General features: G+C 39.1%; 3 protein-coding genes and 2 pseudogenes across 3 annotated transcripts in view; 2 read left to right on the top strand and 3 right to left on the bottom strand.

Annotated features, from left to right (window-relative positions):
- The window catches only part of LOC145656907 (vang-like protein 2), a 4752-nt gene extending 3426 nt beyond the window's left edge, over positions 1-1326 (bottom strand). Inside the window, exon 1 of the mRNA XM_081709814.1 lies at positions 474-1326. The gene's annotated coding sequence lies outside the window, so the exon portion shown is untranslated. The remainder of the gene's footprint in view (positions 1-473) is intronic.
- A 4218-nt stretch (positions 1327-5544) lies between these two features.
- LOC145656902 (rho guanine nucleotide exchange factor 1-like) lies at positions 5545-6486 on the bottom strand. Its single transcript, XM_081709811.1, has 3 exons — positions 6314-6486; positions 6132-6207; positions 5545-5774 (listed from the first exon to the last, which is right to left on the bottom strand). Exons 1-3 carry the CDS (start codon positions 6344-6346, stop codon positions 5545-5547), a joined length of 339 nt encoding a protein of 112 aa, XP_081565937.1. The 5' UTR covers positions 6347-6486.
- Positions 6487-8177: 1691 nt separating this feature from the next.
- Positions 8178-10731, top strand: LOC145656901 (adenosine receptor A1 pseudogene; annotated as a pseudogene).
- Positions 10732-18998: 8267 nt separating this feature from the next.
- On the top strand, positions 18999-28423 carry LOC145656899 (TOG array regulator of axonemal microtubules protein 1-like). The gene is made up of 15 exons (XM_081709810.1): positions 18999-20092; positions 20611-20655; positions 21933-21942; positions 22040-22171; positions 22422-22679; positions 23139-23306; positions 23588-23758; positions 23854-24066; positions 25525-25642; positions 25861-25966; positions 26268-26503; positions 26886-27044; positions 27371-27497; positions 27968-28080; positions 28276-28423. Exons 1-15 carry the CDS (start codon positions 19058-19060, stop codon positions 28421-28423), a joined length of 3039 nt encoding a protein of 1012 aa, XP_081565936.1. The 5' UTR covers positions 18999-19057.
- A 15350-nt stretch (positions 28424-43773) lies between these two features.
- On the bottom strand, positions 43774-52076 carry LOC145656904 (cytochrome P450 2K1-like; annotated as a pseudogene).
- Between the last annotated feature and the right edge of the window lie 20013 nt (positions 52077-72089).

The raw sequence follows: 72089 nt of genomic DNA, 5'->3' as shown, positions 1-72089 counted from the left end.
GGGGCTACATCCGAATGCTAAGGACCTTGCGGCACAAAGAAAATCCAAGCGCAGGGGTTTTCCAGACTGGAATAAAATGCACTTTTCAACATCCACGTCGTGAAATTTTGCAAAACACTGCCCAGTTCTATGGAAATAAAGAAAGTAATCCTTAAAGGCAATACGTTACATCTTAAGATCAGTGCAATGTAAAATCCATGATCCGTTCCCAACTCTTCCACTATGCGTTGGTTCAATGCCTTGAGCCCCGCTGCGTGTGTGAATACTATCATTCATCACCCAGACACTTGCGAATCAGAGCTATTCGGCTGGAAAACCATCCAAATGAAGAGCGTTAAGGATCATGGAGAGAGCATAAAACGTATGCTTTACTTTCCATTACGGCATGCATAATATTGTTTCACCTAAGCATATAATTTATCCTCACTCTTATACGCTTGAGCAGTTTTAACGCCACGTTTCTTTACACTCACTATTAGACAACAGGCGTACTCGTCGCACTTTCTTGTCTGTTCCTTTGGCCGTGCACCTTCCCTAAACCAAACAATTCCACTCCGTTTTCCCCTGTTTTGCCTGCGGGAACAGCTACTCATCTGTTATTCACAGAAACACATATTTCCGTCTCCTTCATTCAAACCGTGGCTACTACACCGACTACGCCCCATGCCAACACTTCTCCTCCCCCATGTTCCTTGTGTCGCCCCGCCGTCCCAAACTCCCGATCCCTTTCCTCAATATTCTACAGGTTATCACTCACCGAATATACAGCTTTCAATCGTTGTTCACCCTATTCTACCATACTACTTCAGATCATAGTTTAGGTCATTATTTAACCGCCTGCTTCAGCTTCATTTTTTTTTTTTTTTTTGTAGATTTGATTCTTTATTGATCGTTGACCGACTGTTATCTGGGTTGCGGGCCACCTTCAATACAGCAGCGTTGTATTTAGAAAGCGATCCTAGAGAATTAGGACAGCTAACGTAAACTGCATGGCGCAAAAGATGGCCTGTAGTCCTTTGGGTTTTTCTCCGGGATCATTCTCTGATTGGGTATGGTAGGCTCTGAGTTTAATTATTTTTGCCTTAGATTCTGTTAATTCAAGGCTTCTTGTCTGAACCTTGTCTGATCCTCTTCTTTGAGGAGAAGGTTGCAGCAATCCGCCGGTCCTTTTCCTCTGTTCCCATTCTTTCAGCCAGTGTTCATTCCTGTACATCCAACTCTCTGGCTTCTTTTTCCCCTCTCTGCTCAGAAAAACTCTTCAACTCCTGACTTCCAGCAATCCGACATGTCCGCTGGATCCCATTGCCTCCACTCTGTTCTAGACGATCTCAAGAGATCTGCATTCTGCATTCAGAACCACCAGGGTGGTACCAATCCTCAAGAATGCCACACTCAACAGCACCAACATAACCAGTTACAGACCAGTATCACTTCTCTCTTTCCTCTCAAAAGCCCTTGAACGAGAAGTTTACAATTCATTATCTGGTTTCCTCACACAGAAGTAGCTGCATGATCCCCATCAGTCTGGCTACAATCCAGCACATTCAACAGCCCTCATAGCAGTGACTGCGAATCTTTATGCTGCTAAAGCTGCCAAACTGTCTTCTGTCCTGATTCTTCTGGACCTTTCAGCAGCCTTTGACACAGTAAACCACAACATTCTCCTCTCTGTTCTCTCCAGCCTTGGTGTGACTGGCTCTGCATGGAAATGTTTTCAGTCCATTTAGGTAACATGGAAAGGATCCACTTCCAATCCATGTAGACTCTCCTCTGGTGTCCCCCAGGGCTCAGTATTAGGCCCTCTTCTCTTTGTATACCTGTTCTCTTGGTGATGTAATATCTTCTCATGGCTTTTCCTACCACTGCTATGCTGATGACACCCAATTATTTCTTTCTTTCCCACCCTCCGATACGCAGGTCTCCAGACTTATCTCAGCATGCTTGACTGACATTGTGTCATGGATGACAGCCACCACTTGAGGCTCAACCCCAGTAAAGCCAAGCTTATGTACATCGAGAACTCCCTGGTATCACTATCTGAAGCTGCTCGTAGCCTGGGCATAACTTTGGACAACCAGTTGTCATTCTCTACTCATATTTCAAATCTGACCTGGTCTTGCAGATTTCTCCTTTGTAGCATACGAAGGATTCGGCCCTTTCTTTCACAGGAAGCTGCCCAGGTAATTGTGCAGTCTTTTGTAATCTCAAAGCTAAACTACTGCAACTCGCTACTTGCTGGTCTTCCTCTAAGAGCCATCAGCCCTCTACAACTTGTCCATAATGCAGCTGCATCACTGGTCTTCAATCTTCCTAAATTCATATGTCACTCCACTGCTGCGCTCACTTCATTGGCAGTATGAAGTAACTGACCACATCAGATTTGAAATCTTGATGCTTGCATACAAAGCCAAAAATGGACCAGCCGCTCTATACATTTTGTCAATTGTCAAAGCCCGGTCCACATTCACCCCAAAATCCAATTACACCAACGACCCTCAAAACAGTCCCAACACATGGGAGTGGGAAAGCCACACAGGATAGAGGGCCATTCTTCCTTCTCCCTTTCACAGGTTAGTTTATAAAAGGGAAATGTGATGGCATAATCTAGCATTAGGCTATTAGCATCCAGATGCAGCTAGATTAAGGTAGAACCTGGTCCTTAACACTGATCTTGGACAGTTTCATTCTTTTTTGAACCATAACATTAGCCATTATACAACAAAGGCCAAACTGGAGTCAGTGTAAAGGAGCCACTTCTACCAACATCTTAACAGATCAAAGTATAAATCCTTTCATATGTGTCAAAAACCAACCCTGGCATCACTGAGCCATTTCAAGAGGTGAGTGACGAGCTTCACAGTATTTACACTACACAGAAGGTGCCCCTTCATAGGTAATGACATGATATCAGACAACAAATATGTTCCTTTTTGTTCCCTGCAATGTTGACAGGAGTCAGTCCAGAACAGGGCTGCACAAATAAGTATACAGTAATGAGCAGTGAAGATGATGTCTTGCCACAACACAATGGCAATCCCAGTACGCCCTGCCTTATCCATTGTGCGTAAAGAGAGGCCAAACCTTTATTTTCTATTCTGTAGAACGCTTAAAGAAATAAAATAAACTCCTTCCACACTCTTTATTCTTTGCTCTCGCATAGTGTTAATTTATAAAATAAAGGATACAACATAGACATATGATGATATTAATGCAAAATACTCTCTTGGAGCCCATGTGTCTTGCAGGGGTCCCAGTGAAAAAGAACCTGAATTTGTTTAAGTCACCCATCCACACATTCCATAAGGCGAAGAGAGCCACAATCTTGGGTCAAGTTGACATGGGCTGATTATGGGTCCTCAAGCAAAATGGTACCTGTTGGGTTGCCAGTTTGTCACTGATGACGTGAGTGAGTATTAACATACATGTATTGGGTAAAGTGCTTGGGGGGGGGGGTCCCTTTAATGGGCAGATTCATTTCCTCAGCCATACATTTTCAGTCTCATTTTAGTTCCATTTCTTCATCTTCACTGACTAATTTTTTTTTTAAACTGTCACCTCAGTTCCCTTGTTCCAACTTTAGCTTTACCTAATAAAAAAAAAAACACCTCACATATCTGGACTTTCATTTGAATGCTTTTTATTCCAACTCGGTGCATGAGCTGAAGGTTCGTCTGTCCTGTCTCTCTTCTCAGTTGCAGACAATACAATATTTGCAGGTTTCTCCCAGGAGAAAGGCATGCTGGGATTCTAGTAAAGAGCTACACAGGATGTATGAAATGGCAGGAATGCCACACCCTTAGTATGTGTGTGTTCATGTTTCAAATGTGTAAGTAAAACTCTTTACAATGTCTCGTGTAATAAATCAAAATCCTGTAGAATGGATCTTGGGCTGAACTGGTTCTGTTGGCCCTTCTTCGTTACCTAAACAGGTTGGAAAGATGACCATACAATTGCCACAGTCTGCAGGGGTAGTACACCATAAGCAACATAATTACATCAACTCCAAAATCAATACTAAACATTATTCAAATAAATACATAAAATTCTTAAAGTTAAAATTGGGAATTGCTACAGGTTTGAAGGCCAGTTTTCAGTCTGGCAATAGCAAGACCCAAGATCTGCGGTGATGTTTTAATATTCAACTGTGTGCTCCATTTAAACTCAACCCCAAATTATTCTAGTGATTCCAGACTAGATCTTTTTGTTTGGTACAATCAAAAAGAATTGTGGTACAGCATTAAACAGGTTTAGCCCCAGTATTTATAAATGGCTTCTTTGACACACTTACCATCGCTCGACCCAAGATAAATAGATGGTGTCCTGATAATGGAGGAAGACCCATGGATGGTGTCATCTGAACTGACTGACAGGTGACTTTTTTCTCACCATTGTGAGCAGTCTACAGTGGTCTGCTTCAATCTCCTATGAAAATGAAAACAAGGAGTTAACCAGGATCTCACAAGTGCACAAAGCCATTCTTTTAAAACATAACATGAAAGTGCTAGCTAGCTGCAATGATAGTGTGTGTGTGTGTGTGTGTGTGTGTTTGAGAGAGCGTGAGTAATATATCCACTTTACCCTAAGCTGATGCAGGTTTTTCATCAGCCCCTTCATTGATTGAAAGATTCCATCCACATTTTTTATCATGCGCTGCCGTATGCTTGCTCGTGATTGGCAGGGCCTCGTTTCATGCCTCAGCATCTCCAGGTGTGAACGGCCTTTTGGTGACTGGCAAGGCATCTCCTGCCCTTCTTGCTGTGAGGACAATGATGTCACTTTCTGCTTCTGACTGGCAGCCTCTAAAGGATCCAAGGATCCAAGGATCAACAGTCTTAGTGTCCTGACTGGCAGAACACAAAGGGTGCAAAAAAGTTGGTAAATATCTGAGCCTGCTAAAATTCTATTTATAAAAACACCACCACCACCACCAGAAATATACTGTTTAACTATCATAGTGCAACAATGACTGTGTAACGGAGTGTAACAAATTCTTACCATCTTGAAGAGCAGCATCAGCCATTTTAGCTCGTCCTCCCACATAACCCTGCCCACCAGTATGCATGTAGGCTTCTGATTGGTCAGTTGGGATAGCTGTTGATCCTTGCTTGGTGGCTTCACTGCCTCCAGAGGCCGAGGAGATGGTCTTTTCTAACAGGTTCTTCCATCTGTGGAAACATCGCTAAAGCCATCAGGTCCCAATTTCTACAACAGCACAATGTTGTTAAAATCATCTGAACATAAATGGCCTGACACCATAAATGTTATCACAAAACAGACACAGCAGTGCTGACTGGTTGACCTTGATGAGAAGACGGTGGGTCAGAGAGAGACAAAAAAACAAACTCACGTGTTTTTCTCAGAGGAAGTCCCAGCCACCAGCTCGTATATCTGTCTCTCTGATGTACTGATCACATACAAGGCCTTGTTATCTGATAGAGAAGAGCAGGTTGTCAAACAATGTATTCAAACTAACCCAAATGCAATTTCTAACTGGCTTCTTAATTTTTTAAAAATAAAATAAAGACATAGTTATTCCAGACCCATTCATCTATTCTGGCTATTCATAGCTGTAAGAATAACTACAAATATACCTGTAGCCACAGATCTGACAAGAGATGAATCCAAGCGAACAACGGGGCAAAAGGGGGTTTTGAGGTCCGTGTTCCTACCCCAAACCCCACCCAGTGAGCGCACTGGACATCGCAAGATCAAACGGTCACCTGAACCCCTTTGGAGTAGCACCAACATGTCTGAGAGAAGCAGAGCATGAATGTCTGGAACACACACACACACACACACACACACAGAGTGAGAATGGACCTGTCAAGTAATCATTTGCAAGAGGAAAAACAAAAATGTATGCAAGCTTGCACACAGATCACTGAAAGCATCCATTCACATTAAAAGTCCTTGAAACATGTGTATACACACGTATGAACATACAGGCAGATGCAGGTGTACACACACACACACACACACACACACACACACACACACACACAGTTATTCAGACCATGTCATGTGTGAGGTAGCAGGGAACCAAATAACTCCAAGTCAGCATAGCACCATGCTCTCAATAGCTGCATTCCCCAGAGTTAACAGTGATTTGTTCAGCTGTGATGATCTCTTACCGATAGCTTTATCTTTACTAACTTTCCAAGTCAACGGTCCTTCGTGGATCATTTTCTTAGTGGTCAGGTCCAGATTCTACATAGAAAAAGAATATAGTTAATAATTCATACTCTGGATCAGGTGCTCCAAGACCAGAGAAGCTGTTTGGAAGGCAGATGGTGGATACATAGTAAGGCCGTACCTTGAACTGAGCAGCGACAGGACTGGCCTGCATCTCCAGAGGGGACAAGTCTAGCCTGCGCTGATAACGGCTGAGCAGTCGCCGGTGCTCCGTCTCCCTGACGACCTCATTGACAGCTCGTAGTATCCCACGGCAGCACGCCTGTGCCCTCAGCAATGGCTGCAGGTCTGGAGAACCAGCTGTTGTGGGGGCACATACTAGTGTTAATCCAGGAGAAAGGGTGTGTGTGCTTGCCTCCTTGGTAAGCTGGTATGTGTGTGTATACTGAAGTGTTTTCATGGTTCAATACATTGTATGTGAGGGTTTCTATACATGCCTTCTGTGTCTGATGATGTTATCCAGCAGCAAGGGGTATTTGGTGAGTCTCTGCATCTCAGACACTAGAAGGTCCTTTAATTGTAGTCGGCGGCAGTGAGGGCTGGCTTCACATTCCTAACACACACACACACACACACACGAATGAGCCAAGGACATCTAAGTCCAAATGTGGATTCTGTTGACTGCAACACCAATTTATACCTAAAACAGCATCACTAGAAGTTATGTGCTGCAATAAAAGTCAAATATAAAAGACTGGATAGTCTCCAATTCAAAATATGGGTCAACCAATTCACAACCCAGCCCACTAACAAATATGGCAGAAGCTCTAGTGTTTGTAGGTTTGTCCAAAGGCTTTATACCTCTAAAAAGTGTTACCTGTATAAGGTGCGTGAAACGTGGGTCTTTGCGTTTATTTTTAATGAGCTCCAGTGCCTGACTCTGCTGACTGCACAGGTGAGACACCTGCTCCTGGAACTCCTCTCCTGCAGCGTCTTCAAACTAACACGCACACACACAAACACATGAGCTACTGACATATCAAGTAAAGCAACAAGTATATCCCACACTACACAGAACAACCCCTTCATTTTAGACAGCACCAAAAGATGATGTGAACTAGAAAGGGAGTAACACTAGCCAGCTCACTCTAGACACCATGATGTCTCCGATGCCTTGAACTATAGAAGAGTCCCTCAGCCTCTTCATGGACTCACATAGATTCACTGAAACACAAATGCAACGCCACAAAACAGAATCTGTTTAAGCGAGCCAGTGTATATGTGGTTTGTTAGAAAGTTGTGTCAGTGGGCAACAGAACTCTACTTGTGTCATGAAGGCCACCGCAGAAACAACATGTACAGCCTCCAGTCCATACCTGCTCACAGTAATGGCATGGTGCCGATAGCTGATATTGTTCTGTCATTAAATTCCCAGTTTGGGTGGGTTTTACACTTCTTTAATCTTGATTATGATTTAGACACCAAGTAGGCTTCAGAAATGTAGGTTTGAAAACACACTAAGACAAATGGAGCGGATTTGCACGCACACACATACGCTCGCACACAGAGAGACTGACCATGAAGACTGTAGACCTGGGGCAGGTTGGGGAAGATACCGGAAAGTTCTTCGACGGTCAAAAGGTTCCTCCTCTTCTGGAAGAACACCTGATCGAGAACCCCGAGAGTCCGCAGGTGAGATGCTTCCGTTGTGAACAGCTCTGAGGAAGAGGATATAGCAAAGTCACTACAATTTCTTACAAACGTTACACAATTCAGAATTCCACATTTTCATGAGTCAGGATAGAATTACCATATGTGCATAATAAATAGAATACTGTATGTTCAAAAGATTTAGTTGCTATTTAGCTTAAGTTAGATCAGTAAATAACTTTTCATTTTACATGTTAACTGTGTACTGGGAGTTGTCTTTTATAGTCAGTTGCAGACTAAACCATTCATATAGGATTATATGATGGAAAGGATTAACATGATTATATATGAATCATTACATATGAATCACATGATAATACATGATCAAATAATATTTTCCATCACACAAGCAACTGAACAAGAAGGTCGGTGTGGGCCATGGCGACCCCAGCAAGTACTACAACAAGGAGCTGAAGCTAGCCAAGTCGCTTGCGCTTGTGCTTGTGTTGTTTGCCGCCAGCTGGCTCCCACTGCACATCCTGAACTGCATCACACTCTTCAGCCCTGGTTGCGAGAAGCCCATGTTCCTTCTCTACATCGCCATCCTGCTCACCCACGGCAACTCCGCCGTCAACCCCATCGTGTATGCATTCCGCATCAAGAAGTTCCGCACGGCGTTCCAGCGGCTCTGGAAGCAATACTTCTGCTGTAAGGAGGCTCCTCCGATCGACACACAGATGAGTGAGAGACTAGACAAAGATCACTTCTGTCCTGGTACTCCGCTGGAGCACAACATTTGACTGGATCCAGGGGACTTTCTGAGCAAACTGAAATGCTTGCTTCTATAAATCATGTCTATTTTGAATGTAATTCAGTGCTTTACTGCAAATGCCACTGAGTGCATTTACCCCTGCAAAGGGAAATAAGACTCCTATGTAAAATGTCACGTAAACGTTTATCAGTGTTCGGCTCTACATCGCACAAAGCAAAACCCAGATTAATTAATTAATTAATCTGGGCAAATGAACAGCTTTATCAGATTTCTATTTTTTTTTTTTTATGTCAGTGTAAGTGGAATATGGGCTCTCTTGTTCTGCAGCCGGGCAAAGAGGACAAGGTTTTAAGATCAGGTCCATTGTAGAGAATTCCCCCGATTTCACTGATCCCATATAGCAATTTGTTTGTTTGTTTGTTTTTCATATGCTTTTTTGTCCTTTTTTACATAATCACATTATTATTATTGTGCATGTGAACACTTCAGTTCACTTATTGACAAACTGATTTTTACCAGTAATCAGGATCTTGTAGATGTATACATGCTCAGAGTGTGCTGTTGTCAGAGTCTGCTCCCATTGTAACTTATTATGAAACATTATAACTCCACTGGGACAAGAGGGGGAGGCTAGAATATGGAATTAAATCATTTATAGTGGCAAACAGATATGTGGTGTACAAGACATTTTTAAATAATTCTTTACTCAGTGATCAAAGTAGTTCTTTCTAACTAGTCCACAGGTATCATACAAATATGAAAAACAGTATTCTTTGCACCACTCTGCTATCCAAAGTGTGCAATCATGATGGTGCATCATCTCATTATAAAATATTATTTATAGTCATCATGATTTTTTATTTATCAGAACACACTTAAATGAGTAACTTTGAATGTGTACAATATACATTAATAGTAGTTAATTTCAAGCATTTATTTGATACTAACTTCAAAATGCAGTTTTAATGAGGATATGTTAGGAATGTTAAAGACAATGCACACTATACAATTATATATATATATATATATATAAAAAAAAATAAAAGGGCTGCTCATTAATCACATAAAAATACAAATTTGGTTTCCACAATAACTACTCACCAATGATGTACTTCATTTATTCATTTGCCTACTACATACAATGAAGTATTTATAGTTATGACATTGCTTAAGAATTGCACTAATGGAACAATACATTTATATAGTCTGACATTGATTAATAGCATTATAGGCCATTATAGTGTAGCATTTCTAATAGGCAAAATTAAGGCCATGCAAACGCACACAGACATTTCCCAAACATTTTATACAGGCACCAGAAACAGGTTTTTACATCCAGATTTTGCCTTTCAGCTCTGTGTTTGTAAGGGAGGAGCAATGCATGCAAGTAAGTAGTGCTGGATGACTTCAGGAAATGATCACTTAATTCATGTTTATTCAGCTCTTGTCTCCACAGGACATCAACTAGCCCATTTGACTTTTTTTGTAACTGCTGTATAATTTATGTTGTATTCAGGGTTCAAACGTTAAATAATTATATAATCCAAAACAGTAATATTCAGTTATACATTTTCTCTAATTTAATATCCCCTTTGCTATAACATTCAAATGAATACTGGAGCCATGTATTCTGGAGGCATTGTAAGCTTTTTCAGTATAGTAGCCAACATGTAGCCATGTTGAAAACAAAGCTTTCTCTATGAAACACACCAAGACTTGGACAAAGTCACCAAGATATTTATGTCCTCTCTGACTAAAGCTTGTCAGTAATGCACTTATGAAGATGCATCAACCATAAAAAAATAAAGTGAAATCATAACTAGGAATTTTTTTTAACATACCATTTTTTTTTTATACTTGACTCAGTGTTTGCTAGTGTTCCTCACTTTATTATGTTTCATTAGCTCTCTGCCCAAATACAGTGTGAATGAAGGAATCACACCAGTATAAAGTACAGTATGTACATAATTGTTGGTAAACAACTGTGGGATTGCAATCAGTACAATTGTACATTATTTCTTATTTCATTATTTCTGAGTAAATGGAAATAATGAACTAAGTCTGTTTCTGGTTTTCACTTTATTTGTGCCTTTTATCCTTATTCCTCTGCATGCGTTTAAGCATCTCTGCTTTCTTGAGACACTGCTAAGACATAAGGTAATGCTCCAATGGTGATGGTAATGATGATGATGTTAAAATAATAATAATAATAATAATAATAATAATAATAATAATAATAATAATAATGCCTGATCAACAAAGCTATGAAGGTTGGGTGTAGAACAGTAAGGAGCCCGGCAGAAGAAGATGATAGAGCGATTGGGTTTGTAGTCAAAAAGATCAGATAGTTTAGGTGTTGGACGATGGAGAGCTTTGTATTTGAAAAGGAAGATTTGAAATGAATGTGGTACTTAACAGGAAGCCAGTGAAAATCCTGGAGGATGGGTGTAATGTGCTGGTGTACCTGGGATTGAATGAGAAGACAGGCAGCAGATTTCTGACCCATCTGAAGCTTGTGAAGGAGAGAAGGGCTAATGCCTGCAAGGACAGTGTTTCAGTAGTCTGAGAGGCTAGAGATGAAAGCATGAATGAGAGATTTATTAGCAGACGGATTTTGGATTTTAGTAATATTACAGGTGAAAGAAGTACATCTTAACAGTAGCATGAACATGGGTGCCAAGTTCAAGTTCAAGTTCGGTTTATTCGTCACATACATAGTCATACACAGTATAACACGCAGTGAAATGGTGGAGAGTGCTCTGTCCAAACTGAGGAAGAGAACCAGGGGTGCATAGAGAAAAAAAATATATATACAGATAAATATATATTTTCTATGTATGTACAAAATATATTAACAATGTATGTACAATATATGTATATTATGATTATATACACAATGTACAATGTACAAATGAAAGAATTGCACTGAGGATAACACCCAGGTTTCTAACCAGGGGAAGGGGACATAGCTATATCATCAGTGGTTAGAGTGAAAGAACCAGTTTTACTCAGGATTGATTTTGAGCCTATGATAAGCTCGGTCTTGTTGCTATTTAACATAAGAAAGTTGTGTTTCATCCAGAGTTTAATTTCTGAAAGATATGCTTCTAAGTGATTGAGTGGTAGATGTAACTGATTTGGTCCTGAGAAAGATCTGGGCTTAGCGATGGAAGTCCAGTTTGAAATGATGTTTGATATGTCTGAGAGAGAGTATGTAAACTGATAGAAATTCAACTGAGGTATAGGTGGTTCTTGTACAATGCTTGATTTTATAGTTTCAGAAAGGCCCAAATAAACTGCTTCTCACAAACTTCCACAGGGCATAATTATTAATTAACTCTTTAACTCTAAAACCAAGCATTTGACAAAAGCACCTAAAAAATTTTAACTACTCTGATTGCTAAATAAAACAGGCTTTTGGGGTTTGGCACTGGTCTATTCCTTTTTTCTCTTATTTAGGTTTTATTTTACCAATATCCTCTATTTACTGAAATCTTCTATCTGCTGCATGCTCTTAATAACTTATTAAATACTAGTTGCGGAGGAAGTCTATTGTGTTTGACAGCCATTTCAGAAACGCCCAGTGTAAAGTCAAGAAAGGCAGACGTGCGAAATTTGCATGACCCACATTTCATTTAGTTGACGAATTGGTCAAGTGTGGCTCATTCAGAATAAATGCGTTTTATTGCCCTCTAGTGGATAAGCAGAGAATAGCACCCTACAACAAAAACGTCAAGTAATTCCTAATGGAAACAACAGGCCAATAGAGCACAAAGGAGTAAACCCGAGTTACCTGGTTGCATATATAACTCTTGGTGTCAATACCAAAGTCAACTTTGCATCATGCTTCTACCTAGCTATATTTTTTTTTTCACGAAAGGCTCCAACACACGTTTCTTGATTTCCTACTACAGTGATCCCTGTATTTCTACAGTAGTCTAGATCATTGGTATATTGGACTCTAACCTACTGTACTGGGAATACTAGGATGTATTCTATGAGAAAATGACAAAGCACTTTTGTAAGTCGCTCTGGATAAGAGCGTCTGCTAAATGCCGTAAATGTAAATTTACTGGAAGAAAACATGTTTATTTTTATTAGGCGTTATTAACCGTCAAATGTCTACCATAGGTGGTGGCACGTATTTAATATATCCCTGAAGTGATTTTTCACAGCAATGTTTGGATTTGCTTAAGGTAGACTAATTGTAGGATTCTGTGTAACTTTGTTGCATGGACTATATAAAACAGGTCTACATTTATTGCATTACATTACATAACTAGCTCCGTTGTGAATGTAGTTTCATAGGTAGCATCTTCGTCAAAAATATAATCGATAGTTGTTGTTTTTTTTCCACCAAGGCTGTACGTTTCCGAATTTGATGTAAAACATACTTATAGAAAAGAAGAGAACTGGTAATTTAAGATAATTTCAAAAGCATCGAAAACAAAAGAAAAGCATCGGACGTAGTCTAAAGATCCTATCAGAAACTAATAAAAAAATAGCAGCTAAATAGACACTGACATGAGATGGAGTACTGTAGCTTTAACGAAAGCATCAGCGGACTATTTTGTTGTCTTGGCAGCCCAACCAAATCAACGAAACGGGGATCCTGGCTGTGTTTTGTAGCCAAGATATAATTTTAAATATTACATTGTAAATGCTACTGTGTTACTTACAAACACTACAGCCAGCAAATGACTTTTGCCGCTGTGTAGTTAGCTCGCTAGCTAAGGCAAATACACTCAGCACTGATGGCGTGTTTGGCTTTACACCGTCTAACGTTAGCTAACCTATCTATCCTGGTTCATTAGGTTAACGCTAGCTAACTAGCTACTTACAGTTGCACTGGATCTGACTGTCTAGGTTTTATTATTGTAGCTACTCCGTAACAAAAAGTAATCTCAGAATTGTATACGTAGACCTAATATACCTTCAAATACTTTATTACTTTGACGGTAATAGCATGGAACAGTCACACAAGAGAGTAGTTAGCGCTGGGAAGGCGAAAAACAAGCTACCCTGGGAGAGGTCTTGCCTCCCATGTTTAGTAAACAAGCAGCCTTGCAGTGCATCAAATGCAAAGGTATCTGATAATGTGAATGATTGCCTCATGAAGTTAATTTTACATGCACACACAGAATTACAAAAAAGGAAAAATAAGGTTAAAAATTAGAGAACGTACTATTTTGAATGCAGCTCCAAACTCAACAAGCTACTTTACCTTTTTTTTCTTTATGTAGCTGTGAATCTTATTTATTTGTGTTAGGCTACAAGTTGTTTTCTATTCCATATTCCAATTTCCATCAATATATTGTAGTATTTGTATGAAACCACCAAATTGATAAATCTTGGAATAGCCTACTGTCTTCTCCCATAGCTGTATTGGAAGGATTTAAAAATGAAAGAACCTGAAATACTAAATTGCAGTTGAATAAAATAACCTAACCTAAACTTTGTATTCTTTTAGACAGGATTAATGTACTGTCAGGTGTTTTATCTTCAAACTCAAGTCTTCACCATATCCAGATTCCCCCCTGATTTAACAGACTGGTCAGAGAGTAGGACCTAACAAATAGAAAGGATTCACTAGAGAGGGTCGGTTGTCAGAGAAAAGAGAGACAGTGTGCTGTTCTGGTTACAACCTCCCACGAAGCAGAAAGGGACCAGTGGGTTAAAAGGGTATGACATATCTTGTTCACCTGAAAGTAATTCATGACATGTGCTGACCCCAAAACTCTTTGGTAAACTGCACAACATGGGGCATTATAGTAGATATAACAGGGAAGATAAAAACACTTTCAAAATCGCAGACACAGATGTAATCAAACGCCTAATGTTCCAAGCATTAGTGCAAGATGTTTAAAATATATTTTACATACAGCTGAATTGGTAAAGCTAGGTATCTATCTTAGATTAATTTTCTTGCATGGTGTAGCTAACATTATAACATTGACTCACACTAAAATGATCTTTAAAATATCTACAAAGTGTTTGTAACACTACATGTTTCTTGGCAACATATCTACAACATTTAGTTTCCATTGTTAGAAAGGTTGTCTGTTGTTTGGCGTTAAGAGATAATTTATCATATTCCCAAAGCAGATATTGTGATAAAGGTCTCACTGTTCCCTGTGCCTGCATGTGAAGTTTGTCTTAATTAAGCTGTTGAAACCTTAGGGAACTGTTTCTTCCTTGCCACTGAAAATCACCTTGCGTGTTTACTTCAAGCTCAGCGAGGCAATGGCATCCTGTTGACTTATTTCTCCTTTGTAAGCACGCAAACAGTAAAAAGGTGGGGTTTTGTGCAAAACATATGTAACTGTTTTTAATAATCTGGGGTCAGTGTGTGCTTTTCTAGAGTTGTTTCACAAGCATTTTAGTGAAAAATATATTCAAACTGAATTCTATCCAATCTATCTCTCTAATGTCTCTAATAATAGGGCCGTGTGGTTTTGCTTATGGAAACCAGGCAGTTAGACAGTGTGTCGAATGTTTAATGAAGGGAGAAGATTATGAAGTCTTGGGTAATGTTATCACTGTGGAATTAGACACCCGTCTTGTTTTTATACCTCTTGGTGAAAAAAAATGACCCCTGAGAAGTTCTGATCAAAGGAATCTAGAAATTTTATAGACAAAATTTAAGATATAACCAAAGATGAAAGTTACAGCCTTACATTTCTTACATTACTGCCCTTCTGCAGACCTGAACTGTTTTGCCTAATGTGTAAGTTTTGAGTCACTTCATTTTTATAACATGACCCCCCCCCATTATTTTTCATGTTGAACTGTTTCAGTACTATTTTCATTGTAATTTAGTTGCATAAAATTGCACAATGTCCTGTACATTTTTGTTAAGAAAGCATTGTGTACTGAGCTACAACAGAACAGATGTCCAATTAAAATAAAGGAATATCATGGTTAGCTACATGCTTACTTATAAATGTTCAATAATAAGGGACTGTTTTTTGTTGTTGCTGCTTTAGTTTAGTGTGGAAGATCTCACTACCTCCTTGAGGCTGAATCAGTTAGTTAGCCAACAACTTTAAAAACGACTAATACGTTAAAGTTAAATACAAGCGGAAATATCGTACCTACTCGGTTAGAACGCATTGGCTTCTGATGAAACGTTAACACATTGAGTGAGCTGGCTAAAATAGCTAAGTAGCTAGCTAACAGTAATGTTTATTACCGCCGTAGCTAGGTTAGCTAGATAGAACCAAGTTAACGCGATTATACAGCAAGGAGACCATAAATAATTGTTAAGCTACCAGCACTTTAAGAAAACCATAAACATTCTAAGTATCTTGCTAAAAACGTTTACTTCTTAGTTCTTTGCTCAACCTAGCTATTGACCTTCACAAAGCTATCTAATAATACTTAAGTCAAATGTTAAAAATCAGAAGGTCATTCACAGTAGCTGCTCATGGCCGAGATCAAATCACCTGTCTGAATCCTGATGATGCTAGCTAGGTAGCTAGCTAGACGGGTACCATTAGCTTGATGACATGCTAACGGCTCGCTATTGTGGTTAATGTTCGCAAGCTCGCTAGCTAACTACAGTTGCTGCTAAAAATAAACTTTGCCAGGATGTGCCGACTGTCTATGTAACGTTAGCAACAAACTAGTCCAGCGCGCTCTACTACAATCAAGCAGTGTGAAAATATTACGAAACTGATGTTAATTACCTGTATTCAACCTTTTGGATGTGCCAACGAGGTCTAATGTATCGCAGTAGCGGAGATCAACACGCTAGTGACAGAAGCCTTGAGCGTTTGTCAGGAAAAACAAACACAAAAGAGGTTCTGTCTGCGTAACTTCCGGGAGAAGGGTGCACTAAATAGCACTCCAGAAAAAAACAACAACCCAATCACATTACCATTTCAAAATGTGCATGTCACAAATGTCATTTTCCCTATATAGTATGTGTTTATAATTCAATTTGCTTTATACCACGCGCCTCTTTCTCTTTAATCTCTGTTCCACTACACAATAAGGTAGTGGTGTGATTAGTTGTGGTAGGCTGTAAGAGCTTCTTTGTGGATGTTGAGACAAGATTTGTTTTTGTTATTGATCTTTTTCATGTATATACAGTCTTTGGCATATGATAACTGCTGCTGGAAACTAGAAATGTAATATATTTCAATCGCCTAGCATATTTACATAACTGTTCTGTTAACTGAGTGGTACAATTTTTATCCTATACTGATCGCACATCAGACTGGAGCATATTTATGCTAGATTCCAGTTTGGCATGGCATGAATGAGAAAGCATGATTAGTCTATCCAACATGCTGTTTCATAAATTGTAGTGTGACGAAATGTGTGCATTTGTTAGTGAGGGCAGAAGTTAAACACACAGCCATGTTGCATGAGTTACACGTCATTGTCACTAATTACTTGGGAATGGGCCACCAAAAAATCCAGCTAGAAGCAGCCCTGTTATCAAAAGCGTATTGATGAAAGACTAGAAAATAGCTAACCCAAATACAACATGCACACTACAGTATAAATGGCAGTATATACATTTCACTGGGGATAAATATCAAGATGTAGACGTATACAATATGTAGAAGTAAATGAAACATTTTACAGTATACAATTCTATTTGCAAAATGAATTAAAATTTGTGACATGTAAGGTACAGTTTTGTAAACATGACAGTTCACTAGGCTGTGTGAATTGCTTCAGCAGTAATTACATTTCTAAGTTTTTCCTAATTCCTAATCACTATTTGCTCCTAAATGACTCCTTTCTTACTGATATTTTGATCTCATTGCTTATTTTGTTGTTGTGCTGTCTGGTGTTGACCATTTAAGGACAGATACCTCCTTCAAGTCTTGATTCCTCTTGAGGATTCTTTGTTACACCCATAGTTTTACCTTGCCAATGTCACCTTTGGCTTGCTCAGTGGGGGGTCCAGACTCTGACATCAGTAAAGCTGTTTTGTTACAATGAATGTAGTAAAAGGTGCTACAGAAATAAATTTGAATTCAATTGAACTGGTTTTCATCAGGACTGCAGAGGATTGTGGTTCAGCAAAGATATGCCATTGGGAAAGAAACAGGTCAGATGCTGGTTAGTATTGGTTTTGAATGCTTTAAAGTGTTTTCCATTGGGGAGTTTCTGAAATAAGTGACATCCAGGTGAAGGGATTTGCAGAACTTTTGGAGTTTCTAGAGTGATGAAGCTCAGCAAGGAATGAGAAAGAGAAAAGAGAGAAAGAGAAAGATGACTTTCTGAGCGCACTCAATGATATGCTGCAGCTGGTTTCTGGACTGTGCATTAGTGGAGCCTAAAATGTAATTAAGCTTTTGATTAAGACATACCTGCGCTTCTGTACTTTCTTTGTAATAGTAGAATCCTGCATCTGAAATGAATTTGCAGGATTCCACTGCATTGACCAGTTTCTTAATGACTAATGAGGAGGGTGCAAGAGGATGCTTCCTGAAGTACATTATAATTTCCACATCTTGGTGGTGTTGAGATCCAGGTTGTTTAAGACACAGACACACTAAATTAGGTATATCTGGGAAAGTTCACTATTGGCTCACTCTAGGCTTAATTCTAAAACTAAAATATATATTTCTTTAACTTCACTTGGGATTCTCTGAATCTATGTAGACCCAGAACTAATGTATGCATCTGGTGTCTACAAAAAAGCTACAGTTCAGAATTACAAAATAACTCTATTTAATACCAAACATAGTTTGGAATCTGGAGGGTTCCATACACCCTGGAACATAACATTGTTTTAGTGTGGATGCAAAAGATGCAAAAGATTTGAAATTACCCACAAACCACGGACATACGGGTGAAATTTAGAAAACCTGCTGAGCTTTTTTTTAGAGTACAGACATCCATTGGGATTTTATACCATGTAAATGTCCTTAAACAGAGATATGGACGCAGAATAACGTTATTGTGAACAGCTACACATAAGAAGAGTTGTTGTATCGTTATAGGCCATTTGAATGAACATAATTTATGGTCCAATACGGTCAAGCATATTTGGTCACAATTCCCATATTTTCACGCGCGAGGTCGAATCTTCGCGGTTACGAGAACTCGCGTCACCATGGAAGCAGTTGTTTTTTGACATAGTGTTTTTTTGATTCCAGACGATGAACTGTGATGAACGATGGTCTGAGAAGAAAATTCCGAGCAAGTCTATGTGTTTACATATACCCAACTTTCAAGATCGTACTGGAATTCAAAAGAGGAAAGTGCTTTTTATTCTTGTTGGAGAACACAGTCTTTGTAAATATCCTAATTGTCAACAATACTGGACAGTGTTGCTTGAACTGTAGCGTTACTGCGATTGCGATTGCTAACCTAGGTTAACTAGCTTAGCTAGTTAGCTAACGGATTCTTTCCAAGTTGAGCTCCTGACAAACTGACTTGGTGATATAGCACCTATCCAACACGCTGCTGAAGTGCGCTAGCTAGCCAACTGGCTATATTGCTTTTCCAAATCAGTGATTGGATCAATGAGTCTGATCAATGATGATTTATGCGCTAATATCGCCGGAGTTACACGAACAACTCCTTGATCACGAGAACTACCAGAGCCGAACAAATGGGGTAGAAGAGCTGAAGAACATTATTTCAGAGCTGGACTTGAAAACCGTTTCCTCTGACAGTATTGTGGAATTCATCAATTTTTTACGTAGACTTCTGGATGATACAAACTTCAAAGTCTTGTATGGCACTTTACAGGTTATCAGCCTCCTGGTTCAAAACCTGGACTACGCCGTGGACAGACATTATAAACAGATTGTATGTGTGGCCCTCAAAACTTTGGGGGACGCACGGACTGTTCCCCGGAATGAGTACATGAATATTTTTCGTCACCTCATGAGGATTGTAGGTCCACAGAAAGTTTTGGAACTTGTAATAGGACAGCTAAGGCACAAAAATTCCAGAGTCAGAGAAGATGTCATCAACATCATCACAGCTGCTATGCTCACACACCCCAGAAAAGACTTCAATATCCCTAATCTGTGTTCTGTAGTGGCTCCTTATCTTGCAGACAATAAAAAGAGGGTCCGACATGCTGCTCTGGAGCTCTTTGCTGTTTTTGACTGCTGTCTTGACACAGGAAAAAAACAGCTACTCATGAAGGCCATTGACAGGTTGGACTTCACTGGAGATGTGGAGGGACTTATGGCTGCAGTACAGGCACGAAGAGCCAGACATATTCTCCCCCGATTGTCTGCAGATGGTATGGTGGAATACGCACTGGTCATCCCCAAGCCTGGTCAACGGCGAATACCTCAGTTTGGCTCTGGAGCTGACCTGAACTGGGTTATTAATGGAGGGAAAGTTAACAGTGCACAGAGCCACCACACAGAACCAGATTCGGATCGACTGAGTGGCTACGGCAGCTTTGGTTCTCTTACAGATGGCCTCCAGTCACACAAGAGAGTAGTTAGCGCTAGGAAGGCGAAAAACAAGCTACCCTGGGAGAGGTCTTTCCTCCCATGTTTAGTAAACAAGCAGCCTTGCAGTGCATCAAATGCAAAGTTATCTGATAAGGTGGGTGATTACCTCATGAAGTTAATTTTACATGCACACACAGAATTACAAAAAAGGAAAAATAAGGTTAAAAATGAGAGAATGTACTATTTTGAATGCAGCTCCAAACTCAACAAGCTACTTTACCTTTTTTTTCCTTTATGTAGCTGTGAATCTTATTTATTTGTGTTAGGCTACAAGTTTTCTATTCCATATTCCAATTTCCATCAACATTACTTCTTACATTACTGCCCTTCTGCAGACCTGAACTGTTTTGCCTAATGTGTAAGTTTTGAGTCACTTCATTTTTATAACATGACCCCCATTATTTTTCATGTTGAACTGTTTCAGTACTATTTTCATTGTAATTTAGTTGCATAAAATTGCACAATGTCCTGTACATTTTTGTTAAGAAAGCATTGTGTACTGAGCTACAACAGAACAGATGTCTATTTAAAAAAAGGAATATCATGGTTTGCTACATGCTTACTTATAAATGTTCAGTAATAAGGGACTGTTTTTTGTTGTTGCTGCTTTAGTTTAGTGTGGAAGATCTCACTACCTCCTTGAGGCTGAATCAGAAAAACTGTGGCACAAACTCTGGTAAGTAAATGTCTCTTTGTTTTCTCTTTGTGTCCTCTATTTTAGATTTGTCCTATTTTCTTACTAGGTTTTCAACATACAACCTATAAATACATGTTGATTTGTATTCCCATGTCTCTTGTGTCTTTTACTGTTTCTGCCTTTACTCATGCTTTCATTTTCACACCTTAAATTAGCAGCTAATTATCTAGCTAATTAGTGTGTGTGTGTGTGTGCGTGCGTGCGTGCGCGTGCGTGCGTGCGTGTGTGTGTGTGTGTTAATTTATCTGGACATTTGTCCTTGAACATGCCACCCAGACTTGTAACATGTAGGTCAAGACATGAAATGAAAATGTTAACTCATTGTTAAGTTTTAAATGTGTATGAGTACATGGAATACATTGAAGTGGGTTTCTATCAGTATTCGGACTGCTGCTATTAATATGGGCGTTCTTCAGTACTTTTCAATATTCCTGTACTTTATGGAAAAAAAATTTGGCATCATGAAAAATATCCTAAAATCCACACCGAAGCATTAACACAATGTAGCAGTGTGTGGATTATGAAACATGGGAGTAGTATTTATTAGAAACACTAGAGGAAGTCTGAATTTGAGTGTATTTCATGCTCCAGTACTAATTTTAGCAGTGATATGTTTGTAGATGACTGAGTAGAGCACACTAGAGTGGGCACCATGACCACCCACATGCAGGGTGGGTTTACGGTGAAACACATTATTTGTTGGGCAGTTTTGTTTAGCCTAGGATGATAATGCTTCCTACCATTGATATAGAAGCTTAGTATAATACTGGCTATACATGTATATTGATTATAGTTGTCACTTTGTCATTATTTTAACCCGCCCCAACAAACAAACAAAACATTGTCATGTTGCTTTGCTGGCTTCTGATACCACATCTAGATGGCTGCAAACGCAATCATCTATATAACATGGCTTCTTTAATATGCTGGGTGAAACAAGGCCAGTGTTGAGCTCTGGTGTGCTGCAGCGGTCTGTGTGATGTAAGGAATTTGTGATTTTTACCAAGTCCTATTTTAGTTGGCATTGACATTATAAGACTGCAGGCAAGACTAGACTTGAATCTTTTATTGCAGTCTGTTGATAAAAGATCCCACCTGCACTGTTCAAATCCAAGAAGAGCCTACAGAGGTCTCCTGTAAACAATGTAACCATATGATTAAGTTTTCTTAAAATTATGTTAAAGTCTTTAGTTATAAAATCTAAATTGCTATTGCTCACTTTTTGTTTACCGCTTAGTTGTTTTTTGGTATGCATTTGTAGTCTGATGTGTGCCTATTAGTTACATATGCTGAGCTGATGCTTCAAATTGTCCTCAAGTTTCCTGTTTCTGTTTCATTCTCCAGATTCAGTAGAGCCTTTCCAGCCCGATGCTCCAGGATGGAAAAGAGAGACAGTGGGTAGACTTTGTCGAAGCGGTAGCCTTGGTGCGGACCCAGATATTTTAAAAGCAGCTAATCTCAGTGATTCTGACAGAGGTGACTTGTTGATGTTGATTTTACTTTATTTATATATACAAAATGTAGAAAATAGCACATTTGCATAATTTTTGCAATAGATTTGTTTTGTTGTAAAATATTGCTAAATAGAATAATTGGAATCAAGGCATCACTTGACCATAAACTTCACTCACTGAGTGTCAAATGAAAGGAGCTACTGAACATTATTTGCTGCCAAATGAATAGTCATGGAAGATTCTCTTGAGAATAGATGCTCTTTTCCATACAGGTTTGCCCAAAGCCAACCGCTTGCTGTCTGGTAACCCCAGTGTAGAGCGCACCTTTTTAGTTCCTTCCAATCCACCCCCCCCCGGGTCTTTTCTGCTGCCCTCCTACCCTCTGGCCACTCTTCCGGGAGTGCAGCTGACTCCCACCCTGCCTCGTAGATGCCATGCAAACTCCTCACTGTCCATGTCCAATACATGGCCCAACAAGCGAGATACGATCCCTCGTCACAGGGACCCCAGCTCATGGGGGGATAAAACAGGTGAGGGCATAGCTACATTGCTTAGAAAATGTGTCTTTGTTCAGTGGGAAACTGCCAAAGCATTTTTGGCTCTTCAGTATTTAGCAGTGTCAGAATTAAAAATGAATCATACTGAAATATCAAATTGTATTGAAATGTAAGATTTCAGGATTCAATTAAAAAAAAAAAAGAAACTGAATCATTGTTGGGTCACACATTTACATGAGCTCTACTTAATCTGGAATGGATGTCTTGCTTTCAGTTATTCTTTGTTATATCTTTGTGATATCTAATCACATTTTGAGTAAGAACTTGATAGTTGGTAACAAGGATGCCAATTACAGGATGAAAATGTAAACTGTTTACTGTGATTGTAATGCAGCTGCCTTCACTTTTGACTGGTGTGTTTCTCCATATGTGAAGTACACAGAGGTTGATGTGGCTTTGCCTTAAACTGACACTTTTTTACCACCATGACAGGAGTTTTTGGCTTCACTGGTGCTCCCTGCTACCCTGGAGTGACTCTGTCCCCAGAACAGGAGGAGTTGGTAAGAAAACCCCCCAGGGAGCCACTGATTGGGGTGTATGGCCATGCTGTTTCAGCTGGCCATATGGATTCGGAAGAAAGCACTGAGCCAGAAAAAGCAGCGGTGAGACAATGTTTATTTTGTTTTATTGAACAATCTGCTAATATTTATTGATTCCCTTTACTTTAATCTTTCCTAACTTCAGCAGTGGTTTTTGAATGTGCTGTTGATATGGAATGACTTTGTTGCCAGTTTGACAGTAAAATTTTGATAAAATAACGATTTGATAAGATTTTAATGCAAATTGACTCCTACGTTGCATAATTTCAGTCCGGTCCTCCAGGTTCTGATTGACAGTCTTGAATAGAGATGCTATGTGGTTATTCATGTATGTGTATTTGTTGGAGAGGGTAAAGCCGTTTAGGTTTGCAAGGGTTAAGATGCATCAACATCGTCTGGAGCAGCAAGAAGTTCCGCCTATACAGGGGGAGTGGCAGAACATGCAACGATTGAAGCAGAACTTTAGACACATGGCATTTGACGTGGGCTCAGACGACACGGCATCTCTGAAAGGTAACGGTTGACCTCAATGAATGCTCCTCCTCGTGCTTACTGAGACTCATGGAAGCTCTGTAGTCACCATAGCCTGTTAATCTCCTTCCCATCAGATTTGCAGCGCAACGGTAGTGTTCTAGCATCCACGAAGGCTGAACTCCTGGATGATTTGCCCTCGAGCCCCAACAGCACACACGCACCCAGAAGCCTGGTCAAAAGTTTCATTCGTCCCAGCCCTCCCACGGCTCCTTCCAGACGCATGCTGCCACGACGCCAACAAGCCCCCAGTCTGAACAGAGCATGTCCACCCCTTTCAAACTGCTCTGGTGAGTGTCACCTGTTATTCTGCGCTTCATGCATGGTCACTGCTCTTGAGTAAATAGATTTGCTCTAAACGCTGTATCACACAATTGTGTTTTAAAGGCCCTGCACAGTTGTTTGTTTAAAAATGCAAAAAAACAAAAAAAAACCCAACCATATATATTCCAAAGAATGTTAAATATTCCAGTCACCTTCCTACTATCATTTTTTTAAACCATAAAACGACATTAAAAAGAGTGTTGTCCTTTTACCATTCTGCTGTTTGGGCGTGGACCTCAGAGGATTCATTGACAGCCTCTGTGTGAAAAGCTATTAGGGATTTTGGTCAACAGCAGAATCCTTGCTGTGTTTAAATAGACTAATCAATTAGAGGACACCACAGTTCGTATTTTAAGAATACATTTATAGCAATATCATCTGTGCATTTATTACATATTGATCATGTTTACATTAAAGCTATTAAGGAACGTTAGCTAACTAGCGTATATTCGGCTGGTTAATCAGGTCTAGCTAACAGGCTTTGACTACGCATGGAGAGAGCTAAACATGGGACAGGCAGAGACTGGTGGCAATTTCAAATAGTGTTGGTGTATCATAACGTTATAAAAAATACATTTGTTGACCCAAATTGCACAAAATTAGCAAACGTTTGCATGTACTAACGTTTTGTTATATTTTCCATTACTTGCTACGGTATTGAATAAAGTGTCGAATGAAAACAATGGCTGTTAATTAATATCAAAGACTTACTAACTTATCAATATTACCTCCAGTAAGTGTGGGGAAAGGTGTTGTGTTTCAGTTATAGTCGGCAGGCAAATCTAGAGCTGTATTGAGCTCAGTTTGCAAATTATTTCACAGTAAAATGCTTGCTACAAACTCTTGTATTGGGTGTCACTTAGACCCCAGAAAGAAATTTGAGCAACCTTGATTTGGTCTTGTTTTCTGGAATAAAATGTAGAGTAACCCTTTTCCCGTTTGTATACAAAAACTGAGCATTTGTATGTACATGTCATCTCTGTTCCTTGAAAAGAGCTATGTGCAGTGATTGAAGTGTAGTAGGGTCAGTTGATTTCACAGTTCATGTATATGCAATATTACATAGCTTATGATTCCCTATAGTCAATTAGTGTTATCTGTGACATCAAAGATAACACCACATAAAGTGTAAGTCCTAAATAGAAGTTAGGCGGTATAGAAAAAATAAAACAATTAGAGGTTGTTTTATGCACTCTACAATGCCCAATAACTACTGAACTGAAGCAGAAGTATGAAGATAATCACATACTTCCAGCTAATACAACATTTTGAGTAAGGAGAAAAAATACTGTGCAAGGCCATTAAATGTAGTTGGCCATCTTGAATAATGTTATGTTTTGCAGTCAAGTTGATTTGAAACAAAGTTGAACTGGTAGCCCTAAAATAAGTAGTCAGTTTGTTTGTGGTGCGGTATTCCTCTTTAGATGAACTCACACCAGGAACCCCCAGGAAGAATCCCCATGAGCAGCTGGCTTTGCGGCCGTTCTCTAAACCGGACCTTGCTGTCACTCAGAGCTTCAGACTGCTTAGCTCTGATGACTGGTAAATCTCATACCTGTAAAATTATGACGCATTTGGCTAGGGTCAAGTAAAACAGTTTAGTAATTTATGATTTTCTGCATATATGATACATATGCTTAGAAATTAGTAAAGTGATTTTATCACTATCACTTTTTTCCTTTTGTCCCCTCTTTCATAATCTTTTTTCAGTTATGATAACCTACTTTTACAGTTTGTGTTTGTCCAATATTTTCATACAGGGAGAAGAAGATTGATGGCCTGATACTCATGCGTAGTTTAGCACGGTATCACTCTGATGTGCTTAGTAGTAGGCTTCATGATGTCTGCCTTGTTCTTAATCAAGAGGTAAGTGACTATATCTGCTCACTATTGCGTCTGACTCCTTGTAACTTCCTGTGAATCTGTCTGATTCCTAAAATTAACCTATAATACCATTAAATTTTTTGTCATACACCATCAGCCTATGTTATTGAGACATTGCTGCCAAAAACTACACAGATCTTTCAGTAAAGTTAGTATAATGCTTGAAATTATTATAAAAATAATTTTAATCTAAGGGCATTTTAGATGCCATATTTAACTGTAATAATGAGTGATGAAGCCATTTCTTGGCATAACACAAGCTGGAATGTCTTCCTTCCCCCAGGTTCAGAACCTACGCTCTGGAGTGTCACGCGTGGCGGTGGTGACCTTGGGAGAGTTGTACTCTGGCCTGCAGAAAAGTATGGACCAGGAGGTGGAAGCTACAGCCAAGGTCCTCCTCCACAAAGCAGGAGAGTCCAATGCTTTTATTAGGCAGGATGTGGACACAGCCCTGGACTGCATGGTGCAGAACTGCACCCCCACCCGAAGCATGAACGCTCTTCTCGCTGGAGGACTCGGGTCAGTTAACTTGCAGTTAGCTTTCAGCTATAGCTTTCATCTAGCTGCAGCAGTCAAGAGGCCAACAAATGAGAGCGCTTTGGCTGCTGTTTGCTATTATTTTCACTTATCCTTTGGTGTTTCGAAATGTTTTTTGGCATTGGACAGTATTTTTGTTGATTTATCCTCTTAAAGATTTTTTTTAAAGCCATCAAATAGAATAGGATAATTTGATTATGCCTTTAGTTCATAGATAAGTGTATTAAGTTACTTTAAAGATGAAAGAGTTAAACATTGCACTGTATACATTGACTAGATTACTACATATTTGTTATTATGTCATACTTTTTTGAGTGCCTTTAAATATTTCCTTCTCTTTTCTCGTTTGTGTTCTCCTCAAAAGTCATTTGAATGCTGCAGTAAGAAAGTGCACTTCTCAGCATTTGGCTACTTTGATAGAAAAGATTGGCGCTGACCGCTTATTGTCTGGGACAAAAGGTGTGACTAATCGAATTCTACCTGCAGTCTCCAAATTGGCGCAAGACTCTTCCCAAGAAACCAGGTTGGTACCAGGATCAGATGGAAAACTATCAAAGCTTTTCACATGCCCAGATAGTAATCTTTTGGTTTATTCTTTTAGTCTCCCAACTATGACACTCTGAAGTCAGCAAATGCAGCTAAATTGTAGAGTAATAGAAGTTTTTTAGACACAGAGTGTCTTGGCAACTGGAATTGTGTCCTGGTAAAATAAATATACTAATAAATATTGGACTCTGCTTAATTGTAGTAAATGTAGTAGACTGGTACAATTTGTTGGTGTGCTGTGAGTCACCCTTAAGTTCCTCCCTCATGGTTCTCTCATGGGAACGGGGCTGTTATTTGTCTCAGGTACTTTGGTCGCCGCATGCTACTGTTCCTTTCGTCTCATCACGACTTTGATAAGATGGTGGAAAAGTACATCCCTACCAAAGACCTGCCCACCATCAGGGCCACTGTCCTCACTCTGAAATCCAAGGTGACAATTCAGCACATATATTTGTATATATGATTAGGATTTTTAATTCCATTCAGCCACTATGCTGTAAGCTTACTGACTAAACAAAGCTTATTCACTAAACTTATTCACAGTATTAGTGAAACCCACCTCAGAGCTGACAAGGTAGACAAATGTTTTAAACAAATACTAAAGTACAGAGCAGTGCAAGGCACCACACATTGTACACAGCAGTATGTATATACAGCAAATATATTAAGCCAAAATCATATATTAAAGATGTCAGTGTACAAAAAGATGAGGCAATACAGTTGTCTCCTAGTAAATAGTTTGTGATCTCCCATTATAATAGTTCAAATATTGTATTTACAGTAAGGTATAGATATTGCACAGTGCAGTCCCAGACCCAGTAGTTAGAAACAAAGTATGAAAGAACATTTGGTCTTCATTATCTGGAGAGTCATCACCCAGTGATGCTGATGTGGATTTAGGTCCCGGGTGAGAAGCCTCAGGATACCCCTTCAGCTCGAGGCAGGCGCTATATCCCTTGCGGTGGAATGAGGTATGCCTCCTCTATAAACCGTCAACCTCAGATTGTCAGCAGGTGAATTTTTAAACAATCAAAGCAAAAAACATGAGTTCCTATTGAAACTGCTTTAATCTTTCTACTTTTTGATGGTGATTATGTTGTTGTTATTGTTGTTGTTGTTGTTGTTTTAAATTTATTGTAACCACATTAAATTTCTTTTTATTACAATAAACCAATCCTTACATTTTCTCTCTTGTTGTGTGTGTTCAGCAAAGATGCCAGCAAAGCACAGGTCCACAGCATTGCAGACAAGACCAAGTACATCAAACAGCTTAAATACACAGACAGGACAAGGTCCAGGTGTGGGATCCTCCCAACTGTACGTGGCGGGCCAAACCACATGACTCGCGGGAGATGAGCGTTCTGTGACACTTATTGCCAAGGTGCTATTTAAACAGACTGTGAGCACACAAGGGGTCACTGACTTATGGCATGAAGCTGAACTCAGAATCAGAACAGAATGACCTCAGCAGCACTCTAGGAAGCCAATCTGATATATTCAACACTTGCTGTCTGCAGAGATGCTGAGAAGTGCTTTGCCAATTCTGTTTGATGTGTTATGAGTTATGCTTAGAGTTATGATGCCCACAAGCTGCTGTCATTTGAGGTGCATTAGTGCTGGAGGACAGGTGGAGTTTAGCAAGTAAATATGGTTGTAGCCATATTATCAACAAGGATAATGGAGTTGAGCCTGTGCAGACTTTGCTAAGATGTTGTGTATACATTTGGCTGTCAGCTGGGCCATGCACTGAACTGACCAAGTATTTTTTCTTTAACTGGAATAAAAAAATGTAAATGTTTTCAAGAATAACACGCTTCATGTGATGTTTTATGGTTTATTGTTTAAAAAATTAATGATATAGAAGTCTATTTTGGTCATGACATCAGTATGGTAAAAAATTAAATACTGGAATTAATTAAAAAAATTAAATACATGGAACAGGATAATCACAACATGATTATACAACAAATTTAATTTATATATCCAAAATGTATTAATTTTATGAGATACAATCTAGTAGTTCCTTTCTGTGATATGAAAAATATTTTGTAAAAGGGTGCTATCTGTTGTAGTTACTGATTCTTATTTTCACTTCTTATATATATATTCCTGTTAGATCATATAGAAAATTGGTCATTGTTAGTATGGCATACTCCCTTGTGTAACCCTTTTCTTTGACACGCCACCCAGCACAATATCCTTAGATTCAGCCTTAACCTTTAGGTCCTTATATGTATTGACACCCACAGTATAAGCTGTGCAATGACTGATAAATTATTTTGCTTTATACACACTACTCCAGTGTGACATTTATTTCTGTGTTCCTTTCAATAAAAAATAATCACATCATTGTGGTACAAAATTTCTTCAACAAAATTCCCTTGCTAAACAAGAGAATTCATTCTAAAAATGTGGATGATGGCAGCTGTCCCTAAACATTGTCAATTCACATCAGAGTGTAACTGGCAAACTGTCAAGACTACTGCAGCTACACATTCTTCTGTTTGAAAATGTGTGAAGATGATCACTGTAGATCATTGAGGCACCTCTATCACTGCAGATCAAACTGCCACTGATTTTACCCCTGATTTCCACTACCTGAATGCACAGACTTTCATTCTTAAAAGGAATGAACTGAAACAAAATGCTATTTGAAAAGAATTATTGCTCATACTCTGGGGAGCTCAGATTAGATTTTAGGACATTCTCATTTACAAACAGTCTATCTATTTTTCTATTTTTATTTTTCACTATCTCAGGAAATTGCCTATGTTTATAAATGCTTACAGCTGATATCTGTCATGAACTGAAACAAAAAAGGGGTCAATCTGACATTTTAGAACTTGAAAGTTGTACAATGGATAAGATAATGTTGTCTTGACATCATGCTCAGAACAAAGAAACAGTAACCTCCCCAAGAAGCAAGAAACCTCCAGCATACACTTCCAAAAGGGCTCAGTAACTGGCAAAAGTGGCACAGTGACTTCTGTTGAGCTGTAACTCACAACCGCAAGGGCCTCTGTGAATTATGACTGCAATCTGAAGCATTAGTGCCTTTAATCTCATGAAAAAGCCTTAGCAGCACGCAGCCCATTGGCTGAAATAAGATAACCCAGCGCAACCTGGTTTTATGTGATAAAGGAGCCCTGACAAACAGAAACACAAGGTGTTACCTTTTTGGGCACATGTATGAAAAGCATGTGCAACGCACAATTATAAGTCAAGTTGAATCCCTGTGTAAAAGGACTGGGAAAAGTGAAATATATACTGGAGAGTGTGATGAATAATTAGGATCTTCTGAGTCTACCATATGGCACTTCTATTAACACTTATAATCATATCCATATTCTGCTATACAGTATCCATACGATGAGGGGTGGTGCCTGTGGTAGATTATGTTATATAGTTGTGCCTATAGTATTTGATTTGCTCCCCTGATAAGCCTTGTAATCCTGGAAATCCCTGCATTGTCATTTTAGTCACTCACTGGGAAGAGGCTGAGTTTTGTTAGAAGTTACAAGAGGTGGGTGTGGATTGTTTTACTTAGCCTTTATTGTTCTGCCAGTTCTGCCAGAGATTAAATCAAACAATATCACATGTGATATTGCTTTTATACAACAGTTCCACAAGTGCCATTTATTAGTTAACACTAATAATCTACAATATGTTATGATTTGTTTGTTTATTTACTAATTTATTTGGTTCTGTCAACACAAATAGCTCCGCAAATGGACTGGTACTGAACTGTCACCAAACAACACAAACATTTTCCCATAGGTTGCTACTTTGTGGAGGTTTATGTTACCACAGGCCGGCTACTTTTATAATGTACATTTATCTGCATGTTCCCATTTATTGTGCAAACAGAAAAATATGAGTCTTTTGACAAATCATTTGATGACGTGACTCTGATGAGATAACAGCAAATGTTACAATCTAAGATAGATAACAATTGTAATTAAGGGTTAATAAAATGCACTTGTAAAGCAGAGTACCATTATACTCTATATCAGCACTCATGAAATCTCTATCGTCTAATCAAAGAACTAACTGTTCTATAATAAACAATATCATTGGATTTTAATGTTGAGCTGAGTTTTGGTCTGTCTTGTTCTTGTTACATTTACTTAATTTTCACAATAATACACACAACCATTTACATGGAACTCCAATTTCATTGTGCCAACCCTTCCGTTTTTGCACAATAAAAGATGTCTAAAAATGACCGCAACACACATTCCAAAGTCATAAAAAATATGTGATTGCGCTGGAAGTGACAGAGTGTACCTGGAGTCTCATTCAACCTCTTTCTTGATATTCTGCTGGAGATGCTTCCGAATTGACCTGTAAGAGGATAGAAACTGTCTGGGGGTTTATGAAACAGCCAGTGATAGAATGCATGTGTACATGTGTTTTGTATGAGAGAGAGATCGCAAGAGAGAGATGTAGAGAGATCTGGCTGCTTGCCCAGATTTTGGATATATAGCCTTAATGTTTAGCAGACACATTTAGGCCAAGATTTGCCACAACATGACAACAAATATGCCATGACAAGATTGGTTCATTTAGGCCAAGGCTAAATCTGATCCTGGCATTTCATCAGCATTTCTCCTGTGATATTTTATAGTGACACTTAATAAGGCTTGTAGAAATACAACCACCCAGAACCTTCAACTTCCCAAGAATCATTTTATATAATGTGAATGGTTAGTGGCTTTCATGGCTATGCAGAGACAATGGAAAGACCGTAGGTCCACCAAAAGCTTTAATCAGCTACTTTGGGTGGACCCACTTGCACATGAAAGCAGTAATTTAAATATTCAATCCATTAACTGCTTTATAGTTATGCAATTGTCTCCCCTCTATGATCACCACATCTGTCAGAGCATTTTCCCCTAGTCCTGTCTGAAGCAGAGCAGAGCCCTGATCGATGCTATTGTTTTTTGGGCAGGCTTTAGCAAGTGATTGCTGTCTCTTTACACGCTTCTCAGAAAAGACACGTTCTTTGTCTTGTGTTACTCAAAGGTGGTTCTGTGTGCTAAAACAACATCTTGACCTTTCAGCGATGCTGCCACACTGAAAAACAGAAGGCCAAGAAAAAAACAGCTTCTATTCTTAGACTCTCTGGCACTCTAAGTGCTTGCTGATACCTTGCTGACTGCAGTATTTCCTACACCTTTCCAACTGAGAGGCTCCTGAACTTGCAGCACCTCTGTCAATTAATCAATTGCATAACAAGAGTTCATCCACTCTATAATTGAGGGAGATACCCCCTCTAATCATTAACGCTCATCATTACAAAGACCATTAGTGTAAGCTGATGAAAAATTACTATTGGTCCTGATCAAACAAGGTTTCATAGACTTTAATGAGCACAGCAGACGCAAGGCTACACTGGGGGTCTGCAGCCTTTTGTAGTGCTTTTATTTTTAGGACTCATGTAAGGTGGTGCATGACCACCATGTGCATTGTAAGCTGTTGCCTTGGAAACAGGAGAAGCCATAGCACTGGCTGTGCAATGTTGCATCATTCATTGTTATAGCTTTCAAGAAAGCCCAGGTTGAGGAAATCATACATTCAAGCTTTAATGCATGCTTTCATACTAGTGCATAGTCCCAAAAAGCATTTGGAAATGGATGACAAACAGTGGCCACTGCATCCTCCTTAAGCCCAGAAAGCAAGAAGAAATTCTGAATATTGCAGCTAAGAAACCAATTTGTCAGTAGATCCAAATTTGGAAGACATTTCATGCCATGTCTGGTGTTCTTTGCAGTGATGACCAGTCTTACCTAAGCATTTCATTATTCACTGCTGATTTCCAGATATTTGTCACCTGGGATGCCCTACAGTGCTCCTTGCAGTCATAAGCACAGTTGCCCAATGAAATTCATTCAAACCAAGCTTCATTCAGCTAACTGACCTCTGGAAAGAAAAGGTGATCACAGCAGAGTACAGCTAGAACAGAGATAACCATTCTCAGGTCAGTTCAACTTCACAATCTCTTACCCTCTTTTGTACCAGGCCACATTTAAAGTGAATAAAAGTAAGAGGTAACTTGGCATCATTTGGTAGCAAGATTTGTTAACCACTAGACTGATTAAACTGTGCTTTATGTGCAATTATTTCTGAGGATACAAAGCACTCAAATAATCAGAATTTTTTGATGTTCATATTGTCTTCTATATTAAAGCAATTAAAATGTTGGTGGACTGATTCCATTTTCCAGCACAGTAATTTAGCCTTTATGTACTTATTCATGTGGAGCCAGACTATGATAAATCTCTCTCTCACACACTCACTCACTCACACACTCACTCACTCACTCACACACACACACACACACACACACACACACACACACACACACACACACACACACACACACACACACACACACACACACACACACACACACATAGCAAGTCATATGATACAGGACAAAAAAAGGTGCAGTAATTTTCTAATATGCAGTGTGAAGCACACTCTACGTTACCATGAACATCACAATTCCCCCTACAATTTTTTGCAATTTAAAAAAATATGCTGGGTGAAGTGATGTGTAACTCTGGACACATGATTCAAAGTAAACAATGCTTCGTCATGCTTCTCCACACCAGCCACTCCCCCACAGCAAGGGATGTTGGTGGCAGGGGACAAAAAAAACAGAGTGGTTTAACTAAATCCTTCTAATTGAACAGAATATACCACAGCAAAATTCGATGAAAGATGCAGTTCTTTTATTACAGCTCTTTTACACATGTCCATATTGAGAAACATGTCATTTTAAGTCTGCTGGCCTTAATATTTTATACATGGATGCAGCAGCTGGGAAGAGAATGTTTTTGTCAGTTGCTCTTCAGTTGTCCAGAGAGTACAGACAGCACATACCCTGGAACAAATGCAATTTCCCTCTTCATTAAAATGATTGTTTTTTTTTATTATTATTATGCCAGAAATGGTTTCCAGCAACATGCTTTCCTTTCTCAAAACTGTGTTTGGACCACTCAAGGACCTATATTCACCCATTCCTCAGGCTATTTAAGTCTTTTTTTTTTCATAATCTTAATGCATATTCCATATGCAGGTTGTCAAGGTTCAGATGGCTTCCTGGACAGCAAAATGAAGGTTAAATGCACATTTATAATCAGTATGGAATAATGCATTCCATTTTGTGATTAGCGATAGACGTGGTTATTTTTACTCCATCCAGATTAATGAGGTCCATATTCTTATTGGTCCAGTTTCCCTAGAATGTTTGCATTTCTCCAGATTATTTGTCTTTGTATTGCTAATCCTAGCAAGCATTGTTATTATTACAAACTCAGCCTGTATTTAATCATTTTTTATTCATTTAGTCTTTTAATCATCTTTTCTTATACAGACACATACATAAGAGATATGCAAAATGTATGATGTATAGTCCATGTATCATATCCAAGAGCCTTTTATCCCTTTTAATGCCTTTTAAAAATCTTTTTTCCAGTGGCATATCAGAGTGTGATTCCTGCTATGCCAAAAGTATTATTACATATTTTTTATTATTACATATTCTAGTTTCTGTTCCCATCTCTCCAGACTGCAAGCGTCCTGTGCTGTCCCATTTCTCTTTCACATTCTCTCTCTCTCTCCTGCCCTCTCTCTCACTCCAATAATAGCATACTTCCTGTGGCTCCTGTAGTTCCATTACTAACTGTAACGCTCTCTGAGATCCTAATCATGCTGTATCAAGTGTAGGTAGACACGAAAGCAAAGGGACCCAGTAAATTTTCATATGGTAGTTTACACCAAGATTTGTTTGGAGATCTGTTTTCTGTTGTGATATGTGGAACTGATATTAGCTTTTGATGAATTGCTATAAAGAAATATTATGAACCCATAGAGGGGTGTCATCATTTTTATTTGAAATATGAATGGATGCTGAGGAACACAAAGGTGGGAATACATGTGTAGGTTAAGTCAGGTTACAGTGTGATAAATCACTCCCACCGTCATTTAAACATGCTTTTCTAACCATAGTTTACTATACCATGTAATGGACACCTGAGTCTTAAGGTGGACCCCTAAAGCTACCAGTAAAATGACACTCATGAGTTAGGTGATGTTTCAGCAAGGTCCCTCGCTGTCTCTTGCAGACTCCTCTGCGGTGACTCTGCGGCGGCGCACTGGCTCAGATGAAACCACGTTTCCCCTTTACCCTTCAGGCGTACGGCGTGGCTGGTTCTTTCTGTCACCTGGAATGGACCTGTCCACCTCGGCTCACTCCATTTTCTCTTGATGACTCTCAGCAGCACCCAGTCCCTAACGGGTATCGTCTGGGTTTGTCTGCTCCCTGTCCGGTCCCCCTCCTGCGTGGAGAAAGCTGAAACGATACTTTGCAATTCATTAAAGTATGATGTGTGTGTGAGATGTCTTTGTTTTCTCATTTATTGTTAAGGGTCCCTGGGGTCCTGGAAGTCCTCGACCTGTCTGCAATTCAAAAGGGGTAAAACCAGTTGTTGCATTTACTGAACATCTCATTTGCATTAATGCCAAAGGGAAGGCGTCAACCAAATTTAATTTTGTCTGTGCACAGATTTTGGCCACGTACGTGTACCCCTGTGCTGAGTCCACCATGTCTGTGTAGTCAATTACTATCTCTTCCCCTGGTGTTAATGACAACGGATACTTACCGGGTGCCACCTTAATTGCAGGTTTGGGATTGTACTGTTGACATACTCTACATGTCCCCTGCACTTTTGAGGAGAGACCACAGGTTCTCAATGGGACTAAGATCTGGGGAGTTTCCTGGCCATGGACCAAAAATGTCAATGTTTTGTTCACCGAGCCACTTGGTTATCATCATTTTGGCCTTGTGACATGGTGCTCTGGAAAAAGCAACCCACTAGCAAGTCTGGGTTTGACATCCTAAGACGGCGGCTTCGTAGCTAGCAAGCTATAGCGCCAACTAGCTACTGAAACTCTGCATTTCCATACAATTATGTCGCTATTAACAAGATAGCGAAGATTAATTAGCTACTTTGTTTCATTCTTTGGAAAGGTGCCATTTATAGTGATATAGATGGCTACTTATGTGGTGTTGCTTAAACGTACAGGTTTGATGGTATAGATTGACTTTTGCTAGCCAATATAGAGCTAACTAGCGAGCTAATAGAAATAGCTAGCTAGCAGAAAACGTTCGCCATTAGCGATCACAAAACCAGGTACAACTAGGAAACTCATTGCGCTCCATTGGTTGCCCGAACAGTTACATTTCTAACAGTGATTTAATATTGGTACTTACTTAATACTTTTGTTGTTTTTATTAATTTAACTGGTGGAGTTTCTGTCAGCCACGACCCTCATGTTTCTCCAGTGGTGGTGTTCATCTCTGCCCATCTGAATTATTGCATTTAACTACTTGTTGTTTCACGTTGACATTTTTTTTTTTTATCGGGGACACTGCGTGTATATAAGCAGATATGATTTCTTTTCCGCCATCTGTTTCCATCTTCTTGTTGTCCATGATTTTTCTTCAAAAGAGTGGACATATTCCAGTTAGCTAGACTCTCTCTCCAGATACCGTTTTAGACAGATAAACGTCGGCTGGCCCTAAATGATGGCTTTGGCTCAACGTCCACGATAAAGCGTCAAACTATTGGCTGTGGAAAAACAACCAGTTTAAGACAAGACATGCGGTGCGTAAAGATACGAAAGAGCTTAAACGTACCGCTTGTCTAAACAGACTTTTGGGGGATATGAATAAGCATAAAACGGACAAGTAAGACACATGAAAATGACCATTGCCAGAGTGAAGGACAACTGATATTCAAGTCAATTATATTTAAAGGTATTTCAACGCAGACGTCGCCCCTGTGTGGCGAACTGTGTTAACCCTGAGTGACCGTGTTAATAGAGTTATGGTTACTGCACAATATTTTATCTTTTTAACCTATCGTCCTTCTTTTTTAAACAAAGTAAAAGCGCATATGAAAAATCTACATATGCTTTCTACTTTATATATATAAATTATATTGGCTGTGGAACCAAAGTATTAATCAATCTTTTTTCTGGAAAGCCCAGTAATATGAAGGCAACCTAGCTTTAGGAGGCTCAGTGAATGTTTACTTTGCATTTCTTGACTGACAGGAGAGCATAATCTCTCCTGTCTTGGACAATAAAGCATTCGTGTGAGTATTACTGAAAAACACTAACCATAAGAGAAAAAAGCATATTTTTTTCAATTGTTGTGTCCTGTGTTCGTTTGGTGTGTGTGTGTGTGTGTGTGTGTGTGTGTGTGTGTGTGTGTATCCATAAGACAAGCTTCCACTGTTGACAGCATTTGACCTCACCCTCAACCACTCTCCTCCGACCCACAAAGCGGCCAATGTTCTGGACCTGATCTTCACCTGTACCACCACAACATCGGACATCAGTCACCCCCCTCCACCTCTCGGACCATCACTTTCTATCCTTCTCTCTCTCCCTTCCTTCTCTTTCCATCCTGTCCTCTCCAACATGTTCCTCCTTCCTCCATCACAATCTGCACTCCATAACTCCCTCTTCCCTTACTTCTACTGTTTTGTCCACCCTTCCTCACCCTGACTCTCTGTCTTCTCTCTCTTTGGATACAGTTACAAATTCTTTCATTTCTACACTCTCCTCGTTAATGAATCTTCTGTGCCCTCTCTCCTCTAGACTTGCTAAGTCCTCCCCACCTGCCCGCTGGCTAACAGAAAAACTTCGCTGCCACAGGAGAGAACGAAGGACTGCAGAGAGGCGGTGGAGGAAATCTCACGTAGATTCAGACCTCAGCTCATACAAGTCTCTCCTTTCCAAGTTCTCACTGGAAGTAACATCTGCAAAGTCATCCTACTACAGAGAGAATTTCAAATCATCAGCATCTGATCCACGCAAGCTCTTCACTATTTTTTCTTCTCTCCTTAATCCTCCCCCTCCCCCTCCTTCCTCTTACTCTTACTCTGGAGGATTTTATCACCTTCTTTGAGGAGAAGGTTGCAGCAATCCGCCAGTCCTTTTCCTCTGTGCCCACTCTTCCAACCAACATATATTCCCCAACATCCAACTCTCTGACCTATTTTTCTCCTCTTTCCTCAGATTAAATTCTTCAACTCCTCACTTCCTGCAATCTGACTACATGTCTGCTGGATCCTCTGTTCCAGACAATCGCAAGAGATCTGCTTCCTTTCATCTCTTTCATCATCAACAACTCCTTATCTTCTGGATGCGTGCCTACTGCATTCAAAACCGCCAGGGTGGTACCAATCCTCAAGAAGGCCACACTTGACAGCTTCAGTGTTACCAACTACAGACTGGTATCACTTCTCTCTTTTCTCTCAAAAGCCCTTTAAAGCAGTTTATAATCAATTCTTTTTTTCACCCAGAACCAGCTGCATGATCCCAACCAGTCTGGCTACAAACCGGCACAGGTGACATGGAGAGGATCCACATCCAAACCATGTAGACTCTCCACTGGTGTTCCACAAGGCTCAGTATTAGGCCCCCTTCTCTTCTCTTTGTATACTCATTATCTTGGTGATGTAACATCTTCTCATGGTTTCTCCTACCACTGCTATGCTGATAACACTCAATTATTTCTTTCTTTTCCACCCTCTGACATGCAGGTCTCCAGATGTATCTCAGCATGTTTGACTGACATTGCGTCATGGATGATAGCCCACCACTTGAAGCTCAACCCCAGTAAAACCGAGCTTCTGTTCATCCCAGGTACTCCCAACCCTTACCATGACCTCACTGTTTTCTTTGAGAACTCCCTAGTATCACCATTCGAAGCTGCCTGTAGCCTGGGCGTAACTTTGGACAACCAGTTGTCGTTTTGAACTCGTTTCTAATCTAACCCGGTCTTGGAGATTCCTCCTTTGTAACATATGATGGATTCGACCCTTTCTCTCACAGGAAGCTACCCAGGTGCTTGTGCAGTCTCTTGTGATCTCAAAGCCAGACTACTGCAACTTGCTACTTGCTGGTCTTCCTCTAAGAGCCATCAAAGCTCTACAAGTTGTCCAGAATGCAGCAGCACGACTGGTCTTCAATCTTCCGAAGTTCACACATTACGCCATTGCTGCGCTTTCTTCACTGGCTTCCTGTAGCTGCACGCATCAGATTTAAAACCTTGATGCTTGCCTACAAAGCCAAAAATCGACCAGCCCCTTCATACATGAGGTCAATGGTCAAAGCCCAATCTATACCTCGAGTAATTCGAACCTCAAGTACGGCTCGGCTTGAAATACCTTGCTTCAGGTCTCATGGATGACAAGCATCGAGACTATTTTCTGTCTTGGCTCCAAGATGGTGGCATGAACTCCCACTTCCTGTCCGGACAGCAGAGTCCCTTGCAGTCTTCAAATGCAGACTGAAGACCCATCTATTTGCAGAATATTTAAAGGACAACTGACACTGCTCCCATATTGACTGACTAAATTAATACTTTTTGTAGGGTATTGTTTATGTTGTTTAACAAACTCTAGCACTTATTGTTTATAGCACTTATCATTGTTTAAGATAGACCTTATGTATTTTGTACTTCTAGTTATTAGCATTCATCCCTGTATTCTACAGTATTCTAGTTCATTGGTATGTCTGATTCTAAACTACTGTACTGTACTTGGATATATTCTATGAGTAAATGACAAAGCACTTTTGTAAGTTGCTCTGGATAAGAGCGTCTGCTAAATGCCGTAAATGTAAATGTGTGTGTGTGTGTGTGTGTGTGTGTGTGTGTGTGTGTGTGTGTGTGTGTGTTCCATTCTAGATCCACTTCTAGATTCCATTACAGAGTTTCATGTTTGCAGAAAATCAGGAGACAAGACTCTGCCCACCCTGAGGAGAAATAAAAGAGGGAAGAAGCTAGAGGAAGAGAGAGATGTTCTCGAGTTGTTTGTTAGCAGTGTTGATGGTTGGCTTAGTGTATGACTTTGCTTCCCATGTTGACTTTGCACTAGCAGTTTGTTTTTGCCGTTGTGTATTTGTATATGTTCCACTTTGTTCCCTTTGTTGTGTTTCACTGGTAAGTAGGAAGTGACTGCCATTTTGTTTGGGGGGTGGGTTTGCTCTGTGTTTTCCACGTAGTGTAGTTGTATGTGTATTTTTCTTTTGTCTGTTTAGGTTTAGTGAGTTATTTTGGCCTGTGTCACTCCTGACGTTATAATCCAGTGTTACACTGTCTCTTATATATATATATATATATATATATATATATATATATATATATATATATAAATATCATACTGTCTATTGTACAATACACTGTATATCATTGAACTGTTTTGGTTTGTCGCTGTCTGACTTCATTTCCACCATTCCACTTGATTTGTGGTTTTTATCACATTTCCTCTTACGACCTGGAGCCTTAAATGTTGTCACAATTTTCATTAATAATTTTACAATAAGCATTTAAATATGCTTTAATTGGGGTGCATGTACATAAAGCTTCTCAATGCTTATCTAGGATTTGTTTGTCAGTGTTGTAGATGAGACAAAAATATCACCTTAGGTTAGCACTCATGCTTTGAGAAGCTTTAAGAATATAGGCCTAGATTTAGTAAAATTAAAGTTTAGTTAAGCCTCTTTTCCTGTAAACATTCTTTTAGTTACCTCAACACCACCTATTTTTCACACACATACTGTTAGCTTTAGTCTTTGAGCAAGTAGTATACTCTAGTATCTGAAACAACAGAAAGGACAAAACAATATGAGCTGAAAACAGAAGAAAATGGAAATATAATGCTCTGTAAGTGTATGTAGCATTTAATATGAGAGTGCGCTGACCAAACATGCTGCAATGAACAGGTGATGCCTTTAGGATGTGCAGATTGTGGGGACATTCTGTTTCATGAATTCTAATGGTTTTTTTTAAATACCTAAATTGTTATTACTTTTCTATCATTACTTTTGCACTGTTAGAATAGATCTGTATATATCTATGATAAACTGTGGACCTCCGTAATAGGCATGCTACAGCCCTAGCTACAAAATCTAGATAATTTTCTGGTGTCAGATGATCTAATCTGGTCAATGATGGTCAAGATAGTTGAAAAGCTGGACATCCAGGCAATAGATGTACTTTATGCTATTAAATCATCTGATTAAACTGGTAGACTAGCAAAAGCTACGTTTTGTTTCAGGTTTGATGGTTTAGCCACAATTTCCAACTGGACAGCAGGTCCAGCAGCATAAACAACTTGACCAAGCTATTCAACCAGTATGATTGAGCAGTTGGGTCATACTGGTCAAATCTCAATCTGATTATACTGGGCAACCAGTTTGGTCATTGGTTATGCTGGCCAACTATCTTGTTCTTATCTTATCTGAAGTGTAATGCTTATAGATACATACAAAACACTCTTAATTGTAGGTATTTATCCAGAAACCAGAGTTGTATTATGCAGCATCTCTTTAGATTGAATACTATTCTGTAAAATAGTAGGCAGGTATTTAGACAGAACCTGAATTGTGTTAAATGGGATTTATATCAGCGTTTGTAAGGCTGCGATATGTACAACCTAGCATAAATAAATACGCTAGAATGTATAGCACGAATAGCCAGCCATGATAAAACCATGGTAACCTAAAAACGTACTTTTCACTTGGTTGTTGTTGCTTCCCGCTGGTCTCATTGAAGTCCAATCGCCTGTGTCCTCTGGAAACAGCACTTCTGTTGTGTTGGGAATGGATTTGAAGCATTTTTGAAGTTGCATGTGTTTTCTGAATTTGAACCGGGTTGTGTTGTCATTTTGATGAATGTGCTTTATGTATTTGCATTGCGTTTGTGAAATGTATCGCAAGTGTTGTCATTTTGATGAATGTGCTTTATGTATTTGCAGCACGATGGGTCTTCCCTGCAACCGTAGTGGGTGTGGAGTGTGAATCAAGCTCCAACTTTGCTAAAATGAAAATGTAAATAAAACATTTTCTCTCTTGCACTTTATGTATGTTCTTTAGAAAGGCTCTTCGTTCGGCTCTACATTCCTTCACTTACACACAACCCCACACCTGTTCCACCTTCTAGCTTGCCAAATGAGAGTAGGGAGGATTGGGAACTTTCTGCTCACCTACCCGACAGGCAAACCTAAAAGCCACCCTGAAATCATGTGATGAGCGACCCCAGCCCTTAAATTCTGACTCGAGATACCCTAACACAAAATCGATTCCGGTTGAGTCTAAAATGAGAAACTCCAAAACCAGTGGCAATGCTTAACAAGTGCCTTTGACCTTGCTATTCAACCATGCCATCTGATGGACAGCAGTGGGGAAGTCATTTTACATTCTCAAAACCTAACCCCAACAACATATACAATGTGTCATCGCAGTGCTATTGAAAATCTTGGGATTATGAGTGAGTGAGCTCTCATAGAGCTCCTAAAATGATCCAGTTCAAGGGTGAACTGTGACCTGATCCTGAACTCAACTCAACAAACAGGTAACGGGGTCAGCATGGTCTACTTTGATGCCAGTTCGCTGTGTGTTATCATACTACCTGACCACAGAATGACATTTAGGCAAATCCAGTCTAGTTCAATGATTATTTAGGACACACTTCCCTTTCAGGAGTCCCAGTTTAGTGTTCCAAAATCCATGGCATTTCCCTTTTGGCTCTATTTAGTTGTTAATCAATTTTTTTTTCTCTTTCTAGTTTTGTGGTAGCTTGGTGGTTAAGGTAGTTGACTTGTAATCAGAAGATTGTGGTTTCAAGCACCACTGCTGCCAGGTTGCCACTGATGGGCCCCTGAGCAAGACCCTTAACCTTCAGTTGCTCAAGTTGTACTCAGTCATAATTGTAAGTTGCTTTGGATAGAAGCATCTGCAAATGTTATTTGTGGTTTTTCTACAACAATTACTATACCTATAGCTTCATTTTAGTTGGTTCCATATACTCAAGCCCTGTTTATTTACTATATATGTTTATTAACATTTAATTTACCATATAATGCAGGATTCACTTTCATTTTTATAATCCCTGCATACGTGATTAGGACTCTGACTAACCATAACCTGAGTGAGACTGAATTAATATAAAGCTTTTTTTAAAGTAATTACACTTCAATTATAATTAACATATTTCCCTACATTTAGCATGGTGCCCTGGTTAAAGGTATTTTGACAAATTTAAAACATACATTGCTACTATTTCAATCCACTAACAAAAAACTTGATCATCTTAGGGAGGACAAGATGCAACAATTTCTATCAAATGTTTCCAGATGATGAGAGTGTTTACAGTGAAATGCATCATACCTTGTGCAGTAGAAATATTAGACTTTATTTGAAGATTATGGCAAAACAGAGGCAGACTTCCCATGTTGTTCATATGTGTCACACTACTGTCAGATGAAACATTTGTAATAATGTATATACGAATTATACTGAAGGATGACTATGAACTTGACTTGGCATGAAAAACTAAAAGCACTGTTAATATTTACTGTAAATTATTAAGGTTCATTCACATATAAGAAATCATACATTTATTATAAAACTGAATGTTACTCAGCAATATGAATGATGAGGGTTTAATTTTAGGTGCCAAGTGTTGGGGCAGATAAGTGAGTTACATGTGAATGTGTTGGTCACGTGTGATGAACTTTGAAATCCAGGTTGCACCAGTGCCTGTGAATTTTTAAATAGTATTTTGCCAATATTATTCCAACCTTGAATGTAAATACTACCCTTACATGTTAAAAGTGAATGGATTATGCCAAGTAGTTTACTGCGCTGAGCTTATGGGGAGAGGGGTCAACGTGAAGCCCACAGCTGGCATGAGGTCCAACTGTTCCTCAGACACGCCAGGTGGAGGAGTGAAACGAAAGTGCTGCAGAAGAGTGGCGAAGAAGAGGAACAGCTCCATCCTGGCCAGACTCTCTCCCAGACACACCCTACGCCCTTAACAGACACACAGACAGACATTTAAAGTACAACATGAAATCTGGAGCACCAGATCAATGACAGAAAATGATTTCAGTGCACCTCCACAGAAGGGCATGAAGGCATCTCTCTTAATGAAGTGTCCCTACTCATCGAGGAAGTGTCCTGGATTAAAAGTGTAAGGGCTCTCCCACTCATTCTCATCCTTCAACACGGATGTCAAAAGAGCAAATACACAGGTTCCCTGCAAAGAATCACAGTTTTAGCTTAAGCAGGAAGCTAGTGACAGCTTTCTCTGGTATGACAACAGTGCAAAATTTAAATTTACGCAGCCATTTTGTCATGTCTTTGTTATATTTATAAACCAGCCAGTTTCAGCTCTCAGTCTCCTACGTACATTTAATAATTTTATCCTATGCATGCTTTTGTTGTATTGCTTTTAGACTCTTCTCAGTTAATCTAACAGCCTGACCTTCTTGATGAAGAAGCCTTGGAAGTTAATATCACAGGTAGTGGTGTGAGGGAGACTCATGGGTACTATGTCTGCCAGTCTCTGTGTCTCATGGATGACTGCATCTGTGTAAGGCAGGTTCTTGTGGTCATCCAGCACTGGCTGGCGGCCTCCAACCACCCTGTCAATCTCCTGTTGTACCTGATCTGGAGCACAACAGAAGATATTGTCTCGTGTTTTTAAGAAGACAAAAGCAATCAACTCTTTCAATATTACAATATAAACAAATACAAGAAGCAACCATGGTAAACCCTCAAACACCATCAAGCACCTCTTTGTCTTCCTCATTGGAGAAATGTCTTGGACACTGGATATTCACATTGCAGTTGGAATTCTTACCTTGTATGTGGGGGTACTTGGCCATTAAGCAGAATGCCCCAGTGGAGCGTTGTGCTGGTTGTCTCAGTACCAGCAGCAAACAGGTTGGAAACAGTTTGAAGGAGATTCTGTGCATGGAACAATGAGTTCTTTTTTCCAGCCTCCTAACCAATAATCAGAAGGGATCAATTAGTCAGCCAACATAAGAGACCACTTTCTTCCATCAGAGTACAACTGAGTAATACCAGGGATCATATAGAGAGATGTTTGAAAACCATCAAACCACTGGCTTTTTCCATACCAAGCCTAATCAGCTGGCCTAACAGTGAACCAATTCAACAAGCATGAAAAGGTTTTCTTAAGAAGTCCCATTTTATTTATATTTTTAAGGAACCAGTTTTGCTGTGCTAAAACCTATAAAGAAGCTTAAAATCATAAGGTTCCATTTATGCTTGCCAACTTAAGCCATTGTTTCATCCATGTTCATTTGTATGGTGGCCAGGAAGACCCAACATGCTGCAACTACATTAAACACATTCATCAAAACACATGTGCTACATTTCAGAAATGCAATGCAAATTCATGAATGTTATACAAATTCCAAAAACATTTTATTCAAAATGACAACATATGCTACATTTCAGAAATGCAGTGCAAATTCAAAAAACACATGCAACTTCAGAAATGCTACAAATCCAGTCACAACACAATGAAAGTGTTGTTTCAGGGGGACACAAAAAGGGGTTATTCAACCAAACAGCCAGTGAAAAGTAATTTATATTTGTGATTTCCAAAGTTTTGTCACTGGTGGTACAGAATGAACAATTGGCCTATTTGTGCTTTGCATTCTTGCACATGTTTGGTTGTAAAGAATGCAGCCTTAAAGAACACTGATAAAACAAAATCCCAACTAACAGAAATATAAACCTGATCCTGCCAGTTAATAACTAGCTAGATGCATTCAGAGTGTGTTACTATTTTAAACTCCAGTTCAGCCTAAAGAGATTCTGTCGAATACAACTAGGTTTCTGTCCATATACCTACTTTTAGAGCGTTATTGATTTCAAACCATATTTTGTATGTATGTAAAAACAACACACTTGAGATTAACTAGTAAGAATAAGACAATTGACAAGATGGTCACTGTAGCAGACCAGTTAAACTATCAAACCTGAACAAAAACATAGTGTATCCTGTAAATTAGTAACACACTCTGAAGGTAGCTAGCTAGCTAGCTAACTAACTACGTATTAAGCCAGAAACATAGTCGCGTTAAATGGGATTTTTTTTTTCATCAGCGTTCTTTAAAGCTGCATTACAACCTAGCAGAATTAAATATGCAAAACTGCTGAGCATGAATAGATCAGTTGTTCATTCTGTATCAACATAATCCATAACAAACGATATAACCATGGTAATCACAAATATAAATATTTTTCATTAGCTACTCGGTCACCACTGGTCTCATAGGAGTCCATTCCCTCTCCGTGTCCTCAGAAACATGTCCGTCGTGTTGTAGCTGTTATTTGCAGGGTTTCTGAAGTTGCATGCGTTTTTTGAATTTGCATCACGTTTCATTTGCAGCACAGTGGGTCTTCACATTCATCGTACATTTGTGTTATTTTTAATTTTATTTTCTGCAATCTGAACAGTGTTACATTTAACTTTCCACTGAATTAAGAGAGTCAATCAAGGACACTCTGCCAATTGTAAACGCAATGTGTATAAATACTGCTATTATCAATGTTTAAACACCAGTTAAAGAGGTGTATACCAAGCTTGAAACAGGTGTTTGACAGTTCATGACTGAACTTGCTTTGGAGCAAGGGAAAGACATTCCTGTCTCCCATGAATATTGCCCCTATCTGTATTGTGAATTGTGTGATTTTTGTGTGCTTGTTTTTGTCCCACACAGAGCATCACGCACACATGGACAATGTTCCAGGCTGCTGGAACTGTCCAAATGCCCCATAATAAGAAGTGATAACGGCCTTTTGAAAGCCAACTTTGATGTTGTCATTCTTGTGACATAGCGAACAGGGAATTCCTTTACACAGTGTGACAATCAGGCTTCCCACACTCATAGAGCTCCTTGTGCAAGTATAGTCAATTAAGCAAAACATGTTAATTTTGTTAGTCTTTCCACTACTGCTTCCACTTACTGTAGTACTAGCAATTAAACTTCACATCTAGTAGTTCTCTAGGTAATGCTGTCAGTTATTAGGGATCCCTGTATGACCTTTATTCTCATTTATCCTGTCTGTTTTTAAAAATGATATTACCTATATGAATCAATACATTAATTCCTTTAGAATTGGTGATTAGTTGCTAAACATCCTATCGATTGTTGATCAAACTCAAAATCTCCCACTGAGATGCAAACGAGAGTTTTCTGTTTCACCATTTGGCAGCCAGATAGTGCTACTGAAGCACTTTGAATTGCCACAGTATATGAAAAGTGCTATATAAATTAACTTAAGTTGCCTATTGATTAAAGGTCAGATTGAGTCGTCTTCTAGTTAGTCCTGTAGATTACTTTTGTTTTCTAAACAAATATTCTCATTTGTTTTATCTGGTTTCTCTCTTTATTCCCTCTATTCTTCAATGTATTATACACTATGCGATTGCTGATTAGTTCAACGTTCCATTAGCTGTCAAGTTTGTGGCTTCACTGGTGGCATTTCTAACCTGTGGTGGATGATCACGAGTTAGACAACTTGCGACTTCCAGTTGAGACTGATTAAAATATTTCCATATGCGATGGTGCCCCATTAATTTACTATAACTATAACAAATTTGATGAGTGCAGAATTATAAATTAGGAGTTCATACCACTACAGAGGTCATATGGATACTCCAAAATATGAGTGGTTGTATATGCACTATGTACAAGATAAAACTTGACACATTAAGCATTTCTGTATACAGCACAAGAAGGACATACCACGTTTTGTTTGCATGCTAGAAAACAGTCAATAAAGCCTCTGCACTCCTGAGGGTTCAGGGTCTCCTGGAGGCTGTGCACAAGCTGCATTATATCCTTCAGAGTTTTTTCACAGTTTGCCATGATAATTTTCCAGTCCTTTAGCCAGAGCCGAAGCCAGGGGAACATATTGTAAAGCTACAAACACACAGATTAACATTTTGTTATGTGCCTCCTACATTTATCCATACATCATCCTATCTTTGTGTCTCTTGCTTATTCAAAAACATAGCAGGGTACCTGTATAGAAGCTGAACCAGTGATCCTGATATTCTCATTGCTTCGGTTTACCATGTTTTGGAACCGAGGATCACTGTATTCAAACCTGCTTCCATATACAATGGCTGAGGTGATATTTGAGGCATTTATACAATAACCAATAACAGGATGTTAAATGTTCCCATATATTACATTTTGGATAAATGGATAATTACATTATGGATAATTTGGATAATTACATTTTTGGCTCAACTACAAAAAATAGTTACTTCTGGTAAGAGTAAAATAGAAAATATATACTTATGTCTCTTACCCTTAAAGTTCTCCACCACTTCCCTCAAATTCCACATCTCTTCTATGATTCTCTCTTCACTCCCTCTCTTGCCCTGCCCAAAGTCCTGCAGGGTGCTAAGGGCAAAGCGCCTCATCTCTTTCCAGTTCTCACCATTAGAAAACAGAATTCCTTGATCATAAACAGAAATCATTAAACCTTTGTTGTTAAACAGCTAAATGTCAGCGAAATGCCATAAATGTAAATGTAAACACAAAATGCAGAATGGTTTTTCATCTTAACTGTGAGACAACTGCATGTTTTTACAATATTTATATAAAACAGGTATTCATGATGAAACACACATTGGGAAACTGCTTATGATCTATTCCAGTGCAAAACCAAATTATAACCATGATTAATAAGGAAAATAACATAAAATAATAATTGTCTTCAGAAAATGGCCTTTTATGAAGAACATTGCTGGCCTGGCTTCCCTCTGGCTGTTTCACAACGGTTTCCCCTTTTCTCCTAATTCTTCTCTTACACTTTAGTCATGCTCTTTCACCATGAATCTTGTTTTATTAATGTTTCCCTTGTTGGTGTCACTCTGGGTGACTTCTCCTTCAGGATATAAACACCTCCCCTGCCCTTCTTTTGGAAAATCTGATCACACCTCCATCCTTATCCTGCCTGCATACAGACAAAACTCAAACAGGAAAAAAGGTTTTCTGATCAGTCTATCAATGGAGTGCAGAGGCCACCTTCACACTTCAGGACTGCTTTGAAACCACAGACTGGTGGATATTTTGTGACACAGCTGGCACTAACATCAATGAATTCTCAGACATATGTGGAATAGACTTTGCATGATCACTGACTACAAAGGAAGTTGGTACTGTGATAGGGGGGTTGACCTCCTCACTTGCAGAGAAGCTAAATGTTCATTATGCTCGGTTTGAGGAAAACATCCCCCTTGCTGCAAAACTCCCAGTAGATCAGGAGAGCTTTGTGTCTGAGGAGGTCAGATCCTTTAAGGCAGTTAACCCACGCAAGGTACCTGGTCCACAATTGGATACTGGACTACCTGATATGCAGACCCAAGGTGGGGAAAGTAGAAAACAGCTTCTCTTCAACACTGACTCTGAGCACAGGGGCTCCACAGGGTTGTGTGCTCAGCCCCCTCCTGTACTCCCCATTTACACATGACTGTGTAGCCAAACACACATCTAACATCATCTTCAAGTTTGCTGATAGCACAACCATCCTAGGCCTCATCACAAGGGGAGACAAGTCAACCTACAGAGACAAGGTTAGTGCTCTATCAAAGTGTTGCTACGACAACATCCTCCAGCTCAATGTCAGTAAAATGAAGGAGATGATTGTGGACTACAGGAAGCTGCATTTGGGTGGTCACTCTCGCCTATACATCAACGTATCCCAAGGGGAAAGAGTCGGTTGAGTTTTTCGGTATACACCTCACAGATGACCTCACCTGGTTCAACCACACCAACACACTGGTGAGATCAGCCCAACAGCACCTCTTCTTTCTGTGAAGGTTCAGGAGGTTTGGCCTGCCGCCTGACATTTTCACCACCTTTTATAGATCTAAAACAGAGAGCAAACCCACAGGTTGCATCACTGTCTGGTACTGCAGCTGCACTGCAAGTGACTGAAGGTCCTCCAGAGAGTAGTGAGGACTGCAGAATCCATCATAGGCCACAAACCTCCAGCCTTACAGGATAGCCATCAGTCCTGCTGCTTGAGGAAAATGAAAATGATGCAGCTAGACAGTAGCCACCCAGCACACAGCCTGCTCACTGTGTGTCACAGGCATCGCAGTTCCCACGGCGACATATTTACGTGCTTGGTTTGGTTTCTGTCCCTGGTATACTTGGCTCGGTTTTGTCAAGCTCTTGTTTTGGTTTCGTTCTGTTCCACCCCCGAGCCTGTATCCCCAGCTGTAATTATGTTCACCCGTGTCTGGTAATGTTTATCTGGATCTTCATCAGTCTTGGTTATTTAAGCCCTGTTTTGCTTTCCAGTTTGTCGGTTATTTTGGTTTGCCAGTTGTGTTTAGATTTGGTGTTGCTGTTGCTGTCATTGTCTCTGTTACTTCCTAGTTAGTTTCCTGAAGTCTACCTCATTCTGTGCTGATGAACAGTTTCTACCCTCCTATAAGGCTCTTAAACAGGATGTGAAACAGTTAGTCCTTAGTATTAGTTCTTGGCAGCACACCACTACTTGAACATTTCCACATAGTCACTATTAACATACAGGGTGTAGTTTATCTACAGATTACCCTGGGCTAATATATTCAATAGCAGGAGGCTCCTTATTAGGACTCTTCTGAAGTCTAGTCACCATCTATTCTGAAAAAAATCAAAACAAAAAAGTAAATAAATAATGAATGAAAAACAAATAATTTACCTAATTAAAATTTAAATAGTACCATGATCAACTCACACACACATTCCATCATCTAAATTGGCTGAATAAGGTTTTCTGAATCCTTGGCTGAAGTCATAGAATATGGGACTGATGTCTCTTGTCTCCAAATTCTTCTGCATGATTCACCAGTGCTTGTTTGACAGTTTGATATCCTGTCAGGACAACTACTTTCTTTGGACCAAAATACACAGTGAATATGGATCCATATTGTTTTGACATCTGCAAACATTGGATGGATAAAAAGTTTTCTGTTAATACAATGTACTCTATACAATGGGTTGATGGATTTTTTTGAATTTTAAGTAAAGACACTGCCATATTTATTTATTTAGTTAGGGTTTCAGAAGTAATAATCACATTGTTGAACTTGTGACTTTATGAGTCAAGACTGATTTAACATAGTCCTTAAATAATAATTAATTCATTAATTTTCCCTGCTAATCAGAGTGGTGCGGTAACGTGCGGTGGCCCGAGTGCCGTAGGGGGAGCGGCAGGACGCACAGACTCCTCCGACTGGGACGAACATTTATTCACATTTAACATGAAACACTAACGGCACTCACAAGAATCACTCACGACTGATACAAACAAGAAACGATTAACATTAAACACATACGGTGAACACTAATACAGTGAACATTGACTATGTTACAGCACACGTTACAGAATAACCAACCGCTACAGCACGCACTCTCCCTCGACAAAAAAAGTAATTCCTAGCGGGGGGTGCATGAACATCCTCTGCACCTCTGCCTGGATCCCAGGATATTGGGGAGAGGACCGTTGTCTGCGTCTTCTCCGGAGGTAGAGGGGAACAGCCCCAGGAATTTCTTGGGGGGGGCCTCAGGCGGTTGAGCCCGGGCCAGGGAGGACCGAGGGGCACCACAACCACCAGAAAGAGGGCGGTTGCGTGGAGCCAGCGGGATCTCCCAAGACCCTTCTCCTCAGCTGACTCGCCAGCGAAACTGGAAAGGTCTGCCCAAAGCCTCAGAGGCAACCCGCCTCTGGGACGCTCTTAGAGCGGCGGGAAAGAGGAGGACCGTTTAGGGATGTCTGGAACCGGGGCGGACGTGCACCCCCGCGTGTCCGCTGAGGCCTCGGACACGTCAAGGAGCCTGCGGGGACGGCGGGCGCCACGTCACAGCGCCTTGTGTTTGTGTGTTGGTGCTATTGTGTGTTTCTGTTTGCGCCTTTTGTGTTTACAGGCGCAACGTGTGGTGGAGTGTACCGGACTGCCCCGAGAGAGGCAGGGAAGCTGCCTTTCTCTCTCTCCCCGCGAGGTCTCTCTTGCTGGCGGCACCTGGCCCGCCTGGGCGCCGGGCACTGCCATGCTGTGTTTGTGTGTACGTGTACACGGTACCTGGAGGTTCACGTTCATTGGACGGATGCGTCGGGATCCGCGCCCCTTGGGAGGGGGTTCTGTCACGGAACGCTCGCCTCCCGCGATTCACGTGGTTCGACCCGCCATGTGCAGTGGGAGGACTGTCTTGTCTGTAACCACACCTGCACCTCGTATATACACCTGCACCTTAATGTATATAAATGCGTGTTAAAGTGTGCAGGATGTTGGTTATTGTTGGCGTAATGTCTGAATGTAATGTGTTTGTTAGATGTATTCTTGTGTATCGTGTTTGTTTAACTTTAACCATTTCATGTTCCTTGTTTGTGATAAGCGTGCCATTGTGTCGTTTGTTAATAAATGTTCGTCCCAGTCGGTAGAGTCTGTGCATCCTGCCCCTCGCCCTACGGCACTCGGGCCGCCGCACCTTACAGGTGCCCCAAGTAATCTTATCATTTTTGATTGCCAATTTATTGAGGTGATCATAACACTATATTTGTGACAATAGCTGTTGTAAAAAATGCTATATACCAACTAGCTAGCTATCTTCTCCGTAAACTAGCTACTGTTAGCTCACACCTACGTTCCATGCAAACATTATTGTAAAAAGTAGAAAAATGAACATTATGAAAACTATTCCAGTGTTTAATTAATATCACTTCCACTTTGTAAATATTTCTACCATGTGAGTCATGTATCTGTGACTATCATGAACAATTGCATCATTTCCTAGATGAGGCAGATGTAAAAGGAGACATTTACAGCGAGGCATTACTTAGCCATTGTTGTAAAACAATTATTTTGTAGCCTTCTTGTCATTTTACTACCTTAACCCTTTCCTTTTATAAGCTGTTTTTTAATCAGTAACAATTTATGAAACATTAGCTAACCTACTAATATGCAAAAAATAGGCTTGTCTTCATAGCCAGAGTACACATATTATACTGTTACTGTTCCATATTACACAGGGTACTGTTCTGAAGGTTTCTTGTAGATAATGGTCTAATGAATCATTGCTTGGTCTTACTAAATGCTACGCTGTCTGCCAGTTCACACAAGCCACCTGTTGCAGTGTTGCTGTCAATGTATGTCAATTAGAATTCTGTCAGTGGAGGTGCTGATGCCATCAGGGGCTGCTGTGTTCTCGCACACATAGCTGGCACTAAATAACAGGTCTAAACCAAGTTAAGAATGCACTCTTCTCGGTAAAATTTAATTTTTAGCTCTGAAAATGACCAAGGTGTGGACCTCAGTGACCTCATAGCTAGCTATGAGCATGCTCCTAAAGTTAAAGGGGAACTTCATGGATTTGACTAATTTTCTTTATCATTCAATGATTTAGACATAAACAAAGTTATTAAGAGTTTTTTGGTGTGAAATGTGCATTTCTAGACACATTTAGTAATTAGCTGTCAGAGTAGTTCACAGTGGTAGTACTAGAACCACACGTTGTGACGTCTACACTGCAAAAATAGTCACTTAATCTGTTCTCCAAAATGAGCAGTATCTGTCTTCTAAGTTTGTATATGATGATGGTAAAAGAGTGATAAACTTTAAAAACTACATCTTTGGGTCCTATTTTTCCTTACAACATCCTCCATGTGTCTCTCCATCCTACACCTCCTGGTTCTTCTGCTTGTGTGTGTGTGTTCAGTCACTCTCCTTGCATTCAACCAACCAGCAGGTCAGCAGGTGTAGTGTTACGATAGAAATGACAAGTCACCATTTACTACATAATTAATGTGAAGTAGCCCTATTTTGTTAGAATAACTTGAAAGTAGTCTAAAAATGTCATTTTATTTATTTTATTTTTTTAATGCCCTGGCCAGTATTCTTTGGCTGCACTTTAGGGGGACATTGATTTTATTTTTCAATTTTCATTAGTGATGTCACATACGTCATTGTTTGTATGCAGACCTCTACAGGATTTTATATTTGAAGGTTCAGTTTTACAACTAGCTGACTGGGGATTTAGGAACGACAATATCACAATATTTTTTACTAATATCAGCCTTTATCCAGTAGACTCAGTATAATGTGCAAACAGCAGTAAGATGTTGTAAAGGGATTGTGGGGCAAAACATGGGTGCAAATTCACAGAGCTGATGGACCTGGAATGTGGAACAGGTTGCACTGAATGGTGGGAGATGCTAGAGTGACGCTGAAAGGACAAAAGCTGAATGTGACATCATCAGGAACAAGGCGCGATTAACAGTACTCATTAAGTGACGATTTATTAATGAAACACACAAAGAAAACAAAGCAGCTTCAAATAGAAGCAAAAGAAAATAAATGAAAATAAAATAAAATTAAAAACAAGCAGGAACGCTACTAAATGGTGGGCAGGCTCAGCAAAGCCTGTAACAGCAGGGTTAGGGACCATCAGTAGGGTCAGAGCTGATGAGATAGCACCTCTTTTATATCTGAGGTCAATTTTTCAACTAGGAGTGAGATATTGTATTTATTTGATGCTATGAGTTTATGTATTTGTGTTAACATTTTCTGAGGTTTAATTTAGTGTAGTTATATATATGGCTAGGGGGAGTATGGTTACAAAAGTGTCTGATATTGACTGTTTTCTTTAAAACATCTTTGTACAAATTGAAAGTGACAGTTATCTGGTATGTTGTATTTTTCTGACGTCAAAGAAAATACCAGAGAATAACTGTGCCCGGCTGATTATACCTCTCTGCCTCCATGTGCAAAATACAAAGGGTTTGTTATTGATTAAAAACATGGGATTGTTCCATAAAGTTTGATCATAGGGAGAATAGATGCAATTAAGAATTTTGTTTGAAATCTACCAAGTATTCAAGGTAGTACTTATTGTATTGTATTCATAACATTTCAATTTTTTAATAATTTTGTTTATGAATGGAATGCTATTGATGCCTACTTCTTGAATTAAGCTCCTCAATGTCTAATCATGATTGGTTTAAATTACTTGTCCAGTGTCTGATGTAAAGCAATTGGTGGGAAAAGAAGTAGTAATAAAAATTTGTATTAATAAATAAATTTAATTTTGAGGTTGACATTCAGGTACATGCTGATGGCAAACACCTAGAAATCACAGAGGGGGAGAGTTAGAGAGTTAGTGTGCACCTTCTGCAGTTGTTTGACACATTTAGGTCCTTTTCAGGATACGAGATTAACTGGTCCAACTTTTCCAACTGGTCAGCTCTTACATCTTTGAACAACATGGCCAGTTCAATTTAACTACCCTCCTTATTTCCTGTTAATGATTCATTTAAATACCCGGGGTTTGATTCTTTCTTCTTTATCAGTGATGGCAATGGACAATTTTCACACCTTGCTGCAAAAAATTGAGATGATTTATATAGGTGGAGCTCACTGAGAACATCTCTGGGATAAAAATGAATATACTTCTACAACTCAGCTATCATTTTTACATACTCCTGATTTACCTCCCACTCCCTGTATAAATGACATAGGCTACCGTGATTTGGGCTGGCATTTCAACAAGCAAAATGGCTCAGTTTTTTGGCTTGATACATCATTGTTTATTCAAAAAACCTTTTTCCATAACTCTTTTTCACATTTTGACTTTAGCAATATTCTGACTTTTCCATCTCATCCTAGCGTAAAAATCTTTTTGTGATATTTGGGTGTTTGGGCTTTTTCCAATTCTGCAAAAACTTTGTGGACAGAAACCCCACTACTGATGGTGTCTAACCCTGTTGAGGGTCCCTAACCCTACTGATGGTCCCTAAACCTGCTGATGGTGCCTAACCGAGTTTACGGAGGCAGTAGGAGGGTTTATTGGAAAACTGGTGGACGAAATGATTCCAAGAGCCACCATAAAGACATTTCCCAACCAGGGTGAGAAAAAAACCATCTGCAAGCCTCTGAACTCTCACACTACTGCCTACAACGTGGGGCTCATCAGGAACATGAACAAGTACAAGTCTGTGGCATACGGAAAGCACAGGGCGGTGAGAGAGCTGAATCAGCGCTATGGGAGGAAACTAGAGTCACAGTTCCAGCAGAGTGGCTCTAGATCCCTGTGGCATGGACTATGGATAGATACATAAATATATATACCTACAGAGAGACAGATAGACACAAACCTACCGATAAATACCTGCAGATGGATGGACAGATACATACATAAATATACATACCTATAGATAGATAGATAGACACATACCTACCGATACGTACCTATAGATGGATAGACAGATACATAAACAACTATACATACCTAAAGAGCGATAGATAGATACATACCTATCAATACATACCTGCAGATAGATAAAAACATAGATACATACCTGCAGATGGATAGACATATACATACATAACAATACATAACTATAGAGAGAGATAGATAGGTACATACCTACCAATACATACGTGCAGATAGATAAATACATAGATACATACTTTCTGATACATACCTGTAGATGGATAGACAAATACATACATAACTATACATACCTATAGACAAATAGATAGATACATACCTACCGATACGTACCTATAGATAGCTATCTATAGGTACGTATCGGTAGGTATGTATCTATCTATTTGTCTATACAGATACATAAATAACTATACATACCTAAAGAGAGATAGATAGATACATACTTACCGATACATACATGAAGATAGATAAATACATAGATACATACTTACCAATACAGACCTGCAGATGGATAGACAGATTCATACATAGCTATACATACCTATAGAGAGAGAGATAGATAAATACCTACAGATACATACATGCAGACAGATAATACATAGATACATACTTACCGATACATACCTGTAGATGGATAGACAGATACATGCATTACAATACATACCTTTAGATAAATACATAGATACATACTTACCGATACATACCTGTAGGTGGATAGACAGATACATACAAAACTATACATACCTACAGACAGATAGATAGATATATACCTACCGATACGTACCTGCGGATAGATAAATACATAGATACATACTTACTGATACATGCCTGCAGATGGACAGACAGATTCATACATAACTATACATACCTATAGAGAGAGAGATAGATAAATACCTACAGATACGTACGTACGTATAGATGGACAGACAGATACATAAACAACTATACATACCTAAAGAGACAGACAGATACATACCTATCGATACATACCTGCAGATAGATATATAGATATACACTTACCGATACATACGTGCAGATGGACAGACAGATATATACATAACTATACATACCTATAGACAGATAGATAGATACATATCTACCGATACATACATAACAATACATACCTATAGAGAGATAGACAGATACATACCTACCGATACATACATGCAGATAGAGAAATAGATACATACGTAGCGATACATGCGTGCAGATGGACAGACAGAATCATACATAACTATACATACCTGTAGAGAGAGAGAGATAGATAAATACCTACAATTACATACCCATAGATGGAAAGACAGATACATAAACAACTATACATACCTAAAGAGAGATAGAGATACATACTTACCGATACATACCTGCAGATAGATAAATACATAGATACATACTTACTGATACATGCCTGCAGATGGACAGACAGATTCATACATAACTATACATACCTATAGAGAGAGAGAGAGATAAATACCTACAGATATGTACCTATAGATGTATAGACAGATACATAAACAACTATACATACCTAAAGAGAGAGCGACATATACATACCTATCGATACATACCTGCAGATAGAAAAATACATAGACACCTACTTACCAATACATACCTGCAGATGGATAGACAGATACCTACATAACAATACATACCTATAGAGAGATAGATAGATACATACCTAGCGATACATACCTGCAGACAGATAAACACATAGATATACACTTACCGATACATACCTGTAGGTGGATACACAGGTACATACATAACTTTACATATCAATAGAGAGATAGATAGATACATACCTACCGATACATACGTGCAGATAGATAAATACATAGATACATACTTACCGATACATACCTGTAGGTGGCCAGACAGATACATACATAACAATACATAACTATAGACAGATAGATAGATACATACCTACCGATACGTACCTGAGGATACATACATAACTATACATACCTACAGAGAGATATATAGATACATACCTACCGATACCTACATGCAGATAGATAAATACATAGATACATACCTAGCGATACATAACTGCAGACAGATAAATATATACACTTACCGATACATACCTGCAGATGGACAGACAGATATAGACAGAACTATACATACCTATAGACAGATAGATAGATACATACCTACCGATACGTACCTATAGATGGATAGACAAATACATAAACAACTATACATACCTAAAGAGAGACAGACAGATACATACCTATCGATACATACCTGCAGATAGATAAATACATAGATATACACTTACCGATACATACCTGCAGATGGACAGAGATATATACATAACTATACATACCTGTATAGAGAGAGAGATAGATAAATACCTACAGTTACATACCCATAGATGGATAGACAGATCCATAAACAACTATACATACCTAAAGAGAGATAGATAGATACATACTTACCGATACATACGTGCAGATAGATAAATGCATAGATACATACTTACCGATACATACCTGTAGGTGGATAGACAGATATATACATAACTATACATACCGACAGACAGATAGATAGATACATACCTACCGATACATACATGCAGATATATAAATACATAGATACATACCTGCAGATGGACAGACAGATATATACATAACTATACATACCTATAGATAGATAGATAGATAGATAGATAGATAGATAGAGATAGATACATACCTACCGATACGTACCTATAGATGTATAGACAGATACATAAACAACTATACATACCTAAAGAGAGATAGATAGATACATACCTACTGATACATACCTGCAGATAGAAAAATACATAGACACCTACTTACCAATACATACCTGCAGAAGGATAGACAGATACATACATAACAATACATACCTATAGAGAGATAGATAGATACACACCTACCGATACATACGTGCAGATAGATAAATACATAGATACATACTTACCGATACATACCTATAGATGGATAGACAGATATGTATGGTTATGTATGTATCAATAGAGAGGTAGATAGATACATACCTACCGATACGTACCTATAGATGGATAGACAGATACATAAACAACTATACATACCTAAAGAGAGATAGATAGATACATACCTACTGATACATACCTGCAGATAGAAAAATACATAGACACCTACTTACCAATACATACCTGCAGAAGGATAGACAGATACATACATAACAATACATACCTATAGAGAGATAGATAGATACACACCTACCGATACATACGTGCAGATAGATAAATACATAGATACATACTTACCGATACATACCTATAGATGGATAGACAGATATGTATGGTTATGTATGTATCAATAGAGAGGTAGATAGATACATACCTACCGATACGTACCTATAGATGGATAGACAGATACATAAACAACTATACATACCTAAAGAGAGATAGACCTATCTAGAGATACCTATCGATACATACCTGCAGATACATAAATACATAGCTACATACTTATCAATACATACCTGCAGATGGATAGACAGATACATACAAAACAACACATACCTATAGAGAGATAGATAGATACATACCTACCGATACATACTTACAGATAGATTACATATATACATACTTACCAATACATACCTATAGATGGATAGGCAGATACATACATAACTATACATATCAATAGAGAGATAGATAGATACATACCTACCGATACATACATGCTGATAGATAAAAACATATACATACTTACCAATGCATACCTGCAGATGGATAGATACATACCTATAGATACATACCTGCAGACAAATAGCTAGATCCATACTTACTGATACATACCTGTAGATGGATAGACAGATACATACCTACCAATACATACCTACAGATAGATACATATATACCTACTGATACATATGTATAGATAGATACTTACAGTGAGAGAGATAGATACCTACCAATACATACCTACAGATGGACAGATGCTTACCTACCAATACATACCTGCAGATAGATATAGTTACATACCTACCGATATAGATAGATAGAGCGATAGATACATACATACATACAGACACATAGATACAGATAGATGCATACATACATACGTACATACACAGATAGATAGATAGACACTTACATACAGATACATACATACATACATACATAGATACATCCAAACATACATACGTACATAGATACATACATACATATATACATACATACAGATACATAGTTACAGATGGATACATACATACAATCATACACAGATACATATTTACAGATAGATAGATAGATACAGATACATAGTTACAGATACATAGATACATACATACAGATACAAACATACATACGTACATAGATAGATAGATACATACATAAATACAAACAAGCATACATAGATACATAGTTACAGATGGATACATACATACATACATACATACATACAAATACATAGTTAGATAGATACATACATACATACACAGATACATAGTTACATACGTACATAGATACATAGATACATACATACATACAGATACGTACGTACATACATACGCAGATAGATAGATAGATAGATAGATAGATAGATAGATAGATAGATAGATACATACATACATACACAGATACAGTACAGATACTTACATACATACACAGATACAGATACAGATACATAGATACACAGATAGATACATACATACATAGATACAGATAGATACGTACATAAATAGATACATAGTTACAGATAGATAGATAGATAGATACATACATACATACATACACACACAGATACATAATTACAGATACACAGATGCATACATACATAGATAGATACATACAAACATACAAAAGTAATTAGATACACGTAGGAAGACAAAGAAGAATTTTAGGTCTACCTTTGATATCGAAGAAATCAAGAATTGTCCTAACTATCCAATATGAGGAAAAGGCACGCAATCGTTATTTTGCAGTGTCGGTTTGCGCTCTGACCGTAATGTCAACACCGCGTGCAGTCGGACCTTTATAAAATAACTTGTTCTATTCTGTCTCACACACACACACACACACACACACACACACACACACACACACACACACACACACAGTGACGTCATATACACCACTGTGTCGTTTTAGCGTGATTAAAATAGGCTACTCACAGGACTGTTACGGATCTTTTGCTTTGACTAGCTAGGTTAGCTAAATCAGCTAGGTTAGCTAGCTAGCTAACTATTCGACGAAACTGAGTATACAAACGCAATGGTAAAAACCTGTGGTAAAAAGACCAAAACCTTAAGTAAATTGTTAACTGTTAAAAAATAGATTTCTAAAGCCTGGATTATGAAATATTGGGAGATAGAGGCGACAATGCAGCGCTAAAGACAAAAAAGCAATTTTAACCGCAGTTATGAGTGGCAGCACCAGCAATCGCAGGTGTGAGTGGCATTATATTTACATTTACCCTCCACATCCTTTGTGTCTGTATATTCGTCCTCGATGCGTCCAGTACACCATCTCCAGAAACGCCTCATTTTTCCTCTGTCCTCTTCAGTGACTTTCCACAGACTGATTTGTAAAGGTGTTCATGGGATTCCCCTCACATGTGACATCAGGCCACAGGACATATGGGGTTCTAAAGTTCCAAGAGTGTAGATGAGTTGTTTTTCTTTGAATTTCCTAATTTCATTGCTGCCATAGCAACAACTGGCAATGCAAACAGACGTGTCATTAATGCAGTGACTCTACCTCAACCTGGATTGATTAACCATGTACGGCTCACCGGAGACTGTGATACATATAACATCCCAAAGTGTACTTCATTCTGAGCAAAATCTAACTAGCCTCATTACTGCTGAACTATGAGGGGCCCTTTAGGGAGAAATCAGGGAAACACGACTTGTACATACATATGAAACATTTTCACATAAATAGCCTACTACTTACATTTGTGTATAATAATTTAAACTTGCATATACACGCACTTGCCCACTCAATCCCTGGTGCGTAAACATAGAGTTGCACTATGCTTATGTTGGTATGGGGATGTCTGTGTGTATATAACAATTTTCTGTGCGCCCGGAAGTCATTTCATTGTAACTTCAAGGCAGATATTTAACATGTGTACAGTGCGTATAATAGACAGAGGAAGACTGTTGAACTATTAATATTACGACAGTTATTGACATTTGTGTAATAAGTAGTGCTTCTCTTAATGACAAATGTAACTTTAGAATTGTGTGCTTTATATTGTTTGGAGGAACTTTTTCTTCTCATTTAGAAATATGTTCACTAAGTGCTCAGATTGTCTTATTATTTATTATGCTCAGTCTCAGCATTTTTGGCAGATTTCACCACGTTATTACGAACGTGGATACGTCATCTTATAATTATAAGCAGTGTGAGATGTGAAGCTAAGCGAATCACATGTGCAGAATTTCTAACAATAGCCTGTTTTGTATAGCCTGGCTAACTGACCAATCAGTGAAATTAAATGTGGCTGCTGAGCTTGTTGCAGCTGGGTCAATTTAATTTGATTTAATTGTGTTTAATTTTAAACTCAGCTGCGTGCCATGAGACACAAGTTAATCTGAGCATTTTTTTTTGTTCTAGCTGTAAGATAACGCCGACTTAACCTAGCCATGTTTTAGTTCGCTTGAAATAATTGAGGTTCATCGCTAGAGGGTGCTGTTCACTTTTTTTCTTTTTTCTTTTTGTATTATTGATCAGGAAAAAACTGAAATAGATGAGGTGGACGTTTTCTATGTATGATATGGAATTTGAGTATATGAGTGAATGTTACTATGTAAATGTGTAAGAATTTGTGGATAAGATTATTATGAGATTATTTATAATCAAACGACTACATTATACAACCACATCTTCCTTTTATTTACATATAATACAGATATTTTATTTACAGAGCAGCTCCTCATTGGTTCAGCTCAGAAGCTTCTTTTTGATGTCCTCTTTCTCCAGGTACTCCTGCAGAATTTGTAGATAAGATTATTATGAGATTATTTATAATCAAATGACTACACTATGCAACCACATCTTCCTTTTATTTACATATTATACAGATATTTACAGATATTTATATTTTACTTACAGAGCAGCTCCTCATTGGTTTGGCTCAGAAGCTTCTTTTCAATGTCCTCTTTCTCCAGGTAGTCCTGCAGTTTAGGCATCTCATCTGCCAACCGCCTGAGGGCAGAAGAGACGTGGTGTGAAGCTTAGCCTGCTGTTAAAGGCTACAGATATAGTACATCTGTGAGGCTAAAAGCGCTTATTATATGAAGCCTTATAGAGGTCATTTGGAATGATCTCTTTCGATCAACCCTAATGTAACCCTTACAAACTTTCATGAACTCATTTGAATAACACTACCATAGCCCTTAAGAACTTTCCTAAAATTTTTTAGGATGTTCTGAACAGATTATCTCTTAAAGGTTAAATCCCTCAAAGGTCTTAGTCCTGCTCATCCCACATGCTGATGTGTGAGTGAAACAGTGCAGAGGTGTAGAGACCTGGACTTGGCGGCATGCAGGGCTTTCCTGGCAATTAGTGCTGCCGGAGAATCAGAACATGCTTCCACATCCAGTATATTTTACTCCAGTTATTCTTTTTATGAGCCTACACACACACACACACACACACACACACACACACACACACACACACACACACCACACATTGGCTTTTACTTTGCTTAAAAAAGGAGGGAAGATAGGTTAAAAAAGAAAATATTGTGCACTGACCATAACTCTATTAACATGCTCACTCAGAGTTAACACAGATCACCACACGGGGGTGATGTCCGAGTTGAAATACCTTTGAATATAATTTACTTGAATATCAGTTTTCCTTCAATCCGGCAATGGTCATTTTCATGTGTCTTACTTGCCTGTTTTATGCTTATTCATATCCCCCAAAAGTCTGTTTAGACAAGCGGTACGTTTAAGCTCTTTCGTGGTGCATTTGACATACGAGTTTATCTTTTGCTCATAATGCATTAATGACATTTACCATCTCCAGTTAACAATTTACTTCAGGTTTTGGTCTTTTTACACAGGTTTTTACCATAGCGTTTGTGTACTCAGTTTCGTCGAATAGTTAGCTAGCTAACCTAGTGCCTGTGTGTGTGATAGTTAGGACAACTCTTGATTTCTTCGATATCAAAGGTAGACCTAAAATTCTTCTTTATGTCTTTCTGTGTGCATGTATGTTTGTATGTATCTATCTCTCTATAGGTATGTATTGTTATGTATGTATCTGTTTATCCATCTACAGGTATGTATCGGTAACGTACCGATGGATAGACAGTGAGGGAAGCCCATTGTAGGTATGTGACCTACAACCTTCACCTGTCTGTCTTTAAGTGGGTTTCCCCTAAGGCTGGATTTTAAGGCCCTGTTTTGGGTCTACACTGAACACCATCAGTCCATCCAACAGTCCATCATCTTAGCCATTCATCTACCCACCTCTGCCCTGAAGTCATTCCCCTCAGTCCTAGCTTAGCTAGGTCCTCCCTCCTTGTTTGATCAATCTCCCTCTCTTTTTCTATCTAGCTCTTTGTTTTTTCACATTGCACAAGAAACGTTTGTGCGCAATTAGACACGCACGCACGCACGCACGCACGCACAAACACGCACACACACTCGTGCTCACACGCACACACTCGCGCGCACACACACACACACACATGCACATGTGTACACACACACACATATGCTGTACTGACTCTGTAGTCTAACTCAGAGCATTTTAAATTTAAAAAATTCCATTGAGATTAAGCTGCAAAACCACATCTTTAATTTGAGAAATTAACATCAATAATGGATGAACTATACAATAATAACTGCTCAGTTTGTTCTGAATCCTCTTATTTAACGGGACCATGAGTAACTGGCCCCATGGCTGCTTGTTTCTCAGCCAGCTGTTTGTCATTACGTTATTAGATCCTGCACTAGAGAGCTAGCAAAGGTCTAGAACAAACCCATTTAATACACAAAAAGGTCTGGACTAAACGCCTTCACATCACTTAGAGTGTGGCCTCCTTATAGACTGTCTTGTAGGTGTAGTGATGGAGTACCAAACTCCCTCTCATTAACTGTAAACCTGGAATGTATTTATGATGGCCAGTAACCTGAATTTCCAACACCCTAGACAATGCAGACTCAGTACGGTATGCTGCCTTCTCTATTCAATTGCCGTTAAGGGTTCTTATTGATGGGTTGGGATTATAGAATTATGGTGTATTAACAGATTATTGCTTCTGTGTGCTTTGGATGACATGCCCAAATCCACCTGAATATGTCAAAGCCAATCCAGGTGGTGTTTATATGAGTAAGGTTTATATGAGTAATCTTCATCACTGCCCACTGGTTCTCTGGCAGCTCCAAGCGCAGACATGACGAGCGTGAAGAAGTGGGCGCCTTCGCCTCTCCGGGTCCTACACCTGTCCGCCAGGCTCTTCTCACACCCACGCGCTTCCAGTCAGTGGGGGCGGCCTCCCACGACCCCCGCCCACAGCACTTCTCGCGGACGTGCAATGCTGTGCACTTCCTGTGTCAAATGTATGGGTTCGGCGTGCCACTCTACAACGTGCGCTATCATACCAACACCAATGGCTTACTCTGTGTCAACTACAGCGTGCTGGTACCAGGGTTATCCGAACCGTTCTGCGGTGCTGCCGAAGTTCTCCCCTGCCCCAACAACAACAACATGGAGGAGGAGGCCCACCACACCGCAAGGCCATGGGTCATGCCTAGAGTTACTGCTGTTACTTCTCAGTTTGAATAAGCTTGGTTCATTTTGTTGTTTGAATTCTCATGTTTACCGATGTTTTATGTTGTGTTTTTTCTTAAGTTGTATAATGTTTTAATTATGCAGTAAGAGTTTCCAGTTTGTAAAGGCTTTTTGTGGTTTTTGCATGTAGATGAGTTCACAATTTTGACTGTGTTGCACATTAAAAAAGAAAGTTGTTGGATACATTTCTCCCTCTTTTCCCACAGATATTAAAAATGTTTTCATTGACTGGGGGGGGGGGGTTTACACCTGTCAAAGCGTAATGCAAGTGTCCTAATGTGAGCTTGGGCAGGACAGAAACCTCCCATGGAGCAGAACAGCAAAAGCTCGTTTAATTTTCATTTTCAGTAGGTATACAGACCGTGAAAATGGGGCTTCTGGCTTTTTGGGTTTTAAGCAGGAAGTGTCAGAAAAGTTACCACAGGGATAACTGACTTGTGGCGGCCAAGCGTTCATAGCGACGTCGCTTTTTGATCCTTCGATGTCGGCTCTTCCCATGATTGCGAAGCAGAATTCACCAAGCGTTGGGTTGTTCACTCACTAACAGGGAACGTGAGGTGGGTTTAGACCGTCATGAGACAGGTTAGTTTTACCCTACTGATGATGTGATGTTGCAACAGTAATCCTGCTCAGTATGAGAGGAACCGCAGGTTCAGACATTTGGTGCGTGTGGGATTATGACTGAACGCCTCCAAATCAGAATCCTCCCGGACCCCAGTGAGCAAAGACACGTGTGAACGGACCAGGGATTCAGCTGCAAAGCATGTTTGTGGAGAACCTGGTGCTAATTGACCTTAAATGACCTGATTCTGGGCCAGGTTCTTGTGAGTGGCAGAGCAGCTACGTTGCTGCGATCCATTGAAAATTAGCCCTTGATCCAATCTAAGAGGTTTAGCCCGAGGAGGGGGGCTTAAGTGTGGTCCCTAAAGGGTCGGCTGGTGCGCTGCATTCCTGGAGGTCTGGAGCTCCGGAATGTAGCATGGGACATGGTGAGGAGTGTGTCCAGGTGAGTATGTGCTGTGCTGGGCATGAGTGATGGAGCGTAGTGCCCTGGAGGTATGGATGTTCCATAAGGGGAAATGATGTGGAGTGTGCCCAGGTGAGGATGCACTTAGTCGAAGCTTTCTCTCTCCTCCTGCCGTATACTCCCCAACTCGTTGCAGTGCCGACGTAGAGCATGTGGCCGCACGTTTGCTTGCAGCGTCCAGTATTAGTATATCCTATACACACAAACCCCATTCAACCGCCCAGCACGGCTGTCAGAGGGGGTGTGTGACTGTCGATCTACAACAGGTGGTAGTAACACTGAAAGAACTTTTTTAAAGCCAGAATTTACCGAATTTATTTTTTCACATTACATTCTATATTACATAAAGTCATTTACTTCAGATCTCAAGGCAGAGCTGTATGGCAAATAGTAAATTGTTAATACAGATTTTTTTTTTGTATTATTAATAGGTTAATAATATTAGTTTATTCGATCAAGTAGGCTAACGCTGGGTATTGTTAACACCATCAACTACAATGTGTTTATTTCCTTACCTTTATTTACATTCTGAGTGTAAAATCTCATATTTACGTAAACATTCACATAAAAGATTCACAATCTTTTCATCATGAGTGGGCATACAGAGAAACCGCTTTCCCAACGCGTCAGTCCGACGGGACCCCAGAGTTTAGAGCATGGACCCCTTCAGTGCACTGGTAGCCTTTACCAGAGCTGAGCTCAAGACCTGCTCCACTGGGTTGAGCTCCGGTCCCGGTGACCAGAACAATTTAATCAAATGTGTTGTGTTTTTTGTTCCTCTCCAAGATGTTTCAGACGCCGATATTCAGATTTGAGTCTGAGCAAGTTGAGAAACCCACTATGAGGGTTTCTGGGTGCTCTGGAGGAGCATTCAGAAGTACTTGTGACTAGAGAAACACAGCCAACCACATAAACAAGAAATAATGTCAGTAATGTTTGCGGCAGGTGTTTCAAATGTGCCCAGACTCATATTCAAAAATATCCATGTTTCAACAGTTTGAAGGAGGCCATGACACGAACAGTCTGGTGGAAATTCCACAAGATATCAAACTCCACACTCACACAAACTAGTCATTCTCCCATTTGGAACAATCCAGACTTTACCATGAACAAAAATATTAAACTTTACCTCTTGGATAGAAAAAGGCATTACACACCTTAAACATATTTATCATAAGACTTCTTTCATGTCACGCCCACAACTAGCCCCAAAATATGGTATAGAAAGCCCCAGTTCCTACAATACCATCAGCTAAGATCACCTATGTGTTCAAAAATCAATTCCGATACCTACATCCATATCAGATTTTATAAACAAACATTCTTAATTCAAAAAACCTATTATCTAAGATATACAAAATAATAGTGAAATCAAATCTCACAGTTACTCTCCCATCGAGACAATGGGAGGAAGATTTATTACTAGCCCCCGATGCCACAGTTTGGATTAAAATGTGTAATAATAATTACCACATGACAGCAACACTAACCCACAATGTATTCAGTACAAAATAATACAGAGTACATTATACTACACATTGGATGTTTAAAATTGGTTTCACAAGCTCAGCAATCTGTACATATTTTACTCAAAACACAGCTGACGATTACATTCACACCACGTGGCAGAGCACACCTATCAAGCAATTTTGGCAAGTCATCATCACCAACATATCCCATGCTTTAAATAACCATATCCATCCAACACCATCTTTATTTCTCCTAGGAGATATATCATCAACCAATATGACAGGATACTATGTATAACATTATTATATTGATATAATAAAAATATTATTGCAAAAAAACAACAAACAAAAAAAACATACTCATGAACTGGAAAACAAAAAATAATATTAGTGTCACCCAATAGAAAAATCTATTGATAGACTATGTATCAATAGAATAATTCTATTAATTATTAATCAATAACAGAACCGATCATCTAGACTGGACACCATTGATAAAATCCATACAGAGCCAATCCATAAACGATAAATATCACACTCTAATACGTGTACATATACAATCCAACATACATGTACTCGCACATAACCATATATATATATACATACATACATACATACATACATACATACACACACACACACACACACACACACACACACACACACACACACACACACACACACACACACACATCATTCCTGTAATGGTGCAGATGGCGAATACTTAAAAATATTCTATATACATTTTGCGTTTTTCTGTTCATCTGTCTGTCTTTTTTTAATAATAAAGCTCTAAAGGTCCTCTGATGGGGGGTAATAAATTAATATATTTATTTCTCCAGATTTCTAACTCTGAGAGAAAAAAAATGTCCTTTTACAAATTGCACCTCGGCTAGGTTTACATTCCAGGTGATTATTTTAGAATTCAAGGGGAGGAGCTGCAGGAGTTGGAAGAATTAATTAGGAAAAAAGAAGTTATCAGAGCAATAGAGGAATGAAACCCACGCAAGAATCCTAGAGCCGATGGTTTACCTGCTGAATTTCATAAGGTGTGCGTTAGTGAAATTGCTGATCTTCTAGCTGATGTTTTTAATGAAGCATTAGATGGGGGGCAATTGCATGATTCATTTTATCATAGTGTGATATCATTAATATATAAAAAAAGGAGATCCTTGTAAGTTGGATAATTGGAGACAGGTCAGCCTATTAAACTTGGAGTACAAAATTTGTGCAAAAATAATTGTTAATAGGATGTCAGAAATATTGAATGATATCATAGAGTTGGAACAGATATGTGCGATAAGAGTAAGATACATGTGGGATAGTTTAGGAGTAATAAGGAGTTTGGTTATTGAAGGGTCTGAGAGGGATTTTTATATAATAGGACTGGATCAGAAAAAGGCCTTTGATTATATTTCTAGAGACTACTTATGGTGTACATTGGAACATTATGGATTTCCAGAGAGGTTTGTAAATATGATTAAATTATTGTATAGTAAATCAAAAGTACAAATGAATGTTAATGGTGTGTTAACTGAAGATTTTGAAATACATAGAGGGGTTAAACAAGGATGCCCATTGAGTGCTGCATTATATGTCATCGCTATTAGCCCACTATTATATAAAATTAAAAATGATCAGCAATTACAAGGTGTTCACATGTTAGGTATGGAAAGATGGAAAATATCTGCGTACGCAGATGATGTGACGGCTTATGTCAAGAATCAAAATGAGTTTCATATAGTTAAAAGGCACTTTGAAATGTATGAAGTTGTGGCTGGAGCAAAATTAAATGAAAGTAAAAGTGAAGGGGTATGGATAGGAGATGGGCAACCTGTACCAATAGATGTAGAAATAAAAAATGAAATTAAAATATTAGGTTTGATGGTAGTAAATGGTAGATGTAGCGAATGGAATTGGGAGAAAAACGAGTGTGAAATTAAACTAGAATTGGGAAAATGGAGGGTGTCAAACTATAAGACTAGAATACAGGAGGTTAAGACCTTTATTTTTTCGAAATTCTTGTTTTTGGCTATGGTTTTCCCTCCGGATGAGAAATGTATTAAGAGGTTGAATAAAATGTGTGTTCGTTTTATTTGGGGAAATTATGTACAAGTCAAAAGATAAAGGCGGATTAGGGGGAGTTGAGTTAGCTCAGAAATTAGAAAATGCCATTTGCAAAAATGTAACGAAAGCTATATTTCGGAAAGCAATTTGGGTAGGAGATGTAAATCAGTGGAAAGAAAAGAGGCAAGTCAAGGAAACATGCTCCTTATTTTAAATTACTATATGGAGATTTTTTGTTTAAATATAGGCAGCTTAATATTGATTGGAATAAGTCCCCAAATAAAATGATATATAAAACAATACAAGACTGTGATTTTGGGGGAATGTCAATTATAAGGGTCTGACAGTGACAGAATGTGAAACCTGTGTTAAAAATGTACAGTCTAAAAGTATCTCGGAAAATGTTTGAGATACTGCATGGCTTATATCTGTTGGAAGATTGCCTGTACGATGTAAAATTGCATAGCCGATGAAATGATAGAACATATATTACTGCAGTGCACAAGGACTATTGAAATTTGGGAGAAAATGAAAGGTATTGGGTTTAAATGGGATCATAACAGGAAAAGTATTATGTATGGAGTGTTTAATGAGAATTTGACTGAGAATGTGAAGGACCTTTGTTGGATGATTGTTTGTGTGCCAAATTCGAAGATTTGGAAAACACGATGTAAGATGATTATTGAGCAATGTATAATACCTGCAGAAATAGTTTTTAAACAGATTGTGTGTGAGTTAAAAAGGTTGAAGACGTTTGATATGAGAGGAAAAATTCCCTGGACTCTTTGACATATAAATGGATGTATACCTAATTTACAGATGTAAATTGTATTGTTAATTATTAATGTATAGAGTGAAGGTAGTCTGTGTCCTCTGGTAGATATTGTTTGTGAGGTTTTTGTGATGGAGGGTTTGTATTGAATTGAATTGAATTTTCTTAATAAAGTCAATTTAAAAATGGAGAAAGGCGGTCCTAGAAACATTATTTATTTACATGAGCTTTGAACGAGAGAGTGGGATCCATAACTCCAAGATCTTTAACCGTTAGATAAGATGTGATTGGGAGACCATTGAGGTTCATTGAGTAATTAGACAGTGGGGACCTAGCTAACTCTGGGCCTAATAGAAACACCTCTGAATGTCTCCGAATGTTAGAAATTAATTAAAAATACTAATGTCAATGTATTTACGACACATGCATTTAGGACATGTAATTTTTTCAATTATGCTTGCTACAGAATTAACAGTCAAACGTTCAGTGACTTTGCATGCAGAGTTGTAATTCTGCTTATTACTAGAACTGTGGCTAGAATCAAAATCAACGCTAGTGTCGTTCCTAAAGCCATTAGACTCCTGAACTCTGGCTAACTCCAATTCCAATTCAGATTCCAAAATGGGCACTTTTATACATGCTTATAGACAGTCACACACACACACACACACACACACACACACACACACACACACACACACACACATACATACGTACCTACATACATACATACATATCTATACAGACACTCACACATTGTTTTGCATCGGACTA

The sequence above is a fragment of the Electrophorus electricus genome, unplaced genomic scaffold, assembly GCF_041902795.1.
Source record: "Electrophorus electricus isolate QZ-2024a unplaced genomic scaffold, ASM4190279v1 Scaffold96, whole genome shotgun sequence".
In the NCBI taxonomy this organism is placed as follows: Eukaryota; Metazoa; Chordata; class Actinopteri; order Gymnotiformes; family Gymnotidae; genus Electrophorus; species Electrophorus electricus.
Note: the sequence above shows the minus strand (reverse complement) of the source record. Positions and strands in the feature narration are given on the sequence as shown.

What these genes read in the sequence shown, in the direction of transcription:
- LOC145656899 (XM_081709810.1), top strand. Translation starts at nt 19,058, where the DNA reads ATGATGATTTATGCGCTAATATCGCCGGAGTTACACGAACAACTCCTT. An exon ending in CACTGAGCCAGAAAAAGCAG is followed by an intron (nt 23,307 to 23,587) that starts CGGTGAGACAAT and finishes ATGTGTATTTGT; the next exon opens with TGGAGAGGGTAAAGCCGTTT. An exon ending in GACTCTTCCCAAGAAACCAG is followed by an intron (nt 27,045 to 27,370) that starts GTTGGTACCAGG and finishes TATTTGTCTCAG; the next exon opens with GTACTTTGGTCGCCGCATGC.
- LOC145656902 (XM_081709811.1), bottom strand. Translation starts at nt 6,346, where the DNA reads ATGCAGGCCAGTCCTGTCGCTGCTCAGTTCAAG. An exon ending in CTGTCGCTGCTCAGTTCAAG is followed by an intron (nt 6,208 to 6,313) that starts GTACGGCCTTAC and finishes TTTTCTATGTAG; the next exon opens with AATCTGGACCTGACCACTAA. An exon ending in TAGTAAAGATAAAGCTATCG is followed by an intron (nt 5,775 to 6,131) that starts GTAAGAGATCAT and finishes TGTGTGTTCCAG; the next exon opens with ACATTCATGCTCTGCTTCTC.